The sequence below is a fragment of the Podarcis erhardii genome (genome assembly GCF_964252035.2).
Source record: "Podarcis erhardii genome assembly, chromosome: 3".
In the NCBI taxonomy this organism is placed as follows: domain Eukaryota; kingdom Metazoa; phylum Chordata; class Lepidosauria; order Squamata; family Lacertidae; genus Podarcis; species Podarcis erhardii.
The window spans coordinates 92,464,134-92,534,909 of NC_138507.1; the positions used below are offsets into that span (position 1 = coordinate 92,464,134).

At 44.1% G+C, this 70,776-nt stretch overlaps 3 protein-coding genes across 6 annotated transcripts; 1 reads left to right on the plus strand and 2 right to left on the minus strand.

Moving 5' to 3' along the window:
• The first annotated feature begins 2,097 nt into the window (after positions 1-2,097).
• Positions 2,098-25,371, plus strand: LIN9 (lin-9 DREAM MuvB core complex component). Of its 2 annotated transcripts, none has more exons than XM_081857617.1 (15): positions 2,098-2,231; positions 11,316-11,348; positions 11,648-11,742; positions 12,116-12,220; positions 13,518-13,651; positions 14,906-15,031; positions 16,724-16,881; positions 18,147-18,280; positions 18,502-18,621; positions 18,781-18,882; positions 19,162-19,242; positions 20,365-20,490; positions 22,899-23,081; positions 23,508-23,605; positions 23,962-25,371. In XM_081857617.1, the coding sequence occupies exons 1-15, from the start codon at positions 2,153-2,155 to the stop codon at positions 24,065-24,067; spliced, it is 1,680 nt and encodes a 559-aa protein (XP_081713743.1). In that variant the 5' UTR covers positions 2,098-2,152; the 3' UTR covers positions 24,068-25,371. The 2 variants fall into 2 exon arrangements, with proteins under 2 accessions (XP_081713743.1, XP_081713744.1); XM_081857618.1 differs by lacking the exon at positions 2,098-2,231 and adding an exon at positions 3,436-3,484.
• Positions 25,372-34,486: 9,115 nt separating this feature from the next.
• On the minus strand, positions 34,487-50,695 carry LOC309338691 (uncharacterized protein). 3 transcript variants are annotated; one of them, XM_081855999.1, is made up of 3 exons: positions 50,296-50,695; positions 34,649-35,203; positions 34,487-34,570 (listed from the first exon to the last, which is right to left on the minus strand). In XM_081855999.1, exons 1-3 carry the CDS (start codon positions 50,455-50,457, stop codon positions 34,511-34,513), a joined length of 777 nt encoding a protein of 258 aa, XP_081712125.1. In that variant the 5' UTR covers positions 50,458-50,695; the 3' UTR covers positions 34,487-34,510. The 3 variants fall into 3 exon arrangements, with proteins under 3 accessions (XP_081712125.1, XP_081712126.1, XP_081712124.1); XM_081856000.1 differs by having other exon boundaries at positions 34,493-34,960; positions 35,039-35,203; XM_081855998.1 differs by having other exon boundaries at positions 34,493-35,203; positions 50,296-50,521.
• On the minus strand, positions 47,424-50,236 carry LOC309338627 (visual system homeobox 1-like; the record flags this gene model as incomplete). Its single annotated transcript, XM_081855947.1, has 3 exons — positions 47,424-47,645; positions 48,545-48,717; positions 50,230-50,236. The coding sequence occupies 3 exons, from the start codon at positions 50,234-50,236 to the stop codon at positions 47,457-47,459; spliced, it is 369 nt and encodes a 122-aa protein (XP_081712073.1). The 3' UTR covers positions 47,424-47,456.
• Positions 50,696-70,776: the final 20,081 nt, after the last annotated feature.

Consider the following 70,776-nt stretch of genomic DNA (forward strand, 5'->3'; position numbering starts at 1 on the left):
CTGGTGCATCATAAACTATGCTACCAAGTACCGTAACCTGCTGTTAGAGGCTAAACTGAAGAGATCCAAGTTCAGAGAGAGATCCACCACTTTCACCATTCACTACCAGGTTGCTGCATGCAGCCTTGGTGGAGGGTTGATAAGTCATGGCTGAGGCCTGTGGCCTTGGGCTGTTTCAAGAGGCCCACCACAACTGGAGACCTAACCCTGAACATTGGACATGGGGGAAGGGTAACTGAAGACACAGACTAAGCAGATAGTGCAATTTCACAGATATTTTCAAATTACACCAACATGAGCATCCCATTTGCCACTATTGGCTAGGCAGGAAAATCTACATGTCACAGGTGAGCTCTGGGGGAGGAGGGGTAATTTAGGGGAAATGATACAGCGGGAAAGGCTTACACACTTGCCACAGCCATTCAATTCACCCCTCTTTCAGCTTTATTATTAGTATTAAATAATGGAAATAAAATGAGAGTGATAACACCTATTTCCACAACAACCCTGTAAGGTAGGTAAGACAGATGACTGATCCAAGGTCACCAAAGTGAGCTTAACTGCTGAGTGCAGCTTTTAGCCTGTGTCTCCGCAGCCTAACGGAATTTGCATGACATATTTACATAGAGGTGCAGAGGTATTTCAAATTTCAAGGAAATCAAATGAAAAAATCCCCACTGCTGTGACAGCAACATTAAAGGCAGAATTCGTTGTTCCGTCCTTAGTTACAGCTCCAATTTCTAGCTTCCACTTGAAGACCACCATAGGCAAGACCCCCAACATTCAATTGAATACCAGAAATCATTGATGTAACTCTTTCTCTCACTCCCTATATAGTATAAGGGAGGGGAGAGAAATACCTTTTTTATTAAAAAAAATGCTGCAATTGAGACATTCTTTATCAGATTTCTCCAAAATGCAGACAGCTTGTATGTTTCCCCAAGGAGATTCTGCATGCTAAATTTCATAGTAAGGACAAATTACATCCATTTTATAAGGAATAGAATTATCATATTTTATAAACGTAAAGTGCTCAAATCTGGTCACATCTCAACTATAGTTACTACACAGCCCCTCCCATATTCCACAAAGACTGCAAATCTATGGTCGCCCTAGTTGAGCGATAGGGACCTTGTGCTATTGGACTCCAACTCCCATCAGCCCCAGCCAGCAAGTCCAACGGCCAAGGATGATGGGAGTTTGAGTCTAGCAACGGAAGCTGCCCTGTGACTCCCCGGAGAAGTCCTGAAGAAATGTTACTAGCATTCAATGGCAGCACGCATTGCAGAAAGATCTACTCTAGGCAGCTGTCGTTATCATTGATATTTTTATTTCTTTCTGGGAGAGGAAAAAACCATGTTGGAGGGGCAATGGAGAAGACTGAACTGAATCGCTCCTACAGTCGGGAAGTTCTTCCTTCGGAATATTCTTGTCATTTGAACCCACCGGTTCAAAGTCTTGCGCTGTGGGGAAACAGGGTGTGCTCCAACACCTGTGGGGCAGCCTTTCAACATACCCGAAGATGGGTATCATGCCGTCTCTTAATGGTCTCTCTTCTCCAAGCTAAATATATACCCTGCCTCGTCAGACGTGGTCTCCAAGTCCCTCACCATCTTCGGAAAGCAAAAGCCCGCAGCCTCCTTAGAATGCGGTGCCCAGAAATGAAGACAGTCATCCAGGACTGTACAAAAAAACCCAAAATGCAAAAACAAAAAGTACCACCTCGACGAGTACCTAAAAAGTTGCTTGGGGAGGGGAGGGAGGGTTTCTCTTACGCACCGCACCACGACACCCAACTGTCCCCTGAGAGCAGAGCACGAGACGCACAGCCCGGTGACTCTGCGCGTCATCAGCCCCAACCATGCCCACGACTGCAAGACGCGTGTCAGAGGGGGAGCCCTTGCACGGGGGGGGGGGGCGGCAGGGAAGCCAGCGCTCTTCTCAGTCCCGGCGCTGGGAGTTCTCTCAAGCCGCTGCGAAAGAGAGCCGACAACCGCGCTGTAGCCAAGCGGAGCGCGCTCCCGGCCGCGCCTGCCTTCGCGGGCACCTCGGCGGCTGCGGCCCGGGCGGACTGCTTGAGCGGCTTGGCGCGCCGCTGCCGCCCCGGTTCCGCCAGCCAGGCGGGCTGGAGGACTCCGTCTCCTCCCCCACAATGCACCGCGACAGGCAGCCTTTGAAAAAGCGGCGCGGCTCCTTCAAGATGGCGGAGTTGGATCAGCTGCCTGACGAGAGTGAGTAGCGACCCGCGGCGCCCCTCGCTCCGTCCCGCCGCTCGGCCCCTTCCTCCGCCGCCGCTCCTCAAAGGGCGGTCCCGGGGACGGGACCCTCCGCCTGCTCCCTTTCCCCCGGCCCTGAGCCGCCCAGGCTGCTCCGGCTGCCGGCGGCGCTCGCTACTGCTGCTGCTGCTTTTGCTGCTGCTGCTGCTGCTGCTGCTGTTGTTGTGGGAGCTGTGCGGGGCCGGAGCCACAGTCTCCTCCTCCCTCAGTGCCCGGCCTAGTGCAACTCTCCAGTGGCCTCCCCTCCGCCCGCACCCCGGAGCTGCCCTCTTCGGGAGGCGCTGGCGGGGAGAGGCCAGCAGAGCAGGGCCGGAAGCCGCTGTTATATAACCTCCACTTCTCCTGTCCGGGGTGAGCTGCACCCTGCACCCCCAGTCTTGGTGCAGGCCGGGGCAGTGCCCGGGGCGGAAAGGGAGGCGTGGAAGCTTCCCTAGGCCGGGCAGCGAAGTGTTGCGTGCAGGGCAGGTGGCTGCCACTGACATTGCACCTCTCCGGGAGAGGCAGTGGAAATAAAGGGTACAGCAACCACCACAGCGCAGTTGGGGAGGTCTCTGACCTGCCATGGGCATCCTGCCCCGGGGGTTTGACATGACACTAACCTTCGATGCCTTGGGGGTGGTTTAGGTACTCACCCTTTCTCACTACGGAACGTCCTGCTGCTTAGGAAGATAGTTTCTTAACCAGGATAAATAAAACATTGTTTTTCACTCTCCTCTTGTCTATAGCAGCAGGATAGTGAAAGTGACAAAGGAGAGGTCCATATTGTTGTTTCTCTTGTGTATGTCAACTAGTAATTTAGCAACCTCTGAATTTGGAACCAGGGTAGTGGTAGCGCATTGTTTTGTGCAGTACTTTTTTCCGTGGGGTACGCATACCCCTAAACATTTTGTGAATCTAAGTTTGGCTGCACTGAGGGGCAGTATTTCAATATGAGTAGGAAAATGAGAGTACCCCTAAACATTTTTTGAGGGGAAAAAGCACTGGTTTTTTGGCCGATCGTTTGGCAGGGTTGAATATGCTGCCTAGAGTTGGCTTGCTATGTATGTTGCACCATGGAAAATTGTGGCATGGTATATTGAGAAGGGAACATTCAGGTTGTCCAGGGAAGCGAAAACAAGTATATATCTTCATGAGAAAGCATTTTCGTTGAATCTGGCAGATGGAAGGCACAATGTTTCTCAGCTCAAAAGTGTAAAGGAACTTCACAGGTAAACTGCTCCAAGAGTTCTACTATAGGGTAGTGTGCCAATGTAAGCAAATAAAAAAAGAGTGAGTAAGCACTGGATATAGAAGACTGGTGGCTCATATTATCAACATAAAAATAATGCATATCCTCTGATGCATTTATTGTATGAAGGATTGGAAACTGCCACAGAAATTCACCCTGAGACCGGTCAAGATTCACTTGACGTTTTATTGTGTTTATGTAAAAAAGTAATCAGAGTATTAACAGGAGGTGTTACATACTGTGGATGTCACTGTAAACTTCTTTCTAAGGAATAGGAACACTTGGGTGACCTCCATATAGTATTCTGTGTTGAATTGGTGGAAATTTGTATATGAAAACAAGAAAATGAATACAAACATGAAATCTTACTGCATATGGACTCATTTAGTAGTTATGCAGGTGGTGGCCAAAGATCTGTTCAAATGTATGGGAAATAATGTAAGACGATAATACTGTACATACTATAAACTCAAGTTCACAACTGTGTGGTGGTGCAAAAGTTGAAGCTTAAAGAAAAACAGTGAATTATATAAAATTGCATTTATGGACAAACTATCAATGACTTTGAAGTTTGTTGTGAATATAGGCTATAATAGTGAATTGTGTTTGTCTAATGTGCTATACAGTAGATTAAACAAAGAACTAAATCATTAGTATGTGGGAAAACTGTACAATATTAATAAAATTATTTTGAGTTATATTTGTACATTTGAAAGTAAGGAAGTTGGGTTATTTTGGTTACTGTTTACTATGATTGGTAAAACATACTCAATATATTAGATGATATCAAATATTAGTCATTCTCAGTAGGTCCCTTGGTTCCACATGACAAGGTGTAAGGGTCATTTTGAAAGGTATTTTCTAGTCTGATATGATTTGGGGCTATCATTTAAACTTACTCCTTTTCATAAGGTGAGGCTAATGAGTGGGAATGCACCATGTTTATATACAAGCATTTTGTACTGGGAGATGCATATATGAAAATGACTTGTATGAGAATTCTTTAATGAGAACATGCAAGGCATTTGTTTGTATGTTTAATATTGAATCAGGTACCTATCATTTGCACTAACACTAATCTATCTACATATTAACTTGCATGATCCCAAGTATAAACCTGTGCATCAAGCAGAAGGCATCAACATCATGTCAGAGATGACCACTCGCTAAGGAATTGCACAGTACATCTATATACCAAATATCTTGAGAAATACACCCAAGCCAGATGTTAGAGGAAGGCAATTACAGCTTGTTGTCTACTCTGACATAGAAGAAATTTCCTCCCCACTCCAAGCATGATAATCATTAGCACATGCAACCACCTTCCGAACATCATGTCATTAACAAGGTATGAACATGTATTTAGATCATTGGCCTTCAACTGGTAGGCCAGGACCCACTACCAGGTTGCAGCTTGATTTAAGTTAGGTCACAACAGCAGCACTACCACCATTCAAATATATGGGGAAAATTAAGAACTGGCTTTCGAAATGCATGTTTGGGTTAATGTTGGTCCTTGGTCTGAAAAAGTAGAAGACTACTGATTTAGATAACACAGTTATCTAAATAACTGTCGCTTGTCAACCTATTGCACAAATCTTTTGGCAGTATGAACAACATAAAGCTTTATCTTTTGCTTTTTAAAAAATGCAGGTTTCTGCTCAGTAAACTGGTTTTTTTTTTTTTATAAGGACACATGGGTCCAGTCTAGATATCCCCCAAAGAGCATTCTGAAGGACACAGCCGCCTGGAGGAAGTAGTGTGGGTGCAGCCATGCTGATAAGTAGTTTGCGTGATGACTGCATTCACATGAATAATAACTGCTAAGTGCTACTCATAATCATTCAAGCCAGAAGTTCCTTCCTCTACAAAAGGTGCATCTGTTCGGATGTTCTGCATCAACATCTGAACAAAGTAGTTAATTCCCATTAGCCCAAGCCAAAAAAATAAAGCAAAATAGGCAAATTAAGCTATATAAACTAAACTTAACTGGCTGACTTGGGAGGAGTAGGGTGCTGAGATCATCTTCTTATTCGATCACTTGTGGTGTAACAGCTTTCTATTAAATTTACACATCCCACTCTCCACCAGCTTCACAAAGTGATAGGTAGGCTTTTGTAGTTAGATAAACATTTCTCAACCACTTTCATACCTTGACTCTAAAAACATTTATTTGCAAATAAGTCCCGTTCAAGTGTAATGAACTTACCATCAAGAAAGTAGCCTAAGATCATAATCTGGTAGTGTGATTCAGTAGTGCTGGCAAATAATGACTGCTGTTCTAGAACAGTTCTTGCAGTATTGCATACTAATTGTTACTGCCTTCCTAACTGGTTTCATCTGGGTCTGTGCTAGACTGGTGTGTGGGCTATCTGCTTAGCATGCTTCTAGCTTACTGCTCACTCGCTCTCTTTCTCTTCTGTTTGTGGTCTTTGAAAATACAGGTGTGTGATGTTGTATTGCATTATAACATCTGAGTCTTGGGACCCGTGGCTAATCTGTGAGAGTAAAACTGATCTTTTTTCGTTACTGTACAACATTGCACAGGGACAGAGGGAAAATCAATGTTGTCAGTAAGATTTTGCTTTGTGTCATCATCGCTTCCATCCACAGGGATCTTGACTCCGCTGTTATAGTAATGACTCTCCAGGGGTGTCCAAAGCACTGTCTAGCCCTGTTGTGTTGGATGATTTTCAGTTGGTAAGGTTTGAGGATGTGGACAAGATATATGGATCGGTCAAGGAAGCCACTTGAGCTCTTGCCCCTCTTGACTAATAAAAACTAGCAGAGAGGGTACTGTGATGGGGGGGGTGGTCCCTGCCTGCTTGAAAGAAGCCATTGGTAAGACCACTCCTTAAGAAGCCCTCCCTGGATTCAGAAAAATCTAAGTAATTACTGGCCAGTTGCCAATCTCCCCTTCTTGGGCAAGATTCTTTAGGAGGTAGTCGCAGACCAGATCCAGATGCTCTTGGAGGAAACTGATTTTCTTGATCCGTTTCAAATTTTGGCACAGAAACTTCTTTGGTCGCCCTGTATGGTGACCTTTCTTGGGAGAGAAACAGGGGAAATGTGTCCCTGTTAATTCTCCTCGACCTCTCAATGGCTTTTGATACCATAAATGATAGTATCCATCTGGAGCAACTGTCAGAGTTTGGGGTGCATAGCACTGCTTTGCATTGGTTCCGGTCATACTTGGATGGCCATTTCCAGAGGGTGATACTTGGGGAGTGTTCTTCTGCCCTGTGGAACCTTCAATGTGGGGTTCCTCAGGATTCAACTTTATCCCCTATCCTGTTTAACATCTACTTGAAGCCGATGAGTGGGAGCATCTGGAGTTTTGGAGTGCATTGTCAGCAATAAGCGGATTGCACACAGCTCTACTCCTTTACATCTGCAGGTATGGCAGTAGATGCGATGGACTATTGTATTGCCTCAGTAATGGACTGGATGAGAGCCAACAAACTGAAACTCAATCCAGATAAGATTGAAGCACTGTTAGTGGGTAGTTTCCTAGACTGGATGGATAGGAGATTGCCTGCTCCTAATGGGGTTACACTCCCTCTGAAAGAGTAGGTAGGTAGCTTGGGGGTAATCCCAGATCCTTTGCTGTCACTTGAGGCTCAAGTGGCCTCAATGGCACAGGATGCCTTCCATTAGCTTTGACATGTGGCCCAGCTGTGGCCCTAATCTGGACAAAGATAGCCTAACCTCTGTCTTCTATTCTCTGGTAATTTCTAAATTAGATTACTGCAATGCGTTCTATGTGGTGCCGCCTCTGAAAATGGTTTGGAAACTTCAGCTGATGTAGAATTTGATGGCCAAGTTGCTCACCGGGGCAAGACGGTTTGAACATACTACAGCAATCTTGGCCCAACTGCACTGGCTACCAGTTGGCTTCCAGCCCCAATTCAAAGGGCTGGTTTTGACTTGTAAAGCCTTAAATAGCTTAAGACTGCAATACCTCAAGGATTGCCTCTCCTCATTTGAACCGACCCAGACCCTGTGATCATCATCTGAGCCCTTCTCCATGTGCCCTCTCCATGAAAGGACCAGAAGATAGCAGCACAAGAACAAGCCTTTTCTGCGGTGGTTTCGCATTTGTGGAATTCACTCCCCAGAGAGGCTTGTCTGGTGCCTTCATTACATAACTTTAGGTGCCGGGTGAAAACATTTCTCTATAACCAGGCCATTGCATGATTAAACATTTAATGGCCTTTTAAATGTGTCTATGGGAAGGGAGGCTATTAGGAGTTTTTATGTATTATGTGTTCTCATTTTGCATTTTAGTGTTGTGAACTGTTCTGTGATCCTTGGATGAAGGGCAGCATACAAATGTAATAACTGCTACTACTAATATTTGCTGTTTTTTGCTTCTGGTGCCTATCTTCTCTACTCAGATTTGACTCATGGGACACCTAAGACTGTATTTCTGTCCCACTGGAGCACACTGTCTTGAACTGCTACATTATAGTAGAGTCTGATAGGTTTGGGGTTTACTAATTTATCACAACTGTTTGCAGATTTTCTGTGGACCAGCATCCCACACGCCTGGTCCTATTCTTTAGCTTTGCACAAGCAACCATAGCACTGGACTGTTGGAGAGTTTGTATGAACGCTTTTATTTTGTAAATTACAGCAGCTTTGGCAACATAGCATTTCCCCCCCTAAAAGCTGTTGTGCATCTAGAAATGAAGCAGTTTCTTTTACTATCCTGTAAATGTATCGCTCGCTTCTTGTCCATGAAGGCAAGCAAATCAGTGATATTATCCATCAAAATAGGTTCTTACCTGATAGAAATATTGCCATGTTCTGTTTTTGTATGTATTCGGAGAACTGCAGTGGTGATGTAAAGATTTTAAAGCATTTTCTTCTGGCAACTCACATGTCTACTGTAGTTAAGGAGACAGTGAGGAATGTCTCCATTGTTATCACTGCTTTGCACAACATTTTCATACATGCGTCTCCTAATACAGAATGTTTATATACTGCCAAGGCCTTCTGTTAGGAAGGAATAACCTTGACTGATTCTGTCATAACTATAGTTCATAACTACAGTTCAGAATGACTGTAACACTTCGTGTTTTTGTCTTACATTTGGTGATATCCTCAGGCATGGCCAAACTTTGCCCTCCAGCTGTTTTGGGACTACAATTCCCATCATCCCTGACCACTGGTCCTGTTAGCTAGGGACGATGGGAGTTGTAGTCCCAAAACAGCTGGAGGCCCAAGTTTGGCCATGCCTGAGCTAAGTCATACTCATAGTAGACTTACCAAAAGCAATGGACTTAAATCCATTCAATGACCAACTTGTAAGTAAGACTAATATTGGTTATCACCCAGTAAGTTTAGAATATGTTTTATTCACCACAGTAAATAGGCTTGCCATATCTCAGGAAAATTCCTGACATGTCTTGGTTTTCAGGTGTAAAAATGGCATCGGGGGGAATTTTGCCGAATTGGCAAAATGTCAGAGAAATCTCGAATGTATTATGGCAACGCAATGGAAAAAGCAGTGGAAACAGCTCCCAAAGCTTAAAACCACTATTTGGGGGGGCGGTTTCCCAAAAAAAGCTCAACAATTTTGGTGGTGTTCTAAAATAGTAGCTGCAAATCTTGCTTTTCTGTGCGAAACATCTGAACAGCTAATGCTCCTTACTTTCAAATCTGCTACAAATATTATACTTGTAACAATTTTATTAAGCTTATTCCCTGCTGTGTGTTTGTTTTCCTGGCCTACCACCTTGTCACATATATAATGAAAACACTTTAAAAGAATGTGTATTATTTTACAGTTTTCTTACATGCTGAAGGTATAACAGGGATTGAGGTGATAATCAAAGAATGAATAACATTGCTTTGCCAGTTCTTACCTGTTTGTTGTCCTTCCTATGCTGTACATATGAACATATGAATTTTAGGGAAAATATTAGTAAAGATAAGACCTTACATCTTCACTATTATTTCCCCTTACAAGTTATTCATCAGCACAATGTAAAATTTGTTACTCAGCTAGAAGTGAGTATGAAGATCATGTCTTAGTTCATATCATAGAAAGCAGGTGAGAGGGATTAATGATGACAGAATTGGAATGTACATTGGAGGTTAAGGAGATACTAATGCACTTTCCTTTTGTATCCTCTTCTCTACCATGAAAAAATGTTCGTAATGCATAAATAAACTCATTATTTCAATCTAAAGTAAACAAGGTTTGAACCGTTTCAGGTCCCTAATGTAAATTGTTTATTAGGCCATTTTTACTGCTGGCAGCTGGTGCTGATGCTTACATGTTGAAATTGTAGTAGTGAAATAATGGAACAAAGGGTTACCAGTTTAGCACATCTACCAATTTAGCTGCATGAACAGTGTATTACTGCTATGCTGCATGTTTTCATTTTCTGGCTTACTTTGACTTTATAGTTGAAGAGATTGTATTCATGGTCCTTGGATGAAACCACAAAATATGGTTTGCTGAATGTCAGGAAGTTAGTAATTAGGGGATTAGCAAAGGGACCAGGGTAACGGAGCACAGTCCTTGTTCCTTTACCGTCGTACAATAATTTGACATTATATGTGTGAACTAACCCTAGCGTTAATGTGCTTCTGGGCTGTATCGAGTTAGTGTTCCTCCACCAAGAGAAAACTCTTTGATCCAGTGGGAGCTTAAATTAGTAGTCGAGGAATTGGAGTGATTTTCAGAGATTTTCCCTTCAACCTAGGCCCGTTGGCTTTTACAAAGATGTCTGCAAATGTGACATGAAGACTGGCAACATTAACCCCACTGTGTGGGAATCCCTTGCAGACAACCACAGTACCTGGAGACAATCGGTCAGGTTGTGTGTCCACAGCACTGACCAGAGAACGAATGACTGCTGCAAGGAGCACAGAGAGAAGAAATGCCATGGTGAAGAAGAAGAGTTTGGATTTGATATCCCGCCTTTCACTCCCTTTAAGGAGTCTCAAAGCGGCTAACATTCTCCTTTCCCTTCCTCCCCCACAACAAACACTCTGTGAGGTGAGTGGGGCTGAGAGACTTCAAAGAAGTGTGACTGGCCCAAGGTCACCCAGCAGCTGCATGTGGAGGAGCGGAGACGCGAACCCGGTTCCCCAGATTACAAGACTACCGCTCTTAACCACTACACCACACTGGCTCTCCAGTGTGGTGCATCTGCAGCAGCACATCCAGTGCCTTCATCTGCCCCAGCTGCAACAAAACATGTCTATCCTGCTTCAGTTTCTACAGCCACAGCAGGCACTGCAATCTTCCAGCAGTTTGACTTCACCCCCAAAGGCACACACACTCCATTGTCTCCCAAGACAGACAAATGCCAACCCCCTTCAACTCCATACCTGCTCAAATCTGCTATGGAACCTTCAGTACAGTATGGGAGATGGTGTGGAATCTGCAGGGGGAATTACCAAAGATCACCTCAGTTCTTATTCTGTTGATGGTAGGTTCTGCTGGATCAAAGAGCCTTCCTCAGTGGAGGGATACTAGTTGGACACAACTAGTATTTATACTTTATACTTTGAATTTGACTTAGCTGTCATAGCTACACTTCTCTGATGAATACTTTGTGTGCATGCTGAGGATGTTTTCACAGAGAATCCTGATCTTCCCAGAAGTACATATTCCCTGAATTAATACTTCCTTGGTTGGAAGCCATAATAGCTGATCAGGCTGAAGCTTGTTTACATTTGTAAGGCATTTCCCTATTAAGAAAGAAAAATAAATTAGCTATAAATGTTGAAAGAACTGTGAATCCACTGTCAGGAAATATTGTTCCCTTATTGGATTTTTTTACTTATTTCAGGTTCATCAGCAAAAGCTCTGGTTAGTTTGAAAGGTAGGACATACCATTTATTTTTAATTTGTTGTACTTGTGGAAAGTAAAAGTTCAGTCATGGTGTGAATGAATATCTAAAGAGCACTTCATTCTTAAGTGGGAAGTCGGCTGCATTTTCAAAATAGAAAGATAACATAATTTTTAAAAATTAAACAGAGGTTTTTTACAATGTGGTTATATATTTAATGTTAAGAATGGTAAACTTTTAAGTCTTCATTTGTACAGTAAAGGATTTTTAGAGAACATTATATTAATTTTACATAGGAATAATAATATTTATGATTTATAACTTAATACAGAGGGAAGTTTATCAAATACATGGAATGAAAAATTCAGTTCCTTACAGAAAACACCCATTTGGAAAGGCAAGAATGCAGGAGCTGCTGTAGAAATGGTAAGGAGCAACACTGACCTATATTAGTAGTCTTCTAGTTTTCTTTCCTTTGGCCGTTAAATTTTTTAAGAATAAACATTTTTCCTGGTTTCGTAAGCGCAGAGTAGCAGTATAAAATATGACATTACATGAGTACTGTAACAGTTGTACAAAAGGAAGCCAGCTGTTTAGGTAAATTTGCTTTCAGCTAAGTAAAATAAGCAAGGTGAGGGAAACTAGAAGCCACAAAAGTCTGTAACTGTGCTACATAGATCAAGAAAGATTATATTAAAGGAAGCATCTTCTGCTTGTTTATCATGGGTTTGCTGTATTGCAGGAAAGCACGTTGTGAAACTTCTCAGTTGATTGAGTCAGTTTTTTCTTTTTGCTCCAGCCCTTCAGAAGTTCAAAACGAAGTCGGTCCTTTTGTGAGGAAGAAGAAAGGCAAATGAATACACGATCACCCAAAAGAAACCAGAGAGTTGCAATGGTTCCCCAGGTATGTTAATCTGTAAAGTTTGTTGCATTCATTGATAGGTAAACTAAACCTTCTCAGTTTCCACTTTATTGCAAAAATCCAAACACATTCAAAAAGGAGAAATATAGTAGTCATGGGATACTTCAACTACTGCAATATCTGCTAGAACTCAGACTCTACCAAGAGTGTAAGGTGCAACAAATTCCTCCATTGCCTCACTGACAAGCAGAAGAAGCAACAAGAGGGTCATCTCTATTGGATCTGCTCCTCACCAACAGAGAGGGACTGATCGAAAAAGTGAAAGTACCCGGAAGCCTGGGAGGAACTGATTATGTCCTGTTGGGTTTCATTATACACAGGCAATGAAAACTGAGTGTAGTTGAACATCCACTCTGAACTTTAAGAAGCCTGATTTCAAAAAAACTTAAGGAACTACTGGGTGAGATTCTGTGGTCAGAAATACTCAAAGAGAAGGGAGTCCAAGTTGGATGGGAGTTTCTTAAAGGTGAAAGATTGAAGGGACAAAGGCAGATAATTCCAACAAGAAAGATAAGTGGGCTGCACTTAAAGAAACCAGTGTGGCTGCATAAGGAGCTTACAGATGAACTGAGATTTATGAAGGGCATGTAAAAAATGGAAGAAATGAGAAATCACGAAGAAAAGAGTATTCACAAGTAGCCAACAGTTGCAAGGAGAAGGTCAGGTGGGCCAAAGCTCAGAATGAACTCAAGTTTGCAACGTGGATTGGTTGTATTTCTATGCTGCTTTTCATTCAGATGAATCCCAAAGTGGCTTACAAACAAGAAATAACAATAGCATAGTAGCGCTTAACAGAACATCACAAGTATGACACAAAGCATATGAAATAATTAACAAATAATCAGTAAAACAATTACAATCTATAAATCACTATTAACAAAGCTGCAACTAAAAACTAAGACAAACGGCTCAGCTAGGACTTGAATCAATAGATTCAAGTTACAAGAAAGGGGATTCCAACTAAACATCAGGCAGAACTTTCTGACAGTAAGAGCGGTTTTAGAGTGGAACAGACTCCCAAGAGAGGTCGTGGACTTTCCTTCCTTGGAGGTTTTTAAGCGCACAGCACTGCCCTTAAGACTTGTCCAAGTTTCTTAGAGGCTTTTGAGCAGAGGTTGGGTAGCCATCTGTCATGTATGATCTACTTGAGATTCCTGCATTAGAAGGGGCTGGACTAGATGATCCTCAGGGTCACTTCCCACTCTATAATTCTGTGGTTCTGTTCTTTTAGTATTTCCATTAGTAACCTCTGGTTGTTGTTGTTTTTATTATTATCTAGAAGTTTACTGCAACAATGCCAACACCAGACAAAAAGGCATCACAGAAGATCGGTTTGCGGCTACGTAACTTACTCAAACTTCCTAAAGCACACAAATGGTGTATTTACGAGTGGTTCTACTCAAATATAGATAAGTATGTATGGCTTTTCATTTGTTAGTTTTAGATTACAATCCTATGCAGACATGGAAGCAAGTACCATTTACCTCAAAGGTGCTTTCTTCTGTGTAGGCATGTATGAGATAGCATTGTAAAGCAATATACTGGAATTAAGCTACAGTGGTGCCTCGCAAAACGAAAAGAATCCGTTCCGCGATTCTCTTCATCTAGCGGTTTTTTCGTCTTGCGAAGCAAGCCCATTGACGGTTTAGCGGATTAGCGCTATTAGTGGCTTAGCGGCTTTTAGCAGCTTATCAGCTTAGCGGATAAGCAGATAAGCGGCTTAGCGGCTTAGAAAAAGGGGGGGAGGGGAAAAAAGTCGGAAAAACTCGCAAGACATTTCGTCTTGCGAAGCAAGCCCATAGGGAAATTCGTTTTGCGAAGTGCCTCCAAAACGGAAAACCCTTTCGTCTAGCGGGTTTTTTGTCTTGCGAGGCATTCGTCTTGCGGGGCACCACTGTATTTGTATTTTCATATGGCTGCTTCATAGCTGTGCAGTGAAACTTGTGGTTGTTTTTTTAAAGCAAAATGGGGCAAAAATGGTTTTGTCAGATTTTAATACAGTTACAAGAATTAAATATTGCTCATCAGTTTCTCTCCAAAATGTTTTGCAATAGCAAGTTTTTTAAAGAGATAAGAAAATAATTGCTATATTCTTGCTAAGATATACCTTGGCCTGGTTCTTATCATCATTTTTGCCTACCTTATATTGGTGACAACTTAAAGCAATATTTCTAATGTTACAGAGCTTATTACTTTAATTTCTGAATAAAGCAATATTTCTAATGTTACAGAGCTTATTACTTTAATTTCTGAATAAAGCAATATTTCTAATGTTACAGAGCTTATTACTTTAATTTCTGAATATGCTGGAGTCATAAGAGTAATAATGACTTTCATGGTTCTGTAAACTATATTGTGCAAGGCAGAGTTTTAATAAATAGGAAAGTGTATTTTTTTGTAAAAATGCCTTGTTCATTTCTAAATTGACTGCATTAGCTTCAAAATATTTTTCAGTTATAACATTTTAATTTTCAGTTACAACATTTTCCCTGTAAAATGAAGAATTTAATATTAAGCCCAAGTTGACAAATGACTATAATTTAAACATTTAGGAAGCAAAATTCTCTAGTCTTAGGTATATGGAGGTAAAATTGTGTTGGCATGTCATAATACATTTTCTGAATGTACTTGAAAATATAATGACAGAATACCAATTGTTTTTAATAGGCCACTCTTTGAAGGTGATAATGATTTCTGCGTTTGCCTGAAAGAATCTTTTCCCAATCTGAAAACCAGAAAATTAACAAGAGTTGAATGGGGAAAGATCAGACGGTTAATGGGGAAGCCACGAAGGTAAAACATTAGCTTGAAAGACTGAAGGCTTTTTAGCTGTAGAGTTTTTGTGGGGAGTTGGTGGTGGTGGTTTTTGTTGAAGGGTTTCCTGGATGATTCATTTTAAAAAGCTGGTGCTTAATGGGTAATTTTAAGAATGTAGGATATGTTGCATAATCGTAATTGAGTATGTAGCCAAGTTTCAGCCTGATGATGAATGCAAAGCATTTGAGGAGTACAACTTAGCATATATAAGGACATAAGAAGAGCCTACTGGACCAGGCCGCTGGCCCCTCTAGTCCAGCATACTATTCTCAAAGTGCCCCACCCCTCCCCATACTGGACTGGGAGAGCATAACCATGTTAAGTATCTTGGCAGCTTTCAGTGCCATGGACCATGACATCCTTATGCATAGGGCTGAGAAATGGGAACACAGTGTTTCCATTCATACCTAGAAGCTTGATTCCAGAAGATACCACTGGAAAACTACTTATTGGTTTCTTGACATTTATGTTATGGGGTTGTGTAGGGTTCTGTATTGCTCTCCATTTTTAAACATCTACCTGAAACCACTGAGTAAGGTAATTCTGATTTTCGGAATAGGTTCTGTCTCTTATGTTCATCTGATTCTGGTAACAGGATGAGTAATGGACTGAATGAAGACCAGTAAAGCTTTATAAGAAAGCATAAATAACAGACAACCAGTACAGATGCTAAAGGATTAGACCATTTTCCCTAGCTTCTTTAGGATGTGTTTATTATTATTATTATTATTCTGAGCCTGGGGTTGATAAACTGTTTAAGGATAGCCCCACAAATCAAATAGCTCCTGCTGACTTGAGGAAGAAAGCCGCAACAAAGGAGCAGGGTCTGTTTATATGGCATTCAGAAAGAATTTCAGCCATGGGCAAGGCAAGGCAAAAAAACAAAACAAAACACATCACCCATGTGATAACTTTTCTTATGACTATAGCACGCTTCTTTCTTCTTGCAGTTGTTCTAAGACAACTATCCTAGTACTTTACAGCTCTAAAGGTTAGAAACCTTTTTAGGAATTCAAATCTAGATACCTTGGGCTGCAGTTTTATGTACACATAATCTGGGAGTAATCCCCATTGAATGCAGTAGACTTACATAAACATGCATAAGATTGCACTGTTGATAGCCAAATTGTATGCATTCAACCTCATAACCACTGTCTTCTGTCTGTACAGATGTCAGTTAGCTATTACTGCTTTCTCTTCAGTGCACAGTTGGCTTTGACAGGTTTCAGTTTTGCAAAGAAAGGATAAACATCTTGCATCTAACTGCATTTATTACCGACAGCCATCGTTTCTGTGTGTCAGTGTTTAGACATAGGGATAAACTATTATTTTCAGCACATACAGATTTCAGTTGTCAAATTCTCCTGCAGGGGGACCTTTCCAGTCTGTGTACCACTTGCTTTCTGTTGTGCTGATTTCCCCCCTCAATGTAAAAAGTGTATAAAGGCAGTCGGTTTTATCCAACGAAGTCCACTTGCACATTGGAATTTACCCCCCCCCATCAGTGAAATCTGCGCCAGAGGGCTGAGGGAGGAAATTCCCATTGCAGAAGCAGATGTCCTTGTGTGACTGTTGGTTGCAACCCAATCTATCATACTTTTCAAGGATAAAGCTATAAGATGTTTGAATAAATGAACATAAAGTAAAGAAATTACAATTGTTTTGCAGATGCTCTTCTGCATTCTTTGAAGAGGAAAGGTCCGCATTAAAACAGAAACGGCAAAAAATTAGACTTTTGCAACAGCGGAAGGTGGCAGATATATCCCAGTTTAAAGATCTTCCAGAAGAAATTCCGTTGCCACTAGTTATAGGAACAAAAGTTACAGGTACCTTTTCCCCATCTCTAAATTACACTACTGTTTTAATTAGTGTTGAATTCTGAAGATGTAGTTTAACTTGAAGTTATTTAAAGGAGTGAAGCTTTTACATCTCCACCGCTAGTACTGCACCATCTGTAAACAAGATTACCTTCCCTAGGTTTGGCATTTCAAATGACCCAAGTAGTTATAAGATACATGGCACACTCTTGCAAAACTTCTCTAGTCTTTGCCTGGACCATGTACTTAAATCAAGGGCTAGCTTCCATAATTCCTTTTAACCCACTCTGTCACTTCCATGACTGTTGTCTGCCACTATTTTCTTTAACTCATCGTGATGATATTACATCATTGGGAGTTTTCTGCTTACTGGTTCCATTAGTTTTCTACCAGCCATCTAGAATGGGCTGGCCCAGCCTTGTCCAGAATTATAGAACAATTAGAATGCAGCTTTGTTTTAAATGCCCACCATTTGGGGTTTTAGTTTCACTTGTTTCCTGCCATGTTTATAATAGGGGTTTTGTATTCTCTGATTCCTCACAAGCACATAATTCTGCTTCCTCATAATCTAATCTTCCATTTTGAAAAATGCAGGCTTCTAGCCTCCATAGCTATGTGAAGATAGGCTTTTACATTAGGCAAGCAATGCCTAGTGAAATCTTAGAAGCCAGAAAGGATTCTCTGGGATAGGGACAGGGGTCATGGTCCTACACCTGCCTTTTCCTCTCCCATTTAGAAAATCAGACTAAATTGTGCAAAATAAGATTTTTTTTTAATTTAAAACTTAATTTGCAATACTATACTAGCCACAGAATTCTGCTTTCCTGGTACAGAATTTGTTGAGGCAGAACTCTTGATTCCATCATTAAATAGTAGATTCTATCATTAAATAGTCGCCTTACTGTACTCATAGCTTTGGGGGACAGATGTCTTGTTCTTCGGAGGAAATGGTGTTATGAGATGCTGTATGCCTGAGCCACCCTCCTAATTCCTGGATCCAGCATAGATTCAGTTGTTGGAATAGTCGGCCTGGTAATGGTCTGTTAAGTATGGGTCATTAAGGAAACAAAGGAAATGGCTCTGTGCCACAGGGTGGGCCTTTCTCCCTCAACTATCTGTTAATTAGAAGGACAAAAGACCAGAGTTGAGTGATGTGAGCTAGAAACTGGATGCAACTGCTTCAGGCTGGAAAGGCAGAGGAAGCCACACCTGATTTCTGTGGCATGCATCAATATTTTGCTCTGATTAAGACTGGGGGTTGTTTTTTATTTTAGCACGGTTACGTGGTGCTCATGATGGACTCTTCACTGGACAGATAGATGCTGTTGACACTCTTAATGCTACTTACAGAGTAACCTTTGAGAGGTCAGGGCTTGGAACGCATACAATCCCAGATTATGAAGTTCTTGTAAGTAATATCTACTTTTTTTAAAAAAGTCTGCAAGCATGTGAATTCTTTTCTCCCAGATGAATGTCATAATTTTATTTTACAAGACAATTCAAGAATAAAAGGCATATAGTATTTTTGTCAACTTTATTAATATATCTAAAATACATTTTCTTTTTCAAAATATTACTCTTAATCGTAGTGAATTCTGCTTAACTTTTCTTCCTCTTTCTAACTTAAAGAGTAATGAACCTCATGAAACCATGCCAATTGCTGCCTTTGGACAAAAACAGCGACCTTCTAGATTCTTTATGACTCCTCCTCGGTTACATTACACACCTTCCCTCCAGTCACCAATTACAGTAAGTATATTACAGTGAATTTTTTTTATTCATTCAGTAATTTGCTGCATTTTAAACCATCTGAAGCAAATTAAATATCATTTCAATAAATTCTATAGTTAACTAATACATAAGAATGAATGAAATAAAATGCTTAAGGCAACTTTCTTTGTTGCATAGGACAGTGATCCTTTACTAGGACAGTCTTCTTGGAAGAACAAATTTTCAGGCTCAGATAGTGAGACATTAGGTGGTTTTCCAGTAGAATTCCTTATCCAAGTGGTGAGTGTAAAATCCTTTTCTTTCAGTTTTATCTGTACTGATTTTGAGCATCTCCAAAAGTTAAAATCAGTTTAATTACTTTATACATGGCTGTCAAACATCTACAATGACGTTCCATAAATCTTTGAAAGCCAGATTATATCATCTGTACATTTAATTTGTATCTTGGTCGTCTGATTTATATCCACAACAATAGTTTGCTAAGTTTTTACTTTATAATGTATTTTACAATCCACTGATCTTATATTTATTCTGATATGCTTTCTCTGTTTTCTGCAGACCAGACTATCAAAGATTCTTATGATCAAAAAGGAACACATCAAGCAATTAAGGGAGATGAACACAGAAGCAGAAAAATTGGTAAATATATATATATACTTGTTTCAGCTGTTTTGTAAAGGTTACACAGGGCTTAAGGAGTTTTAAAGGTGTATGCTTCTTGTTTAAAGAAGTTCAAACAAAGGAACATCTGTAACAGAATTTGGATTGAAGGCCCCATGCCCCATCCCCCTGAGCTTCCAAGACCCAGTTTGAAAGTTTTAACTCTCAGATCTAGGTAAGAGTGGGAGAATACTTGAAAATAATTTGTTCTTAGTAGCAGCTTTTCTCAGTATTGACATAAAGAAAAAACTATATATTTCTAAGATGTTCTTTTGTGGCTATCTTTTATTATTGTTTATTCAATTTCTATACCATCCTTCATCTGAGGATCACAGGGTGGTTTACGATAAAAACGTACATAATATAATAACAAACAAAAGCAATACTCTTTCCCCACCCCAGTTTAAAAAGCCATAGATTGTTTAATTGGCCAAGGGCCTGAGCAAAGAGGGAATGTTTTCATCTGGTTCCTAAAAAGACGTCATGAAGGTGCCAAGCGAGCTTCCCTGGGGAAGAGCATTCAACAAACACAGAGCGACCTTATATTTGCTGTCACAGTTCAAATAAAAAATTGTAGCAAGTCCTGGTAGGAATCTTTCTCCATTTAAAACACCTTACAACACAACCCTATGCATGCATACTCAAAAGTACGGTAAATCCCACTGAGAACTGACAGGTAATTGTTTCAGCAGCACTAAATCTGAACTCAACCCAGGCTGTCTTGGGCATCCATCAGTTAAATAGGCATACAGTTGCTGCCCTGGACTTCCATAGGGGGAAGGGTGTAATAATTTTTTTTTAAATAAGCAGAATGTAATACAGTTCAGAAAATATCTACATCAGAAATTCAGAATTATTTGCAGGAATTAATTTTGAAAGGACCCTCCGTTTGTTCGTTGATTAAATCTTCGTAGGAAATTTAAATACATTCTCACACTTTCCTTAAGGTGGCTAGGTAATGCAGCAAGCATTTTTAAGAAGCCCTCATGTCAAAACTATTTGAAAACCAAATTGTTTTGAAATCTCGCTTTAATTGTGCAAGAAATAAACAAATTATTGATTTGTGCACTTAATTCTTTTCTTTCTCTTTTCTTTGCACAGAAATCCTACTCAATGCCTATTGGCATTGAATTTCAGAGAAGATATGCAACTATTGTCTTAGATCTTGAACAGCTGAACAAGGATCTAAACAAAGTTTTACATAAAGTTCAACAGTATTGTTATGAGGTAAAATGTTGCTATTCTATCTTTCCCAAATAGAGGGTTATAGCCATTGGAAGAACTCATAGCAGCCTCAGAAACTGATATAGTTCAGTTGTAAAGCATCAGTTCTGCATGAATTGTGTCCCTGGTTCAATTCCTGGCATTTCTGGGTAAGACTGTGAATATCTCCTGTTTTGAATCTTGGAAAACTGCCGCAGCATGACTACAAAAGGATAAGCGTGTCTCTGAGCACATGCAGAATTCATTTCACCATGTCCTCTGCCAACATCTGCAACTAGGAGTAAAGACAGGGAGGCTTAAACCCCAGAACTTATCTCTCATTACTGAAAATTAGTGTTACATTGCACAGGGCTAAATAATTAAGGCACCGTATTAGTAACACAATATCACTACTGAAAAAGGAATGGAAGCTAAACCAAACATAAGCCCTACTCTCGAGGCCAAGTGAAGAGAGTGCATGCGGGCATGAGCAGAGTGCCCTTCTCACTACACAAATACCTACCTAGTATAATGCAGTCAATATCTAGGTAACTAGTGTTATTGCATTTATATCTCCTCTTTTCTCCAAGTTTCCTCAAGGTGGCATATACACTTCCCTCCTCCATTTTATTCTCACATCAACCCTGTGAGGTATGTTAAACTAAGAGATAGTGACTGGCCCAAGATAACCCACTGGGTGTCATGGCTGAGTAGCGATTTGAACCCTGGTCTCCCAGGTCTAAGTCCCACACTGACCACTACACCACGCTGCCATGACTTGCAGGCATGGGGAACTGTTCTCTTTCATATTAGTAATTAAGGCATTGTTTCATACAGTTCCACTATCCAGTGGGTAGACCAGGGGTTGTCAACTGGTTCCCTACCACCCACTAGTGGGTGCTTCAGGATTCTAGGTGGGTGGTAGGGGGTTCTACGGCACAGGCTGAATCCTCCTTCCATCAAGCACTGCTGGGCGGTAAGGAAATTTTACCATCAAGAAAGATGCATTAGTGGGCAGTAGGTATAAAAAGGTTGACTACCCCTGGGGTAGACGGTGTTAGAAACTGAGATATGAAAGCTAGGAGCTAAATGGGACCTTAAACCTTGGTTATGGGTGCAACAACGGAATGTCTAGGCACGCTCTTTTATAACAAGAATACAAAGCTGAATATGAATGAACTGCAGCTAAAATATTATGTTCAATTTTCACATGGTCTAGTTGTCCCCCTGCCCACCCCCCTAATATTCTTAAGAGAGTCTCTTCAACAGTGGCAGTTTTAATCTGAAATATTAGGCACAGTACTGCGCCCAGAGCTCAGAAACTGCTCACGCTAATGAAATTCCCTGTCACAAAATGCGCTTAGAACAATGGGAGTTTCAAATACTACAAGCTTTATGCTATCCACCATCTGTAATATTTCTTGAGAAAAGAATGGAGGGGGGATTAATATAGTAATAATTAAATCACTTCTGCCTGGATATCTGTTGGTATATGATTCTAAAGATTTCATCACTTTCTCTAGCAAAAGGAGGCCACTGCACAGAAAGAGAGCAGTATTGGCGCACTCAGCGGAAGCCTTACATTTGCAGAGGTCTTTAGTAGAAACCGAGAGAGAGAGAGAGAAAACCAAAACTCACAAACAGTCCAATGAGGGTTGAGCATGTTCAGTAACCACAGAATACGGAGTGTCAATTGGGGGAATAGAACACAGAATCATAGAAGAGGAGGGCATGGTCATATGAAACTAAGGACTTGAACATTTCTTGCTGCAACATTTACTTTTTGCAGTTCCCATTTCTGCGTGTGTGTGTGTGTGTGTGTGTGTGTGTGTGAGAGAGAGAGAGAGAGAGAGAGAGAGAGAGAGAGAGAGAGACTCTTCCAGTTCACCTTGACTGCTATTCCTTCAACTGTTTAGAAGCCTCTTCACATATTTGCTACATAACTGTATGAAATGCTTAACTGATATACACATGCAAGAGAATGAGGTAGTAAGTCTCTGATATGGTAGAATGGACAGTAGCAACTGAAATTGCAGGTGAGGGATGCTATTTAATTGCTTCCCCACAATAAAAAGCTAGTATATCAGGGAGAGAGCTCTTATTCCAGCCCACTCTATGCTAGTTTTCTGCTTGAAGGGATTTTTAAAGTGTAGGGGTCATTAAAAAATACATCCCATATCTGCAGTCTGAAGTGTTGGACACTATTCAATTAGTTCTATACACTACCATTTTCTGCTACTGTCCCTAATGGAGTGGTGGTGCTTTTAAAATGTTCAAATGCAAAAATTGTTCAGTCAGATATTATTACGTTAGATAGCATAACATTTCCATTTTAAACAGAATATAAGTCAGTGATAATGTTAGAATATAGAACCTGGATGAACCCCTGTCAGACGAAATCTAATTCGATCTATGTTCATTTTCTCTCCCAGCTTGCCCCAGATCAGGGTCTACAGCCTGCAGACCATCCCACAGATCTGAGACGGAGATGTGAAGAGGAAGCTCAGGAAATTGTCAGACAGTCAAATACATCAACAACAGGACAGCCGTGTGTTCAGAATGAAAACCTGACGGATTTGATTGCTAGGCTTACAGCAATATTACTGCAGATTAAGGTAAATGGTACTGAGAGAATGAAAATACCGGTACATACTGTAATATGCTCACTCCCCCTGTTGAGGTGAGAGATGCTGCCAAGGCTCAATCTTGTTCCCAATGCTGAAACAGAAAAGTGTGGAAGTCTGCTACCCCTAATAACTAACTTCCCCCATACATACCACCCCAGCAATTTTCAGAGAGGGACTTGGCTTGTCATTACATTTCCTTCTCAGAACCTAGTCGGTATTGCTCCCTTTTTGTTTATGCACCCTCTGAAGACCTCATCAATGTCCACTAACCTCCTTTAGTCTCCCACCCCACACCCACTTTCAAGCAGGATGCACAAAGTGGCAGAGCAGTTTCCACAGTTTTTAGATTTTGTAAACAGCTGTAACATGTATTATCTCCTGAACCTCTCATTTTTTAAATTTCTTTTCTTCTAGTGTCTAGCAGAAGGAGGCGATCTAAACTCCTTTGAGTTTAAGTCTTTAACAGATTCATTAAACGACATCAAAAATTCCATAGATTCCACCAACATCAGGTAAAGTGTTTTATTTATTGGTGTGCTTATGTATTTATACATCTGCCTTTTAAAATGGGGGGGGGGCAGAGCCCAGGGTAGCTTATAATACAAGCTTTCTGTATCACAACATTATAACAATAATTAGAAAAATTAATTTAAAACAGCAGCAAGACTTTAAAAACATTTATATTCCCAAAACCAGGACAGATTTAAAAAAAAAGTCCTGAACACACCCAATGTTTGGGGCATTGAGATCTCACTGAGATAGGGGCAGTAGAATACGTGGGGTGGGGTGTATACTAAAAGACTGTAATACATTCAGTATGTTGAACATTTCAGAGATGCTGACAAACAAAAACTTTTTCTTTCTTTAGTTGTTTTCAAAATAACGTTGAGATCCACGTTGCACACATCCAGAGTGGCCTCAGCCAGATGGGAAATCTACATGCCTTTGCTGCCAATAACACCAACAGAGACTGAAAGAAACATTCACCTTAGTCCAAGTGTACAGAATGTAGTTATGAAAAAGCCTTCTTATATAAGCTTCACCAAATATCCTAACTGCTAGAAGAAATAGGAAAAGAGGATATTTTGAGATCCATTGTACTGCTTCTGAAGAAACCAGCATAAAATTACCAGCATTGCTATAGACTTCATCACTTGCTATGCACATACAGTATCTTGTTTAACAGCTAACCTTTAGTTATAAAAGTACATAGATATGTTGTTTTTTGAACTGAAAGTTATACAGACATGTTTTCTTATAATGTGAAGCAAGAATACTTTTCTTTTAAATTTATTTGCAACTATTCTGTCAACTATTGAGAGCTGTTTTGAAGAAGGAAGTGACACAGAGGTTGCATAGCAATCTCTTCTTGAAAGCCTAGTACTTGTGTCTCACTGCCTTTTGATTTTAGTTTCTAAAGAGTGCTGTGATTGGTAAAAAGCAGTGTGTATTCCTGTTCTCGCGAAGTGGCAGCAGGATATGCAAAGGAATGGGATTGGGTAGGTAGCTATTGTACACTTATGGATACTGGGAATCCCTGTAAATCAGTTAATATCGTTTGAATGTCTTTATTTATCATAACTTATAAAAGTAATCTAATGAAGGAGTAGAAAAGGACTGCTGAATTCCCAGAAATTGGTATGACTTGCTTTCCCCCCTCCATAATGGGCAAAGTGTTCTAGTTAAGGTATTTCACACAAATAACTGGTAATATTTTTCCATTGATTTGTTGCACAAACTTAAACTAGATACCTGCTTATCAAGCAATTAACAGAGTTCATGATGTAGTTGGATAGCCAGTCCCCTGAACTGCCTAAATAAAAATAAAAAGCAAAGATCTGAGGAGTACACAGAAGTATCAATCTTGTAAAAAGGGTGTATTGAGTTGTTTATTTAGAATAGACTTGTAAAGCTTCAGTGTAATAAATTGTTTCCAGATTTGAATTTTTAGATAGCTGTAGCAATGTTTTGATTCTTTCATGCCTCATAAAATGAGGTCTTTTGTATGTTAATGTAAAAAGAAAATGTAAACAATTATTTTCAATTTAAAATTTTGTATAGTTTTAAAAATGCTTCTGTATTCTGTGTGTGTATTTGTGCTGCTTCAAAACTTAACTGCAGAGTCTATATTTAGCAAAACCTGTTCTTTTAAGAAATGCATAAATCTTTTATTCTCATGGAGTTATGTAAGTTGTAATGGTTTACTAAAATTGCGAAACATGAGCATTAGGCCTGAAATAGTTTTAAGACGTTTAGTTAATATATTTTCAGAAATTCATTTTTGCCTGGTGATTTGGAAGGTGTGTGCACAGGTGGTGGAGAATGTTTAGATGGACTTTGAACTTCATCCAATTGGGGGGGGGGGTGAAAGACTCCACGGTGTATTTTTCACTGCAACTTATTTATTTCATAGAATGTATATGCTGCTAGATTGCAAAACAGCAGCAACCACATAGTAGACCTAGTACAATGTCCCCAATTTCAGTCAGTTACCACATAACATTTTCATTATGGAAACAAAACCATTGGTGGCATAAAATAACCATAAAATTGAATTTTGTTATGGGGGGGGGGTTGCCTGAGCCAATGTTAGTGGATAGAACAGTAGTAAAACGCCTCTTCATTTTTTCATAGACAATGGGGTCAGGAAAAGATCAATGTGCATGTGGTTTCAGCTCCTCTCACAAAGAGGAACAATTTGTATTTTTGTACACTCCTATGGAAATCCTAGGACCTGACTCCTTATTTGGTTGTGAAATAACCACTTTGATTTTATAGGATTTGTGCTTTTAATCTTCATCTGCTGCTATAATTGCTGCTGTCGAGAGGTCTATGTTATGTATATTTCTCAAAGGTACCTCAGTATACAATCTTGAGTCATATTCACAATAGAATTTCTTCAGTCTGTCTTTCTCCCAAGTCAATGCCAGGCAAACCAAACTAACATAACCACCACCAGTGGTGCTATTAACTGGAATTGGTTTGATCTGCTTAAATCAGCATTCACTAACCCGGTGCCCTTGTTTTAGACTACAACTCCCATTATCCTCAGCCAGCCTCTGCATCCCCTTTTAACTGTGACAGCCTGGAACAACCCCTTTGTTTTTCAGTTTTACAACACTAAAGGACTAAATGACTTGGGGGCCAGGGGAGAGAAGTAGTAAGAATTTAAAGTGTACAAGCTGGACAGAATTATTTTATTATTTATCTTAAATATTTATAAACCACACTTTCATATAAAATATCACCAACCTAAAATCACAGTATTACAAGAAAAATATCCAACACATCAAGTCTGAAAGACCTGTCTGAATATACGGTAGTTTTTACAATATTTTTGAAAAACAAGCAAGGACAGCTCATGCCAAAGCTCCCTTGAGGGAGGATGACCTGCCATGCTGAAGTCCCAACCCCTGCTAAACCTCTGAAGCATGTAGGTCCACCAAATTTGCCCCATCAGAGGGTCTTAGTGACTGAAGCAGAACATAAGGAATCAGATACTCAAAGTACCTTGGTCACCAATTGGTGAGGGACCTATGAAGTAACACTTGAACCAGGCCCAGCAGCAAATTATTAAGCGAGCAATGGAGCAGGCAGGCAAGTTAAGCCATCCTGTCACCCAGCAAAAACAGCTCAGTGTCTTCTGAAAGCTTGGAACCCTATGAAGTGGTGGCAGGCTCCATCTTGTGAAGTGACTACATGCTGCAGCTTGCAATCTTTGGAGCAGGTAGAAATTGGGCGGGGGGGTAGCAATTCTGGGCATTGGGCCTCCACACCTTGCCCCTCTTCTTTGCCCAGCAGATTTTTTTCCAAAGTCTTGTGGCAATTTCAAAATGCACACCTTTACTGTGGGCAGTATCACAGCCCATGAAGTCAATCCAGCTCTCCGTTAACACCCCTCTGGATCTTGAACAAGAGACAGCTTGCACCCTGCATCATAGGGAGGCCATCAGCCCAGGGGTCCACAGTGATGGGATCTGCTGGAGGGATCTTCCAAAACTTTCCCCTCCACTTGATTTGCTCTGCAGTTCTGGAACCACACCTTTTGAGAGAATGGGAAAGAGGACCCTTGTGAGCCATGAAACCAGGACAGGGGAACTGATCCCCCCTCTCCACCCCCCTCTCCACTTGCCCATTGAGCTCAGGGGACTGACATCCCACTCTCAGGACACCCACCTAGGCTTAAGGTACTGCAAGAGGCAGACCTGGAAGCGGGGACCCCACCCCTCTGCCCCCCCCCTCAAGAAGCTCCCAAGAGAGATGCTACCTCCCACCTTGCCCCTTTATTATTGATTAAATTTGTATACCATGGTTCACAATACTTGAGGGTGCAAGAAGGACTTTCCAGCCAGGGGTGCCAACTTGAATAAAATATTGCTGGGGGGGGCAGGTAACCCCCGCCCTGCATAATCAATCATATGGCACAGCATACACATCATTTGTATGGCAACGCCCATCAACTTTGGGGAAGGTCCTTAGCCCAGGGGTGTTGCCAAGGGGGGCAGCTGCCCCCAAAATCAAGTAAATAAAACAACTGACCAATTGCATTGCAGCTAACTCAGTTCTGTCCCCCCCTAAATATGTTAGGGGAGCATGGGCGTGGTCAGGATTTCTGTTAGGCTTCAGGTTGAGGGGGCAGAACCTCAGATAGGTAAGTATTCTTATGGATTTTGTTATGTACTGAGTTGAATAGGATCCAAAATGCAGCAGTCTGATTGGTCCTAGAACAATGCAGCAGTATGATTGGTCCGCAGGAGCCACCCAATCCAGCTCCAGGTGGAAGTGAATCCACAACCTGATTGGCCTACAGGAGAATCCCGGAATTAGCCAATCATGTGCAGCCCATTGTGTAAACAATGTATATAAAGCAGATATTGTGGGGGAACTTCCATTCCTCCTCACCACTATGAGCTGAATAAAGAGCATGAAATCCACTCTCGACTCCCAGTATATTTCAGATTTCCTTGCTGGGGGGCCACGCCCATGTAGCCGAAGGGACCTCAGCCCCGAGGAGCTGGCTCCTATGTTCCCAGCACAACCAAGTCTTCCTCCTCCACTGCCGGCCACCCTCCCCGAGTCCCGAGTCTTCCTCACGCACCTGGATCCGGGGGTCGGGCTTCGGGACCCCTTGACCGGGGAGATCGACGTCCGTCGGCACATCCCGCTAGAGCGCAACTCCCCTCCCTTGGCCGCGAAAGGGAGGGCCTCTTCGAACCTGGGAAGATGCGCGAATCCGTTTCCCGCCGGTGGAAATGAATGAATGGCGCGGAGGTACCGCAGGGCCCTTTTATGGACCGGCCAAAGTAGGCGTGGCCCCCGTCTCCGTCACTGGCTCCCCCGGGTATTGGGGGCGGGGCTTAAACCAGGAGGCAGCCGCTCGGCCTGATCTGTCAATTCTTTGCTGCTCTTCTGGCTTTTGATTAGATTTTGGGGTTTTGGTTTTAACTGAACTTCTTTCTGTTTTATCGTGCGCCGCTTTGAGGCAGATCTATAGACTGCCAAGCGATTTTGGGGCTCTCCTCTCCCTTCTTCTCCATGCCTCCACTTCAGACAACCTCGGCCCCAGCCCAACCCCTTTCACACTCCTCCAGCATTGGGAAAGCAAGGTTTTAGGAATGAACCTGAGAAGGAACAGCTTAAGAACGGGCCCCGAAGAGAGAGTCTGCTATTTATTTACTAATGTCAGAAAATATACATTGTTTGATTCACGGGCGTAGCCAAAGGGGGAGCAGGGGGGCAGCTGCCCTCCCTAGATCAAGTAAAACAATAACTGACCAATCACGTTGGTTCTTCCCACTCTAACAAAAGCCCCCCAACAAAACTCCTGGCTACACCCATGGTTTGATTGTTAAAAAGAAACAAAAAAAACTCAAAGTAGTTTACAAAAAAAAGATAAAACCATAGAATTATCACTAAGGAAAAACCACAACAATCATTTAATACGTTGGAAAAATTAAAAATAACAATAGACTAATGCGCATCAACGAAGACAGGAGTGCCTGGCGTGCTCTGGTCCATGGGGTCACGAACAGTCGGACACGACTAAACGACTAAACAACAATGCGCATCAACAGGAGTGCCAACTTGGTCCTGCGAGGGTGAGTGCCCGGGCCCTGGGTGCCGTGCAGCGTGCATGGCCCTGGCACCGAAATTTGTGGGTGCTCGGGCATCCAGGAACCCAAGGAGTCTGCAGTCCATGAGATTTACTCCCAGCTAACTGGATTTCAGTCGGAACATTCCTGCTGGCTGCTTCCAGAGAACACGGAACAGCATGTTTGCTCCCTCTCTCTCTCTCTCTCTCTCTCTCTCTGTGTGTGTGTGTGTGTGTGTGTGTGTGTGTGTTCAGTAAAATCGTATTTTAGATTCTCATTTACGCGAGCAAGATGAGATTGCATGATTGGAGACGGTATATCGGGCACAGAGTCAACTGTTGTATTCCGATCCTGCCTTGCAGATTCAAGTTTCACTTCTTGGGGGGCACCTTCGACTATGACCCTAAACCAGGTAAGTCAGGAGTTAATTCCAGGAAGTTCAACAGGCTTTGCTTCTCTGTTTAGGTTGCTTGAGCAGCTCACCTGTGAAGACTAGGATGCTAGGCGGGCTTCCGTGGGAGGAAGGAAGCCCCTGCGGACACACCTTCAATGAACCCCTTTGGGCTGCCAAAAAGACACACCTGGGTGCAGACTGCAGGGAGGAGGCAAGGCCCTTTTTCATGAATTGTATGCACAACATCCACTTAAAGCGCCCCCCGCCCCAGTCCTGGCACTCGGAGCTCTCGCAGGGGTCACCTGCCACTTTATCGGCGTCCCCTGAAAAACGGAGGCGTCCCCTTCCTGTCTGATGCGGGAGGGAGCCTCTCCCGGGACACACCGGGATCCAATTAGGTCCAACCGGTTCAGATGGACCTAATTGGGGCCAATCTGGTTCAGCCCTTTATATTCTTGGGGCGTCTAGGTTGCTGAGTCCACCGCGAGGATCCGCAGTAAGTGTTGATTTTCCCCCCTCCCCGTGCTCCACAATGGAAATGTTATAGCTCTGTTTGCTGAACAGTTTCGCTTTTCATTCTTGAAATGGTGAGTTCCTGTAATCTCTATCCCTGTCAAACTATGGGGGGTGCTAATGAATGTGGCTTGGATCTGCAATTGGAGTCCATCTGAGTTAGCTGTTTATCTAACCTCTTCCGCAGGTGGAGAGGTTTGTTGGATGTGGAGTGAGTTTTCCTGCTCTAGTTTCCAGCCCGTCACCCTGTGAATTCCGACTTTCCCCCATGGGCTCTGTGGGGGCGCCAGGGGGGAGGGGGAGAAATGGGAGCTGCCTCTGAGACTGGGGTATTCTGGTTCATGAAGGCGATTGTGTGTGAGAAGGGAGTGGGGGTTTCTTGGGGAAAGTGGGACAGGATGGCTAGGTGGCGTGGACGAAAGTGCCAGAACTGCTTGAGGCAATACAGAAACATGTGGTTTGATCTCCCCATCAACAGCCACTTAGACTAGCTCAAACAAACAAACAAAAATCCGGTAGGTAGCCGTGTAGGTAGCTTATAACAAGAACAAACTTAGTTGGTCTCTAAGGTGCGACTGGACAATTTTATTTTTTTATATATTTCACCAAAAAATGTGCTAGTTAAAGAAAGGGAAGATCCACAGCGAAACAGACACATTGGGAACCTCACATCTGGTACAATTTAGTTCAGGTGACTTGGACATGACTATTTAAGCAGTATGCAAAATGCCCAATTAAATGATACCATGTATTGATTATAGATCCCAAAGAATATGGGAAGTAAGGGTTTGTCCATCTGTTTTCATAGAAGCTAGAGATAGCTGTGAGGCTCCCAATATGCCTGTTTGTCCGTGAATCTTCCCATTTTTCATTAAACTAGCTCAAACTTAGTGCACAAACTTTCAAAAACTTGAATTTAAATGTTGAGGTGACCTGGATACACCCTTGGTCACTCTTTCCTGTTCTCTTTGTCGTCCTTTGCAGCACTGCCATTCTGTGACCCGTAGGAAGCAGCAGAGGGTCGTGCAGCACTTTCCACCTGCACACCTTCACTTGAGGGATCAAACATGGTCTGGTGGCAGAATCGTAGCCCTCAGCTGAACAAGAGGCAGCCTGCACGCTTCCTTCATGCATCTGGATGCGACCCTGTTGCAGTTTCAGGTGCTGTACTAGGGTCTCCCGCTTCTCGTAGGTGGGACACAGGTTTTTCTTGAAGGTGGCTTCTGGTGCTGCCTGTAGGTCTGGATGTTTTATTTTGTCTTCCTGGTGTGATGTCGGCCCAGCCCGACGGAAACTGCGGCTCCCAACAGCCACCAGCTGCAGAAGAGAAGATTGGTTGGCAATCGGTGCTTTGGCTCTTTTTGGAATTTGGCCCAGAGAACACTTTCAAAATGCAAGGTTTATTGCGGGTTTAAACAAGGTGCAGTGGTGGCATTGCAGTCCACGAAGTTTATATAATTCAGGCGGCATCATCGTGATCTGAAAATACTCCTCTGGAGCTTGAACAAGAGGCAGGTTGCACCCTGGGTGCTAGGGAGGCAGTTGGCCCAGGGGATCTGCAGGAGGGATCTGCAGGAGGGATCTTCCTGGAGGGATCTGCAGGAGGGATCTTCCAAGCATTTGCCTTCCGCTCTTCCACTCTTTGGTTCTGGAAGAGGGAGGGTGAATTGCACAGCACACTCTGGAATCTCCACCAGCTGCACCGGACCAGAGTCTCCCTTGAAAGACTTGAACGAGGCTCTCCGGGACCGACTGTGGACCTGTGATTATAGGAGGCACTCTGTGCTTCTGAGAAGCCCTAATAGGTCTGCACTGGACAGCAGACAGGAGTCATGTATTAACTGATAAATTTTGGGGTCAGGCTGGTTCTCACTTTCTAGACTCACTCAGCCTCCAGGACAAAAGGTCCTGAGTTGTTCTGGGCTGCAAAGGGGAAGTGGGGTTAGTAAAGCTCAGTTTACCTGCCTTTGGAGGTGAAAGGGTTCCAGGTCCCCTCGGGAGAAGTGACTCTTCCCACCTCCACTCCCTCCCACCCTTCTCACCCTTCCTCCTCTGCGCACCTGGAAGCAATTCTGCTAGTGAGGCCAACCAGTGTGCTCCGGTGGTGATCGGGTTTGGGGACTTGCAGAATCCCTTGTTGTGGGATTCCCCGAACTGCGGGTTGTCAGGGTTCACTTTCCTCCCTTGACCTGGAGAGGGCCAGCACTCTGTCTTGAGGACTAGATGCTGAATAGCACTGGAGGAACTCTGAGGTGGAGGGAAGAGAAACAACAGAGGTGAAGACACTTCTGGAACCGAGAAGATGGGTGAATTCATTTCTCACTCCTCTTGCCTGGTGGCAGGGAAGGAACTGAGCAGAGAAGCTGGGGGTGGGGGCTTTCATGGTCTGCCAAGATTATTAAATTTCTGTACTGTACTGCTCTTTGACTAGGGCTCACAGGGCAGTTTACAAAACAGAAAACACAAAAATGCATAGCATAGTAACAAACAATATACGCCAGCTTCTTACTATTTTATACATTTTTGTATTCTAAACCACTTTGTGATCCTTGAATAAAGGGTGGCATAGAAATTTCATAAAGTGCAGATTCTGCTGGTAATTTTTATGTCAATAAAATGGGCTTGCTTTAATAATGTTTACTGCCTGATCATTTTTATTTCTTAGTTTCTTTGTCATGGTCATTGAGAGCTATGGAATAAGTTTCAGCAGAGGGCAAGGCAGCAGCCAGTGCCTTCCCTTCTCAGGGTTATTTATCTGGACCCGACTATGACTGGACTGGACTGCTCTTCTCTCACCTGTCCAATAGGACCTAGGGATCCACTGGGTGGTGCGTCAGGCATGGCTTCTTAGCAAGATAAGGATGCACATTCATTGGTACAAACAGCAACAGGGGATACAATGGCTACAGGTCATCTCCGCCACCTCTCTCCCTGCTGCCGCCGCCGCCACTGCAGCAGTGAGGAACTGGAAGTCTGTGGGCACTTTGAGGTGATATTAGACCCAACCTTTGCCCAATGCCTTAATTGTGGGAAGGAGCTGAGTGGAGGCCAAGTTCCTGCACAGGGCAGCAGCCGCCGCCACCTTTTGCTGGACAGCCAGCACTTCTCCCGTGTGTTAAGGCAGGCAGGAAGCGTAAAGGAAGAGCAAGAGGTTTCTCTCCCCCCACCCCCAAGCTTCTCCTGAACCCACCCCTAAACCACAGTTTGTCATAGAACACGCAAGGAGTATATACAGGGGCTTAATGGAGAGGGGGAAAGGGAGAGTTGAAAAAGGTGCAAAAGCTAGACCAGGGGTGGTGGTGAATGACTCCATAGGTGGAAATAATTCTATAAAATGTTGGCAATATCAGAAGAACAGGCTACATACATAACCCAGCCACATTCTCTGCTGCAAGCAAGGAAAAGTAAGATTTTAAAGCAACATTTCAGAATCTTTGGTATTGGCTCATTGAGTTGCCTTAGGAAAGGCATGGCCAAACTTGGCCCTCCAGCTGTTTTGGGACTACAGTTCCCATCATCCCTGACCACTGGTCCCGTTAGCTAGGGATGAGGGGAGTTGTAGTCCCAAAACAGCTGGAGGGGCAAGTTTGGCCATGCTATTATTTATATATTCCTGCCATAAATTCCCATCTCTTTCCCCACCAGGGATTCTATTTTATACACTTGTATGACGCTTTGATCCCCTGAAAGGAAGGTCAGGGAAACAATGTAGTTGGCAAAATAAAAACAAGGTGTCTTAGACCCCATACCCAGGCCCTGGGATGATTATTGAGCCTCCTCTTAAAAATTCCGACTGCCCTCCTGGTTTGCAAGATGAGGTGCTTCCTCCTCATGACTGTTTCCCTAGAGTGGACACAGACAGGGGATGTTACTCCAGCCAAGGTAGAGTTTCCTGTTCCACCAGGTCTGGAGCATCTCCCCCCCCCCCCCGCATGTGACCTTGCAGACCCTACAAAGGGGCCAGTCACACAACCATCTTTCTTTCTCGCCACTTTCTTCCATTTATGCCAGCGCTTCTGATGCAGTCTGCTGCCTCTCTGCCAGAAGCACACGGTCCCACCCATACAAAGAAGGAAGCTGCACTACAGTGTAGTGTAGTATAGTCTATAATTACAAGCTAAAGCATGCCCGGATTGGATTGTTTGACTAAAGAGATTCAAATGAATCTGCAACTAGCCCCCTGTTGTGTAAAGAGGACTGAGCTCTGCCATATAATTCACTAGCATGAGAGAGGAAGGATAATATTTAATCAATACATCCTCTCCTATCCGCAACATTCCCACACCTGCATGGTTTAAAGTGGAGATGAGAGCAAATAACTGCCCCAAGGACACCCACAAGACTTCTGACTGCACTGACCACTTCTGACATTGTTCCCCCTCTCACGCAACAAAAACATTACAGAGTCTTCTGTTAGGCTAAAAATAACAAAATTTATTTTGATCCAGCATTTGGGGGTGCTGATTCCATGCTTGGACCTGGTGAAGTGGCTGCAGGCCAAAGCTTGGAGGCTGGACCTGGTGAAGTGGCTGCAGGCCAAAGCTTGGAGGTTGGACCTGGTGTGGTGGCTGCAGGCCAAAGCTTGGAGGCTGGACCTGGTGAAGTGGCTGCAGGCCAAAGCTTGGAGGCTGGACCTGGTGAAGTGGCTGCAGGCCAAAGCTTGGAGGCTGGACCTGGTGCGGTGGCTGCAGGCCAAAGCTTGGAGGCTGGACCTGGTGAAGTGGCTGCAGGCCAAAGCTTGGAGGCTGGACCTGGTGCGGTGGCTGCAGGCCAAAGCTTGGAGGCTGGACCTGGTGCGGTGGCTGCAGGCCAAAGCTTGGAGGCTGGACCTGGTGAAGTGGCTGCAGGCCAAAGCTTGGAGGCTGGACCTGGTGAAGTGGCTGCAGGCCAAAGCTTGGAGGCTGGACCTGGTGAAGTGGCTGCAGGCCAAATCTTGGAGGCTGGACCTGGTGCGGTGGCAGGCTGCAGCTTTGAGGAATGGAAGGCACTGGCAGGCCGACATTTGGAACCTGAGCAGCAGGTGTAAAGCCGGCCCTGGAGGACACATCTTCTGGAGGACAATTTTCACAATTTGCCCTCCGCGCCTTGGCCCGCCGGTTCTGGAACCAGAGCTGTGAGGGATAAGAGGAGGAACATGAGCACAGGTGTTCTCAAGAAACCCCCGCCCCCATCTCTTCATGTTATTGGACTCGGGATTCCCACCAGAACCAGCCAGATCATGGGGGATCCAGTCTCAAGTCCCACACACTGAATTCAATCACAATAATATCCCTGGGCCTTTTATCCTTTCCCCTATGTTCCCTCCTAAACTGGCCCAATTCCCCATGCAACGGGGAAAAAAACCTGAATTGAAATTCATCAGCCCCCCACCCAAGCGAGTTAAAGACCTCGAAGGTGGTCTCCTCGGGCCTCACAGAAAAGGGCCCTGCAGCCTTCCCTGCTCCATCTCCAGGGAAGATGGAGGAAGATGCAGGCCTCCACACCAGGTCCAGCTGCCAAGCTTTGGCCTGCAGCCACCTCACCAGGTCCAAGCATGGAAGATGGAGGAAGAGGCCTCCCTCCCGCCATATTTGTTTCTCCTGGGCGGTTTCCCTCCCCTCGAACAAAAGGCGAGGGGCCCCTCATTCATTCCCCAGAAGGAGGACACTGGTCCCCAGCCCGGAAGAGGACGCGACCCCCGAGACCCAGCCGGGAGGGAGCGGGAAGGACACACGGGGCTCCCAGAAGGCCCCGTCGGCGACACCAGGCCTGGGTGGGGGCCGATCGCGGAAGGAGAGCGAGCGCCACGAGGGAAGTGAGAAGGCGAGGCCGGCGGAGAGGAGCAGCCGCCCTGGAAGCTCTCCAGCCCTGCTCGCCTTGGCCAAGGAAGGTCCCCGGGGGAGTTTCCCTTGCCCGTCGAGCACAGGGGCCGCGCGTCCCAAGAAAGGCGCCCAGGCTCCGGGGGCTGCAAGAGGCAGAGCTGGAAGGGAGCTCCCGATCGGTTCCCCTCCTGTGCCCCCGATCCCTACCCGACGTCCTCCCCTCTGCCTTTCTTCCCAGCAGACTCGGACCATCTCTCCCCCCGCAACTCACCCGGATGCGATCCTCGGGGATCTCAGTGAGGCAGGCCAGCAACATCCTCCTGTAGTACCCCGGCTTCGGTCGCTCCTTGAAGGTGGTTTCCAGAACGTCCAGCTGGAAGTCCGAGAAGTCAAACCTGGGCCTCCGGTCCGATGAGCCAAGACGGCGGCGCGTCCTCGTCCGGATCTCTGCAGAGGAGAAAAGCGGGGCGGTAAGCAGGCTGCGCTTTCCCTAAGCCGCCCCCCCGCCCCCCCCCGCCGCTCTTCGCCTCGAAGGTGAGATACTTACTGGAGCCGGAGGAAGAGGAGGGAAGAGGAGCAGGCGGCGGCTGCGAAGCGATGGGCAGGTCGTTCTGAAAGGCGCGGAAAGCCATCTCCTGCCGCTCTCCTCGGGAGGTGCGGGTGAAATGTGGGCGCAGGACTTGCGGGCGGTCCTTTTCTAGGCCGCCGAAAGGGCGTCGGCGGGATCTCCCAGCTCAGCCATTGGACCTCCTCCCTGGGGAGAGGGGCGGAGCCAAGGTGCCCCCTGGAGCGGAAGGAGAGCCCCCGCCCCCCATAGGACCTCGGGGAGATCTCCCCCCCCCCAAGCTTTCCTCCTTATTTGTGAGTGTATCTTGTGTATATTTTGGAATCGCTCTTGGTCGAGCTGGCCTGATCTGCATCAAAGATAGCAATAGGGAAATGTAATAAATAGCAAGGATCACGCGCCCACATCCCTGTATATCGCACGGACAGAAAAACCTAGGCTGTTGTTGTTTAGTCGTGTCCGACTCTTCGTGACCCCATGGACCAGAGCACGCCAGGCACTCCTGTCTTCCACCGCCTCCTGCAGTTTGGTCAGACTCATGTTTGTGGCTTCGAGAACACTGTCCAACCATCTCGTCCTCTGTCGTCCCCTTCTCCTTGTGCCCTCCATCTTTCCCAACATCAGGGTCTTTTCCAGGGAGTCTTCTCTTCTCATGAGGTGGCCAAAGTATTGGAGCCTCAGCTTCACGATCTGTCCTTCCAGTGAGCACTCAGGGCTGATTTCCTTCAGAATGGAGAGGTTTGATCTTCTTGCAGTCCATGGGACTCTCAAGAGTCTCCTCCAACACTATAATTCAAAAGCATCAATTCTTCGGCAATCAGCCTTCTTTATGGTCCAGCTCTCACTTCCATACATCACTACTGGGAAAACCATAGCTTTAACTATACGGACCGATGTCTCTGCTTTTTAGGATGCTGTCTAGGTTTGTCATTGCTTTTCTCCCAAGGAGCAGGCGTCTTTTAATTTCGTGGCTGCTGTCGCCATCTGCAGTGATCATGGAGCCCAGAAAGTAAAATCTCTCACTGCCTCCATTTCTCCCCCTTCTATTTGCCAGGAGGTAGCTGCAAACAAGGTGCTGCCTAGCGATTGTGCTGACAAAAGCGCCGTCTTAATTGCAACTGAATGCTAAGCGAGGTTCATGAAACCGAGCAGAAACTGTTGAATGGGGAGTTGTTTATTTCCCCCCCCCAAAAAAAAAACGGGGAATCCGCACCTTGGCCTTTTACTTGATGCGTCCCCGGAGTCCCGACCTGGAAGATGGGTGGGGAGGGGGGTAGGCAGCAGAGAACAACCCCAGGAGCCCGGATCACTCTTTCTATGGGGTGGCGGGGCAGCCCGTGGCAGGCATGCAGAGAGGGGGGCTCTCCAGGTGTGGGTGGACTAGAATTCCCATCGGGACCAGCCAGCATGACCAGTGGTCAGAGGCAATGGAGTCCCACACATCTTCAGGGCTCCAGCTTCGCCACCTCTTCCCTAGGGATTGGAAGGGGAGGAAGGTTGAGCTAAGGTTTAAATAGATAGGGGGCTACATTCTGTGTAAGAGACGCCGTGCCTTTGACTCTCAGTTTGCTGGGGAGTCGCCGGTGTGGAGAGCACGTAGTTTCTAGCTCTCTATGGGCCCCTGACTCTCTATGGGCTCTCTATGGGCCCCAGTGAGAAGAGGATGTTGTTGGCCTCGATGGGTCTTTGTTGCGGGGGCAGAAAGGTGTTTTTTATACCTGTCCAGGTTTTATACCTGTCCAGGTTGGGTCAACTACTGTTGTACTTTATTTACACACAGTTTAATTGCTTTGGTGAAGGTTTGAGCAGCAGCAGGAGCTCAAAAGTTTTGAAAGTTTTCCTGCTCCAGTAAAGACCAAGGCAGCAACTGAGGGTAAAATAAGGCAGGGCAGGGCGAGAATGACTTTTGAAGCAAACATTCTGCCAGTACTCCCACATTTGCATTATATTCCCACTCCGCCGCCCCCCCCCCAATGAACTGAAAATGGTTCTTCTTTCTGCCGTTTTATCCTCACAACAACATTGTGCGGTACATATAAGTGGACCTTCAGGGTAATCCTTCTAAGGCATTGCTACAGAAGTCCGTCTGTACTGTATTCCCAAATTTCAACAAGGTACAGTACGATTTACCATTTTCCACTTGGAAACAAAAAACCCACATTGGACATAAAATGCCCTCGAAATGCATATTGAGGTGTGTTTATTGAGAAGGCGAGTGCAAGTTCAAGGATGGCACAAACCACATAATGTTGTTTGGGGAAAGTCTTCTAACCCACCCAGGGAACTAGTTACAGGTAGGTAGCCGTGTTGGTCTGCTGTAGCCGAAACAAAATAAAAATAAAATTCCTTCCAGTAGCACCTTAGAGACCAACTAAGTTTGTTATTGGGTATGAGCTTTCGTGTCTGAAGAAGTGTGCATACACACGAAAGATCATACCAATAACAATCTTGGTTGGTCTCTAAGGTGCTGCTGGAAGGAATTTTTCTATTTTTAATTTTGTTTCCACCCAGGGAAGTTCATTAACCAATAACACATTTCTTGCAGGTTTTTAAAAATGTGAATGGTAGTTTCGTTAGTTATCAGTTGCAATAAAGCTTTGTCTTGTTCAGTCCTGGTTTTCAGGTGTAAAAATGGCGTCGGGGGTGGGGAATATTGCCGAATCGGTTGTAGGGCAACGCGATGGAAAAAGCAGCGGAAATAACTCAAAAAGCTTAAAATCACTATTCTAAAAGGGTTTCTTTAAAAAAAAGAAGCAGCAGCTCAGCAACCTTTTGAAATATGGCAACCCTAACTTATCTTACAGAACATTATAACTTAAATATATAGTTTCTGTTGTTGGTAATTTAAAACAAAACAATCGCTTATTAAAGGGATATAAATTGGGTTGTTTCCTTAGTATGCTGGAGCAAACATTTACTGCACAAACTTAAGCGTCTCATCTTTTACCGCAAACAGATTTACATGGGGTCTATAATCTATATTCTAATCGGCCTCCGATATACAGAACTATAGTGTGTGTTCTTCCCCCAGCTCCCCTCGATATTGGATGAAGGTTGCATAGTGTTTTTTTGTTTTAATTTTTTGGTTAATAAATATTAACTTTAAAAAATCAAGAGTGGAATGGAGTAGGAGAGAGAACTGCCCTTTTGAATTTCTGCCTATCATCCAGGAGAGAACTTCCATTTGTGGGGTGTTTGGGTGTGGATATTGTTCGGAGGTTTGCAGCCATTTGCAATGCAAACTGCCGTTTTAAAATCAGAGTTACGGTAATTGGAATTATATCCCAAGTAGACCTCGCTGAAACTGCAAGGCGAGCGTGTTCAAGATGGTTTTGAAGAATCACGTTTCTCTTAGAAGTTCTCTACCTAGCCCAGAAAAATAATTTGCTGTTATCTATTGCATTTGGCATCCCTTATCCCATCACGGATCTAGATAAGACCATCGCCATCAGTTCTATAGCCATGCAGATTTGGAAGATGATATGGGTTGCAATGAGGAGTTATTCAAGTACTAATGAGCCATCGGCTACTGAGGCTTGGCAACGGGTTGCCGGCCATTCTGATTTGATTAGTGCAGTCTTCCTCAGTGAAGAGATAACAGGAGTGAACCCCCTTCTCACGTGCTCCAAATATTCATTGACCGCTTTGATGTAGAGCTGGCTGAAATCTCTCCGGATAGACTCGCCCAAGCCAAGTTCATATTCATGGCGGAGAGGGAGCCGCCTAGGGCGAGAGCCCTCAAAGGGGAACACACAGACCTTTGAGGAGCACAGTTTTATATAGATTGGCTTTTCTTATATCTTATAAATTTCTGACAATATTTTACTTTTATTTTATATAAATAGCTCGAAGGCTTCGAAAGTCTATGCTGCTACAAGGAGTACTTCTTACACTTTCAATTGGCAAGTGGCGAGCGCAGTTACTCAAAGCTCAAACTTGTAAAAACTTACAGACGCTCAGCAATGTTACAAAAGAGGCTGATTGGCTGGGCAACTCTATTAATGGAAAGTGCCTGAGCACATGAACCTGAAGGAATTTTTTAAAATTAAAAATTAAAAAAATGGTTTGCAAAAATAGTGCGTTGTCTCTTTTTCAAGTTGTGTTTTCTACATATCAGTTTCATTTGTTGTGAGACATTACTGTTGCATACAGTGTTATGTTAAGTAGAGAATAGAAAAGAGGGGTCCGGTGGCTATGCTTCTATTCTTCTGCCTACTGTATGTGTGGGGTTTTGTGTCAGCATAACTTGTATGGGTTCTCTTACTATTCGCTTGTTGTATTTCCTTGGTGGTGAGAGAGGTTGGGGGTGGCCTAGGGTGTGGTTGGTTGTCTTGAAGGAATCCTTGACCACATTTGCAAAGGAAAAGAAAACACGCAAAAAGATTTTGCTATGCTTGGTAGTGAAAGATTTAAGGGTCTTAATCACAACTCACAACTCACTCGATTATTTGAAATTATTCGTGCGCTAATAATACATGTTCTTTTATATTTGAGAAATCAAATATAATCATGATCAAATATTGTCGTATTATTCATTATTGCAATTTAAAATACATTTAGCAGTTTCAAGTTTTGTGCTTTACATTTTTTCTGCAAGACCACTGTTTCTGAGAATTGAATTTCTAATTTTTTTGGGGGGGGGGTAGGGCAGGGTGCAAGTACCGTAGTTAACTTTGCCTAGGGCGTAAAATAGTCTGGCAGCGGCATTGAGTAACCTTCCACCCTTCCTAAGAAGGGAGGGTGCAAACCTCAGCATTGTTACTCCGAAGTAAGTCCGCTTGAGTTCCATGAGACTTACTCTCAGGTAAGCGCGCCTTGGGTGGCGCTGCAACCTTGACTCCTGTGCTTGTCTCCTGATTCCTGGGGGTCGTTTTCCCTGAGGTTAAAAGGGGACGCTTTAAATGGGGATGAAGGAAGCCTTTTGGGGAGCCCTTTCCGAAGGCAGGAGGCTTTCCTTTCAGGTGAGGGAATTTGGGTCCCCAAGTGAGGAAAACGTCAGAAGGACAGCAGTGTGAACCTGAAATGTTTGGCATTCGGGACAAAATGGATTTCAAGCACAGCGAGATCCAGAATTGGGGTGCAACTTCAAGAGTGATCCGGTTTAAAGAAACAGAGACGGCGGTTACTATTCTAAATTATTATTAGTTAACAAATTTATAAGCTGCTTCCTAGCAGCAAGCCATCGCAGCCGCGTACAAGATAAAAAAAGAAAGGAACATAAAAAGCATAAGTTGTAAAAACAATAAAACCTTTTATTTGGCTATGCCCTTAATATTCCATAAATGCTGGCATTTTAGAGCGAATGGGTTTCTCCTTTTTAAAAAAAGAGTTATCAAAAGATTTTATTGGGTAACAAAAGTACACACTGCGTCTCTGTTTTGAAAATGGGTTTCAAGCAAAGTGAGATCGAGAATTGGTAGTGGTTATTATTTTAAATTATTGTTACTTAATAAATTTGTAAGCTGTTTTGTAGTGTGAAGCCATCCAAGGGGCGTTCAAGTTAAAAACATAAGCTCTAAATATGATAACATTGTTTCAACAAAACCTTTTCTCTGGCTATGCCCTTAATATTCCATAAATGACTGGGCCACATCGCAGGGAAAGATTCCTGAAACACAAAGGCAGGACCCAGGCGCCTGTCTCATTTCCTTCGGTAATTCGTTGATAACAGAAGAAAATTCTGCACACTTCTTATTGACATTGAACCTGCGGCAGCCACCTTTTCCAGCACAGTGCAGTGGCGCTCCTGCTAGGTATGCGTCTTAGTGGTTTGAAAACATGGAACTGGGAAGAACCCTTAACTTCACTGGCTGATCTGGGACCATTCCTGCTCTTTCAGCCAACCCGAACTTACAGGAAGGGCGCCTAAGGGAGGGGCGAAGGACACCCCCACACCCCGATCTCTCTCTATCGCTCCCGACCCTCATTAAAACTCCTGGGAAAATGCTACAAAGCGTTTCCAATATAGAAATGTTTTTGGTAAATAAACGGGCAGCAGCCATCTTTCCTGTTACAATGCTGTCAGCCTGAGCATGTCCTCCTGAGTTTATTTCATTTTCCTCCCGGGAGCTCAAGGTGCTGTATATAGAGGCCCTCCTATTTTATCCATTGCAAGGTAGGTTAGGCTGAGACGCAGTGTCTGGTCCTGGTTCACCCAGCAGGCTTCACGGCTTGGGGGCGGGGAGGAATTTGAACCCAGTTCCTAGTCCAAACACGCTAATCGCTACCCCACACTGTCTCAGGGGGACTGACTCCTAGGTTAAAAAAAGTATCATATTGCAGCCTTAGTGGTTTGATAAAGGGGAACTGGATAGAATTATGAACCTCAGCCTGGTCTTGACCCATTCCTGCTCTTTCAGCCAACCCCACCTTGCAGATCTCCACAATAAAATATTTGAGGGGGCTGCCCCCCCCCAAGTTTGATGGGCATTGCCATTCAAATAGGGTGCGTGTACTGTGTCATGTGATCGATTATGCGGCGCGGGGCTTACCTGGGTCCCCCAATATTTTATTCAATTTGACATCCCTGGTGCTCCCCCACTAGTCTGAATAGAGCACTGCAGTCAGGGGTGCCAACCTGAATAAAATATTGGGGGACCCAGGTAAGCCCCGCCCCGCATAATCCATGACATGGTCACACACACTATTTGAATAGCAATGCCCATCAATTTTATTGGGACCGGCCCCCACAAATATTTCTTTCTGGGCAGCGAAAACCTCTTGACCCCTAGGAGTTGGCTCCCATGACAGAAATAATTGACCCAAACTGGACAGGTATATAGAAGACGCCTGTAGAAGAAGTTGCAGTCATGGACCTTCCTGCCTTCACAACAACCCTGCCAAGTAGTCCAGTGCCATTTTGCAGATTGTAATGGGGAAGAGAGGCATTGCCTGGGTCAGATAGAGAAACCTTGGGGTGCACTTTCGACTACGACCCTAAGCCTGATTAGTCAGCTTGGCTTCTCTGTTTAGGTAGCTTGAGAAGCTCACCTGTGGAGATGAGGATGCTAGGCGCGCTTCCGTGGGACACACCTTCAATGAACCCCTTTGGGCTGCCAAAAAGACACACCTGGGTGCAGAGAGTGCAGGGAGGAGGCAAGGCCCTTTTTCATGAATTGTATGCACAACATCCACTTAAAGCGCCCCCCGCCCCAATCCTAGTACTTGGACCTCTCGCAGGGGTCACCTGCCATTTTATCGGCGTCCCCTGGAAAACGGAGGCGTCCCCTTCCCGTCTGATGCGGGAGGGAGCCTCTCCCGGACACACCGGGATCCAATTTGGGTTAACCCGGTTCAGCTGGACCTAATTGGGGCCAATCCGGTTCAGCCCTTTATAGTCTCCAGGGAGGAAAGCTGCAGACTCAACCGGTCCTCGGTTTGTGGAGAGGCTGCTGCTGAGGCGTCTAGGTTGCTGAGTACGGTACATCGCGAGGATCCGCAGTAAGTGTTGGTTTTCTCTCCCCGTGCTCTGCAATGGAAATGCTATAGTTGCCGTTAACATTCTGTTTGCTGAATTGTTCTGCTTTTTGTTTCTTCTAATTCCTCTAATCTCCAGCCCAGTCAAACTGTGATGTGATAATGTCTGTCTTTCTTGGGGAAAACGCATTGAATGAATGGGGATGGATGATTTAGCTTTACTAGTTGCAAAGGGTCTACTATTGGAAAGCAACCTGCGTGTTTTCCCCAAGAACACTGTGGCTTTTGACCAAAAGTTGGAGTCGACAGGAGTTAGCTGTTTGTTGGGTTGGTATGGAAAGAGAGTGATTGACTTCTCCTGCTCTAGTGTTATGTGATAAGCTTGGATCCCAGAACAATAGGCAGGTAGTTACAGATAGGTAGCCGTGTTGGTCTGCCATAGTCAAAACAAAATAAAAAAATTCCTTCCAGTAGCACCTTAAAGACCAACTAAGTTAGTTCTAGGTATGAGCTTTCGTGTGCATGCACACTTCTTCAGATACACTGAAACAGAAGTCACCAGACCCTTCTATATAGTGAGAAGGTGATACCCCTCCCCACCTTCTCACTATATAGAAGGGACTGGTGACTTCTGTTTCAGTGTATCTGAAGAAGTGTGCATGCACACGAAAGCTCATACCTAGAACTAACTTAGTTGGTCTTTAAGGTGCTACTGGAAGGAATTTTATTTTGTTTTGAATAGGCAGGTAGGATTCTAGAATGCAGTAACTTGATTGGCTCCTAGGAGCCGTCCAATCTGGCTCCAGGAGGGAAGTTTGAATCAGCCTATCAGGCGTGACTGATGGTGTCAATGAAATATATATTGCCTGGTGTTTGGGAGGGGCACGACGGACTCCTACTGGATGATTGACTGTTTTTTACTACGAGCTGAAATAAACACAAGGAAACTGATGGCTCTACACTGAGTTTATTTCATCTAGTGTACAGCCCGTCACTCTTTAAATTCCCACTTTCCCCCATGGCTCAGTGGCGGTGCCAAGGGGATGAGAGGAGTGGGGAGGGGAGAAATAGGGGAGCTGTTTCTGAGACTGTAAGGAATCCGTTGGGGTATTCTGGTTCATTAAGACGATTGTAAGTGTGTGAGAAGGGCGTGGGGGTGTTTTAAGGGAAGTGGGGATGTGTGCATCGTGGTCTGTGAACTAGGGCAGTGAGTGAGTGTGAGAGCAGGAGGGGGAGGATGAGGGTCTGGCGTTCCAGGTTTCACTCCTGTGAGGAAAGAGGCGTGGGTTGGGGGCAAAATGTAGACTCTATATTGGCATAATGAGCCCTGGACTGAGGATCTGTTGGTGGAGGAAGAGGTCCCAGGAATGAAAGAGGGCTGAGGGAGTGGACGAAAGTGCCAGAACACCTTGAGGCAATACAGAAAGCAGCAACTTAGTACATGTTTTTGTAAGTTTGAGCTAGTCTAGTACAACATAGAAGATTCACAGAGAAATAGGTATATTGAGAATCTCACAGCTTTTTCTAGCTTCTATGAAACCATGGACTAATCTTTACTTCCCATCTTCTTTGGCATCTATAAACAATACATAGTATTATTTGGACATTTTGCATACTGCTTAGTCATCTCTAGGGCATCTGCATTTCAATGTTGAGGTGACTGGAAGCCATATCTCATCCCCCCCCCTAAATAATTTGTTTTCCTCTTGTGCTTCTCTCTTAGGTGAACATGGAACCTCATATTCTCCTGGAATGTGCATTTAAAGGAGCACCAATTGATTTCTGCAACTAATTCTTCTCTTCAGATGCTTCATTCCTGCTCTGCAAACTCTACTCCTTCAATTGAAGCCCAGAAAGCTGGAGACTGAGGTCTTGTGCATCTCCCAAGGCAGCTGGAGAATGAATTACACCTCCATTCACCAGAACTGCACCCTCTGGAATCTCCACCAGCTCACAAGCCTCCCTTGAAAGAGGTTCTCCAGGACCACCTGTGATTATAGGAGGCACTCTGCTTCTGAAAAGTCCTAATAGGTCTGGCTGGGACAGCCATCTCATCTCTCCCTTGGACAACCAGAAACTATTTGAATACTTCCTCCAGGACATCCAGCTGAAGTGGGACGTAGACACTGGACTTCCGATTCCTGTCACTCTGGTCCAATGGGCTATAGTGGTTCTCGGTTGCCCAGAGTTGCCAGGGGAAAGCTGGGTTAGCAAGGTTGCCTTACTCTCTCTCTGCCTAGAGGACCAGCAGAACTGGAGGGGACTGTGTGAGGTGGATGGAGGAGGTGCTGGACTTTCCTCTAAGCAGAGGTGGACATCCTCTTCCAGCATGGGAAAGATAGACACAGCCATTCCTGACTTCAGTGGTGTCAAAGGAATGGCAGACAGGAGTAATGTATTAACTAGAAATTTTGGGGTCTGGCTGGTGAGGCTGGCTGACAGTGTGCTTTGGTGGTGCTGTTACCTGAGGACGTCCTTGAAGGTCATCTCTAAAACATCTAACTGGAAGGGGCTGAAGGCTGTCCTCTTCCTTAGGTCAGATGACCCTGATCCCCAGCAGTGCAGAATAACCTTGTTGTGGGATCCCTTGGGCTGCAGAAGAGAAGTGTTGGCTTTCCTCCCTCCCTTGACCAGCCCCCTGTCTTGAGGACTAGATACTTGTCAGAGCTAGAGGAACCCTGTGAAGTGGAGGGAAGAGAAACAATGTAGAGGTGGAGAGTCTCTTCTGGAACTGGGAAGATGTGTGAATCCATTTCTTGCTCCTGTTGCCTAGTGAAGTTCAATAGACCCCTGGAGCCTAGTAGGAAAAAAATAATGTATCTGTTGGTAGTACCAGTTGAACTGGATAACTAGGTGGGCAACTGAATATTTACCAGGTGTGCTGGTAGCTGGCTAAAATAGGAAGCAGAGCAGTGGGTGTAAATAAGGATCTGGAGGTGGACAGAGAACAATTCTCATTATTCGCCCTTTGTGCCTTTGCCCAGCAGGTCCAGAACCAGAGCTGTTGGGGATGTAAGGAGGAGTGTGAGCACAGGAGTGCTCTTATGAAACCAGGTTGGCGGTCTTGAGCCCCCAAACCCCTCCTGTTCTTGGGCTCTGGCTCCCACCAGAAGCAGCCAGTGTGACCAATGTTCACAGGCGGTGGGAGATCCAGCCCAATCAGTCCCAAGTTACACTCCTGAGTCTGACGCAGTTAAAATCCCTTTGTTCCCTCCCAAAGTGCCCCGTTCCCCATGCAAAACAAAAACCAAACCTGCCCTGAAATTCACCTGTGGAAAAGCACCCCCCCCCCCAACCAAAAGCAAACGCAAGCAAGGAAAAAACCTCAGAGGTGGGCCCTTCAAGGAATTTCCCCCTTCTTGTTCTGGTGCAGCAAGCACAGAAATGCTGCCCTGCAGACTTTCCTCTGCCACCCCCGTGCATATCTGCTTCTCCCAGGGTGGTTTTTCCCAATTGCATGGACCAGTTCTGACATTGCTAACCCCCCCACAACAAAAATGTTAGTCCTCCGGAAGGCTAAAAATAATGAAATTTATTTTGATCTGGTATTTGAGGGGCTGACAGGCTCCTTGCTAGGAACTGTTAGTTGGCGGCAGGCTGAAGCTTGGAGGCTGAATATGTCTTGGCAGGTGAAGTGATAGGCCACAGCTTGGAGGAAGGGGAGGCAATGGTAGGCCGACATCTTTGAACCTGAGTGGCAGGTGTGAAGGCGGCTCTGGAAGACACATATTCTGGAGGGCAGTTCTCATGATTCTGGTTGCAGAACCAGAGCTGTTAGGAATGAGAGGAGGAACATGAGCACAGGTGTTCTCAAGAAAGCAGAGATAGCGGACTTGAGTCTCCCACCGCCCCATGTTAATGGACTCCGGATTCCCATAAGGACTGGCCAGAGTGTGGGAATGTTGTGGATAGTGGGAGAAGATATATTGATTAAATATTATCCTTCCTCACTAAACGCTAGTAGCAGAGCACATTCCCTTGTATATTGCTGGAAGAAAGTTGATGGATTCGTTGGAATCATATGATTGTTCCTGGTAAATTTCCCCATTAGTATTCTCTTAAAAACTATGACACAACAGTCTTTTTAAAAAAAGTAATGGCAAAGTTTACTTACTTTCAGTTGATATTGTTCAAATGTCAGGCGTTATCTTGTAGTTGCAGTTACATTTGCAGAGAAAAGAAGCTTCAAACTTTATACCTTGTGGTTTCAATCCTCTGTAAAGGATGAGCCATGTGCTGCTGGCTAAGAGCATGGTCACCAAAAGGCAACACATGATGGATCAGGAAACAAACAGGAAATGTTGGACTTGAGTGCTCTGTGTATATATATCCCACAAGAAGCGCAACGTTGGCATGCTCTGCTTTCGCTGCACTCCTTGCCCTTGAGGGAAGTAGGAAGGTGAGGCTGGGGGAGAGGAGCAGCCGTCCTGGCCGTCTCCAGCCCTGCTTGCCTTGCTCAAGGAAGGTCCCCAGGGCAGTTTCCCTTGCCCATCAAGCACAGGGGCCGGGTGTCCCAAGAAAGGCGCCCAGGCTCCAGGGGCTGCAAGAGGCAGAGCTGGAAGGGAGCTCCCAGTCGCTTCTCCTCCTGTGCCCCCAATCCCTACCCGATGTCCTCCCGTCTCGCCTTTCTTGCTGGCAGAATCAGGACCATCTCTCCCCCTGCAACTCACCTGGATACGATCCTCAGGGATCTCAGTGAGGCAGGCCAGCAACATCCTTTGGTAGTGGCCAGGCTTCGGTCGCTCCTTGAAGGTGGTTTCCAGAACGTCCAGCTGGAAGTCCGAGAAGTCAAACCTGGGCCTCCGGTCCGATGAGCGAAGACCGCGGCACGTCGTCCTGATCTCTGCAGAGGAGAAAAGCGGGGCATTAAGCAGGCTGCGCTTTCCCTAAGCTGCCCCCTGCCCAGTCTGGAGCTGCTCTTGGCCTCAAAGGTGAGAGGAGGAAGGGGGAAGAGGAGCAGGTGTCTCCTGGGAAGAGAGGTGGAGGTCATTCTCTCTCTCTTTTTTAAAATGATATTTATTAGCAATTTGAAGATTACAAAAGTGTAAAGAAAAAATAATTAAAACGATACAATACAATACAAAAAACAAAAACACAAACACCTCACAACACAAACCCTAAAACATTAAATCAACTAAACAAAACAAAAACAATTAAAAACACATCAAATAATTGCAATATCTTATCTTTCATTCACTTGTGTTGGCGACCTCCTCACACCTCCCTTTTTCTATTCTACTTCAATTAACTGTTTCAGCAATTCCTTTCCATCTTCCTATATTTTCTGTCCTGTAATTTATCTTAACATATTCTAGCCTTGTTTTTTCCTTTAATACATTAACAATCTATCTGTACCTAATTCCTTATAACGTTTCTGCCAAAGCCATATAACTTCATTCCACCATTTTTCTAAAGCTCATTAATTTTACAATATTTCTGTAAATAATCTTTAATTTTTTCCCCAATCTTCTTCCACCGACTCTTCTCCCTGGTCTCGGATTCTGCCAGTCGTTTCTGCCAGTTCCATATAGTCCATCAACTTCATCTGCCATTCTTCCCGGGTGGGTAAATCTTGTGTCTTCCAATACTTTGCGATGAGTATTCTTGCTGCTGTTGTTGCATACATAATGAAAGTTCTGTCCTTCTTTGGCACCAATTGGCCGACCATGCCTAGGAGAAAGGCCTCTGGTTTCTTCAGGAAGGTATATTTAAATACCTTTTTCATTTCATTATGAATCATCTCCCAGAATGTCTTAATCCTTGGGCATGTCCACCAAAGGTGAAAGAATGTACCTTCAGTCTCATTACATTTCCAACATTTGTTTTTGGGCAAATGGTAAATTTTTGCAAGCTTGACTGGTGTCATGTACCACCTGTAAATCATTTTCATTAAATTCTCTCTTAGGTCATTACATGCCGTAAATTTCATACCTGTGGTCCATAACTGTTCCCAGTCAGCCATCATAATGTTATGTCCAACATCTTGTGCCCATTTAATCATAGCAGATTTCACCGTTTCATCCTGAGTGTTCCATTTCAACAGCAAGTTATGCATTCTTGACAAATTCTTAATTTTGGGATCTAACAATTCTGTTTCCAATTTTGATTTTTCCACCTGGAAACCAACTTTTTTATCCAAGTTATATGCCTCCATTATTTGGTAATAATGGAGCCAATCTCGCACTTTGTTTTTTAGTTTTTCAAAGCTCTGCAGTTTCACTCTGTCTCCATCTTGTTCCAAAATTTCCCAATATTTCGGCCATTTGGCCTCCATATTGAGCTTTTTCTGTGCCTTCGCTTGCATTGGTGACAACCATCTTGGGGTCGATTCTCCTCCTGTGCCCCCAATCCCTACCCGACATCCTCCCGTCTCGCCTTTCTTCCTGGCAGAATCGGCACCATCTCTCCCCCTGCAACTTACCTGGATGCGATCCTCAGGGATCTCAGTGAGGCAGGCCAGCAACATCCTTTGATAGTGGCCAGGCTTTGGTCGCACTTTGAAGGTTGTTTCCAGTACGTCCAGCTGGAAGTCTGAGAACGCAAACCTCGTCCTCCGGTCCGATGAGCGAAGACCGCGGCGCATCGTCCTGATCTCTGCAGAGGAGAAAAGCGGGGCGTTAAGCAGGCTGCGCTTTCTCTAAGCTGCCCCCTGCCCAGTCTGGAGCTGCTCTTGGCCTCAAAGGTGAGAGGAGGAAGGGGGAAGAGGAGCAGGTGTCTCCTGGGAAGAGAGGTGGAGGTCATTCTCAAAGGTGTGGAAATCCATCCCCTGCTTCTCTGGTCAGGAGGAGTGTTGGGCATGAAATGTGGGTGCAGAAGGTACAGGGGCCCTTTTAAAGGCATGGAAAGGATCTCCCAGCTCAGTCATTGGTGTGTGTCCCCCCCTCCGAAAAAAGCAGCAGAGCCAGTCAAGAAGCCTTCATGATACACACACACACACACACTGGCCACCTGAAGGTGAGGCTTCTCTGCTCAATGATTTTTGTTGTTTTTTTCCTCCTCTCACCTTTCAGCGTACTTTGTGTATATTTTGGTTTTAATTGTGATGCTTCTATGTATCTGTCTCTATGCCGCCTTGAGATCTATTGGATGTTAGCAGGCATTGAAATGAAATCAGATAGAGGTAAATGAATAAAACATTGCTAACTTCAGTTTTCAAAAATGGGTGTCTTTTAGTAAAAAGGGAAAGCACAAAACTTGAAGCTACTAATTTTATTTTAAATTGCAATAATAAAAAATGCAACAATCTTGTGATTCCCATTTGTATTTGAGAAAGATAATGTTTTAGCACACAAATCATTTTACATAATCTTGTGGATTGTGATGTTAACATTTAAGTCTCTTAAATTTCAATTCCAGGCACATCACTTTGCAGATTTTGTCACCAATTTCTTCAAGTCAAGTGCTGATGTTTAGGCTTGTTCTTTTGATATACAGTAGTTGCCAAGCTAACCAGTCTCTATGGAAACATTTGTTGTTAATAATTTTTATTAAAGATTTTCTTGGTTTACAAATGTACGTGCATTGTCTCTTTTTCTCCAGTTGTATTTTCTACAGAATAATTACCTGCTCTCTTAAACAATCCAGTAGTAAAATCGGCAGCAACTAGGCCCTTGACAACCTTTGGAAACCACTTCCTAACAACAAAGGAACATGGCAAAGGGATGGTATCAGCAGTGTAGAAAACACTGCTCCAAAATCCCACAAACCCCCTCAATGTAATAATAAAAAAGGGAGGATGACATAGGCTATGAGATTAACCCCACCCACTGGACCAGAATGTGGGCTAAACCTCCCTTTAAATCTGTATCGGCAAAAAGGAAAGAACTCACTTTGAAACTCTCAGATGGTACCTAACACCATGGAAATTAGCGCTAATACACCCAGGAACCTCACAAAAATGCTGCAGAGGATGCACCTCCACAGGCACATACCTCCACATGTGGTGGGAATGCCCCAAAATCCATCACTTCTGGACACCAATCATACAAGAACTATACAAAATAACTAAGCAGTTAGACGTCACCCTGGAACTGGCCCCACTAAACATCTTCCAAGATAATGCCCACTCATATCATAAAGAGCCCATAACCCACCAACTATCAGAAGCATCATAGACAAACACAGGAGAGGCCTGTCAGGAGTAGGCTTTGACCAATGGTATCAAATAGTATGGGAAACAGCCTTATTAGTAAAACTAACCAATAAACTGAAACTGACACGGGGACAAATAGAAGAAGATGCCTTCACCCCTGTATGGTTCCCCTTTATCACATACAGTCATACCTCTTGTTATGTTTGCTTCAGGTTGCGTCCTGCAGCAACCTGGAACGGATCCCATTTGCAACCAGAGGTACCACTGTACACAGCCAAACAAGACAAGAATCCGTCAACAGCTTACAAATCAATCTGTAACCTGATCCAAAAACACAAAACCAAAGCTCACTATAGCCAACCAAAGACAACCAGCCACAGCCTAGGCCACCCTCAACCTCTCACCAAGGAAATACAACAAGTGAATAGTAAGAGAACCCACACAAGTCGTGCCAACTCAAATCCCACACATACACTAAGAAGAATAGAAGCATTGGCACCCCACCCCACTCACCACTCCCCCTCTTTCCCCCACTTTTCTTCCTAACCTAACACTATATGCAACACGAATGTCTCACAACACATTAAACTGATCTGTAGAACACACAACTTGAAAAAAGAGACAATGCACGTATTTTTGTAAACGAAGAAATCGTTAATAAAAATATATTTTTTTAAAAAGAATAATTACATTTGTTGTGAGCCTATGTAAGATTCTTGTATTCATCTATAGAGTGTCTGGATCTGACCTGCACATGTTACCTTCACAGCAGGCCTGTAGTGTAGGATTGGCTCAAAGAGCATCCTGAGTGAGGCTAGAAAGCTCATTAGCCTGGATTCGTGCAGCAGGCAATGCAAAAAGAAAAAGAAAAAAAGACAGCCACTATAAATAAAGTCAATATCTGAAAGTAGATATTGTATGTTTTCTAAGCTGGTTTTAGTCTTGTTCTTGGGGAACTGTGGAGAATGAGTGATTTATTATTTTCAGGCACATGTGCATTATTGGTCAAGCCACTCCTCCAGAAAATTCCTGTTTATTTTAAGAAAGAGGGAGCTTGTTATGGACCAGCAGATGCTGTAAAATGAGTACTTGGCTGCGTCATCCGAAAGTACTGCCTTCAACTGACCCAGCTGTAGAAGACTGTGGAGAGATGGGCCACCAAATTGTTTATCCTCCATGTTTGAATTCCTTTCAGCATATTTTGTGAAGGGGCTGAGGGGACAGTTAAACCATTGGCTGGTGTTCACTTGCAACCCTCTTCCTCCAATCTCCAGCCACAATAATCTGAAGCTGCAGGTGGTTCAAGTCCTTTTCCACAGGATTTTTGCAGTCTTCTGGGGAGGCAGAATGGCTCTCGCTTTCTGGGAGGACACAATTTGGTTTGTACTAACACTCACCTGTACCATGACATCCCATGCCAGCCGTGGTTCTATTCTGTTTATTTGTGTGTGTGTGTGTTTATCTCCTTGAATTCTATTTTTGTTGTTTGGGTTATTTGGAGATTTGTTTATTTTTAACTTTTAAAAAGCACCTGCACTATCCAGCCTTCTCTTCCGATGTCGAGATGTGTGTGTTCAGAGGCAAATATTGAATTCTGAAAGCATCAACTGAGAAACCCTCCTTGCATCCGTACATGGAGGGCTTCTTTAAGTATCTCTATTTTAGCTGTCTAATCCTCCTCTCAACAAGGGTGCCAACTTGAATAAAATATTTGTGGGGGGGAGGTAAGCCCCACCCTACATAATCAATCACATGATGGGGTGTGCGCACACCCCTTTTGAATGGCAGTGCCCATCAACTTGGGTGGTGGGTGTAGCCTCCTCAAATATTTTATTGGGGGCGTCGAAGACCCCCTAGGCTGGCTCCTGCGCACCAGGCCCTGCCTAGCGATTGTGCTGACAAGAGCGCCGTCTGGGTTGCAACCGAGTACAAAGCGAGGTTCATGAAACCGAGCAGAAACTGTTGAATGGGGAGTTGTTTATTTTTTCCCCCTCCAAAAAAAACGGGGAATCCGCACCTTGCCTTTCACTTGATGCGTCTCCGGAATCCCGACCTGGAAGATGGGTGGGTGGGGGGTAGGCAGCAGAGAACAACCCCAGGAGCCCGGATATCTATTTCTAGGGGGGGGGGCAGCCCGTGGCATTGATGCAGAGAGGGGGGCTCTCCAGGTGTGGGTGGACTAGAATTCCCATCGGGACCAGCCAGCATGACCAGTGGTCAGAGGCAATGGAGTCCCACACATCTTCAGGGCTCCAGCTTCGCCACCTCTTCCCTAGGGATTGGAAGGGGGGGTGCGATTTAAAAAAAACAACCAGTCCATTTAACGATTTGATTGTCAACTCTGAATTCTGCAACTGAAATGTTTCCACGATTTCAAGATGGACTCTGGAAATCTTGCTGATTGCTCGGTTTGGTTTGATTTATTATGCGGCTTAATTATTTATTAATATTTTATAAAAAGGTATGCAAAGGGAGACAGATATTTTAAATGGGGGGAAATGAGGGATTTGTGGCAGAAGCTTTTGTGGTCAGGTGCAAAGAAATTATGGCTTCTTTGGAAGATGCTCCTTAAGGAATTCTTTCCTTCCCGTCCGGCATTTTATTTCAACATTCCTTTAGTTTTTCCATTTGCAATCCTATACAGTACTCAGAAGCAAGCTTCACTGTGTCCCTTAGGGAAGTTGGCGCCTGGGTCCTGCCTTTTGGTTTCAGGAATCTTTCCCTGCGATGTGGCCCAGTCATTTATGGAATATTAAGAGCGTAGCCAGAAAAAAAGGTTTGGTTGTCCTGGGAGTTTGTTGAAACAATGTTATAGTTTTTAGAACTTATCCTTTGTCTCTGTCTTTTCTTCTTTTTTAAATTTGTAACACCCCCCCTCGATGGCTTCACGGTACAGAGCATCTTGTAAATTTATTAAGCAACAATAATTAAAACTAATAACTACCGTCTGGCCGCTCCTCTTTAAACCCGATAGAGCTTGCACCCCAATTCTCGACCTCGCTTTGCTTGAAACCCTTTCTCACAACAGAGACGCTGCCTGTACTTTTGTTACCCGATAAAATATTTCAATAAAAACCATTTAAAAGAAAGAGAGCGACACCCATTTTCTCTCCAATGCCAAAAATTTCCGGAGATGTCAGGTTCACACCGTTGCTCTTCAGCATATTTTTTTTTTTCCTTCCTAGAAGGCGCGGTCAAAGGATCGTGCTATTGTGATCCGGTGGACGCAAGAGAGGACTTGTACGCCAGAGGGGCTTGCTTGCTTCCCTCCATTTACTGAATTCAAGTTTAACAAAGTGTAGTTTGTTTCCTCAGACCATCACATTGTAGCAAGAGTTTTTCTCTAACGTTGCGCACTACACATAAATGGACCTTCAGGGCATTGTTACAAAATTTCACCTTTACTATGTTCCTATTTTCTTTTTGGAAACGAAAACCCCCACATTTGGCATAAAATGCCCTCGAAATTGCATATTGAGGTGTGTGTTTATTAACCCGGAAAGGGTTAATAAAACAAGCCGACTTTTCTTCATAGAGAGATGGTCAGTGAAAGTTTAAGAAAGTGTCGGTAGGTTAGAACAAACCATATGCAAAGTTGTTTGAAGACAGTTCCCTAACAAATAGCACTTTCCTTGCAGTTTTTTTTTTTTAATGTGTACGGTAGTTTAGGTTAGTTTTCAGTTGTAATACAGCTTTGCCATTTCAGTTTACAGAACATTAATTAAATATATAGTTTCTGTTGTTGGTAATTGAAAATAAAAATAATCGCTCGTTGAAGGAATAGAAATTGTGTCGGCTCCTTAATATTGTGGGAATGTTTTGGAAGATAGGAGAGGATCTAGATTAGGCCGATTCAGGCCCTTCACCGCCAATTCCATAGCCTTGCAGATTTGTAAGTTGGTTTGTGTTGCAATGAGGAGTTAATCAAGTATAATTAGCAAGTTTTCAGTCAGCTACTGAGGCTTGGCAACGGGCTGCCAATCATTCTGATTCGATTGTCTTCCTCAATGAAGAGATAACATGAGTCAAGCTCCTACGTGCTCCAAATACAGCAGGCTGAAATAACTCCGGATGGACTCGCCCAAGCACAGTTCAAATTCATGGAAGAGAGGCAGCCGCCTAGGGCGACAAACCTCAAAGGGCCACACACAGACCTTTGAGGCGCACAGTTTTATATAGACTGGCTTTTCTTCTATTTTATAAATTTCTGACAATGTTTTACTTTTATATAAAGAGCTGGAAGGTTTCCAAAGTCTATGCTGCCATAAAGATTGCTTCTCACACTTTCAGTTGGAAAGTGGTGAATGCGGTTTCTCAATGCTCAAAGCTATAAAAACTTACACACGCTCAACAATGTTGCAAAAAAGGCTGATTGGCTTGGCAACTATATTAATGGAACATGGCTGAACATCAGCACATGAACTTGAAGGAATTGTTGACCACATTTGCAAAGGAAAAGAAAACACTCAAAGAGATTTTTGATGTGCTTGGAATTGAAACTTTTAAAAGACTTAAATTTTAACATCACAATTCACAAGATTGTTCGAAATTATTTGTGCACTAATACATGCTCTTTTATCTTTGAGAAACATAATCACAGATTGTTGTATTATTTATTATTGCCATTTAAAATACATTTAACAGTTTCAAGCTTTGCTTTGTGCTTTGCATTTTTTCTACAAGACGACTGTTTTTGAAAATTGAATGGGGCGTCATGGTGGTGCAACTAGTTAGTTAGCCTTGCCTAGGGTGTAAAATAGCCTGGCATTGGCACTGAGTAAACTCATACCCTTCCTACTAGCTCTGTTTGTAACAAAATACTCCGTGACCCCTTTGATCTGGTGCAGGCTGAACTCTCTCTGTACAGACTCTTCCAGACGAAGTGCATTGCACAGAGACTAGCTCATTGAGCTCTGAAATCACCTACATTTCTATAGCCAATTAGCCCCCTTTTGAGACTGTAGCTGGAGGCATTTCACACTTATGACAATGCCATGTGTCTCAGGTTCCAGGTTAGGCTGCCTTCCTGGCAGAGTTAAGACAGAAAGATGATACTCAACCAGGGCTGGGTTAGAAAGATTTTAGTACCTCTCTATAGGCAATTCAAAATAAACTCAATACTAAACCGTAAAATAAAATAATACATGATTTTTTTCCAACACATGTCAGGTTCTGATTTCCACATATTATTTCTTTAGTAGGATACCTCCTGGTTTAGGATACATTATAAAAAGAGAACAGAAAAATAGTGGAAAGAGTGTGTAATGACACCTAACGAATTTCTAATTTCCCCCATGATGACTTCTCTTTCTTTCTTTCTTTCTTTCTTTATATCAGATTAGTTCAAAAATAAATTATCATTTTCTCAGCTGCTCCTGCTTTGCTTGGCACTCTCAGCATGTGCTTAGCCTGCCTACTGGATAATCCAGTACAGGACTCAGAAAAAGCCAGCGCTTCTGCACACTTAGAGCTTCCATGCACATTTCTTCAGCCTCCAGGTAAGGGAAGCAATGGGAACAGTCAAAGCTCAAGGGTATATTCCAGCTAGGCCAAAGTGCCCAAGGTGAGGGCAGAGCTTTGATCTCAGATTATTTCCTTCGTAGCTTCCAAACGTGTAGGAAAAGCTTTTGCTGCAATGTGATGCTTTGCGGCAAACTACTGAACTTGAATTCCATCAATGGAGAGAAGCGAGTCTGTAGCTGGAGGTGAGATCTGGTGTGCAAGGTGTCTCACCAGCTCACAAAATGCAGGCTCCAAGCCAGTGGCATAGTCTGCGTTGACAATACCTGGGTCAAGGCAAGGATGGTGCTCCCTAACCTATTTGCAGGGATCATGCGGAAGACAAGAGGATACTTCTTTGAGCCCCTGCACGGTTGTTCCTCATGGAGGTCACCTGCCAGTCATTGTGTTCACCCTCTCAGCTCAGTGAGCTCCCAGTGTGAACTGTGGCTGGCGCTCCTTGGTGGGCTTGGTGATTTCCCAGCAGCACCAGAGCTGCAGCTGCAGCAGGCCTAGGAGGAGGGTGATGGAGAGCAGCTTGAGGTGCCAAGCGCAGCCCTTCCCCAGCTGCCTCTCCTTGGCTACACAGTGCAAGGGTGGGCACCAGCAGGTCCTGGGCAAGCAGACAGCTCTCCTTTCCATGCTCTCATCACAGGGTACATGGCATGCCCAAGGACACATGCTGGAAGGGAGACCCTGGAGAAGGACCAGGGAAAAGTCTGGGCGCTAGCTGGTGGGAGTTCCACCTAGTGGTGGGTATCTCTTTGCTGAATGTGTCTCTGAAAAAATTTACACATCACTTGGGAAGGCAGGCAAACTACCGTATTTTTCGCCCTATTGGACGTACCGGCCCATAGGACACACCTAGTTTTTTGGGAGGGAAATAAAGGGGGAAAAAATTATTCCCCTCCCCCAGCCACGGATGTCTGCCCAAAGCGTGGGGTGCTCTGCTTCAGGTTGACCATTTTCGGGTTGCGCTCCATGGCGACCTGGAAGTAATGGAACACGTTACTTCCAGGTTTCATCGATCGCACATGCGCAGATGTTCAAAATGACGTCACACACGTGCACGGAAGTGGCGAATCATGACCTGTGCATGAGCAGACGTGGGTTGCGTTCTCTTCAGGATGCAAATAGGGCTCCGGAACAGATCCCGTTCGCATCCAGAGGTTCCACTGTATCAGTGTACTGGAAGAAGCAAAGATCACCAGTGTTGAACCAATGATTCTTCAACATCGGCTTCGTTGGACTGGTCATGTTGTGCAGATGCCTGATGATCATCTTCCAAAGCAACTACTCTATTCCAAACTTAAAAATGGAAAGCGTAATGCTGGTGGTTAACAAAAGAGGTTTAAAGGCTGTCTGAAAGCAAATCTAAAAAAATGTAGTATAAACACTGAAAACTGGGAAACACTGGCCTGTGAGCACTTTACCAAAGAACAGCCTTTACCAAAGGCTTTGAAGACACTCGAACTCAGAACGCAAGGGAAAAATGTGCTAAGAGGAAGGCATTCTTGGAAACCAATGTCCCCACTGTGGAAGGACGTGTGGAGAAGAAGAAGAAGCTGGCTGTGAGGAGAAGGAGGCACTGCTGTGGCTCTGAAGGTCCAGCCCAGGTGCAGCCTGCCTTTCTGCAGTAGCCCTGCACCTAGGTGAGGCAGCCTGTCATAGGGATGCTCGGTTGTGCCCCTCAGAATTCTGCGCCCGTGGCCACTGTCTCCATTGCCCCCCATGCTATGCCATTGCTCCAAACCTAAGGCACAGGCTGTTGAGAGGCTGTTAAGAGACTCCAGCTTTGGAGTAAACAAGCCTTGGACAGGGCTGCAGAACACATCAACTGCAGGCAATGTAATTTACTTGCACTTTAACTGTGCTTTGGATTTCAGCCTGAGAATTCCTGCTTCGGGAGAACACCAAAGAGCATTATTGTTCTGTTCATTGCGGTCCTACTTTTAATAAATACACCTTTAATTGAGTTGAATCGATCTTTACATTATCTTTTGCGGAAAGAAGCCGAAATTGCATAATTTGGTACAAAATATCAGGTGCAGAGTCAACTTTTGTGTTCCACTCCTACCTTGGAGATTCATGTTTTCCCAAAACAAAATTGCTGCTTGGGGAAACTTAAGTTTTATTCTGAACCGACCCACTGAAATTAATGGACGTAAGCTAGTGATGCACATTAATATCAATGGAATTACTACTACTGGATAATATGATGGTTCCTCTGGGAAGATTATTTATCAAACTGCTTTTGGAAAGAGCACTTGATAGGAATATAGGGAGACAGTATTACATCACAATCCAGGACATGTCTACTCAAAAGTAAGCCCCACTGAGTTCATTGAAACTTCCTCCCATGTAAGCCTGCCCTGATTTGCACTGTAGTAACTTTGTAAGCCTGTCTGCCAATGAGTTTGTTCTGCCTTGTGGTTGGTCCTTCTCACTTGGTTGGAGAAAGAATGGGTCACTTTGGATGATGATGGAGGAAGCTTTCTGGGGAAGCATCTTGAGCCCTTTCTCAATGCAAGAAGCTTTCAATTTATTAGGAAAAACAACCTCCGGGGGGGGGGTGGCTCAAGGGCAGGGGTGCAAATGGGACAGTCCACACATTTTTAGCATTCCATAAAAAATTATTTCACACAAAGTGAGTTCTATAATTGGTGTGCACCCACCTAGTGATCTAGTTTAAAAAGAGGTGCCTGACCAAAGAGGTGCCTGACCACAGTCCCTGACACTCCTGGTGCTGACCTCAATTCCTCTTTCTCACTTCTTTGTCATTCTTACCTTGAGAGATAAGACATCTTTGTTTCTCAGAAAGTGAGACATGCAAAGAGCAAGCATGGCTCTTTCCATCTCCATTTTTGTTAGATCAAACATGTATCTATTTCCTTTAATCAACTTGGCTTTCTTCTTTTCCTGAACTCCGAGTCTCCACATGATTGCATCTAAGGATAAAGTGCGATCCTCCCAGGAGGCATTTACTGTGAAGTTCAATGCATTTAAACTTAAAATGCCACCACAGGAATTTGAGGGAGCAAAATGGTTGGATGGGAGGTGGCCCTGCTCTTGATGGGATTATACTCTCTCTCAAGGAGCAAGTATGTAGCTTAAGGGTATTTCTGGATCCTTTGTTGTTGCCTGAAGTTCAGGTGGCCCCAGTGGCACCAAGTGTCTTCTATCAGCTTTGACTGGTGGCCCAGCTGCATCCATATTTGGACAGAGATAGCTTACCTTCTGTCTTCTGTGCTATGATAACCTCTAGGTTAGTTTATTTCCATGTGTTCCACATAGGGCTGCCTCTGAAGATGGTTTGGAAACTTCAGCTAGTGCAGAAGTCAGCAGCCAGGTTGCTCACAGAGGCAAGACAATTTGAGCATATTACTGCACTGGCTGCCAGTTAGTTTACAGGTCCCATTCAAAATGCTGGGTTTTTTGTTTTATTTTTTAATTAAATATTTTCTTGTTTTATGTGTAATGTCTCTCATATTTTTTCCATGTAACATTTTTACAAATCAGTTTCATTTGTTGAGACATTAGGGGGATTCAAAGTGCCGGTTTTTACCCATAAAGATTTAAATGGCTCAGGATCACAATATCTCAAGGAAGCCCCTCTCTTCAACCTGGACCCTGGAATCATCCTCTGAGGCCCTTCTTCATGTGCCTCCTACGCAGGAGATCTGGAAGGTTGCAGCAACACGAGAACCGGCCTTTTCTGCAGTGGCCCCCCATTTGTGGAATACTCTCCCCAGGGAGGTCCACTTGATGCCTTCCTTATACACCTTTAGGTGCCAGGCAAAAACATTTCTCTTCAACCTGGCCTTTGGTTGATTAACATATTCTACCCCTTTTACCTGTGTTTGTGGAAGGGGGGTTATAGAGGGTATTTTTGTTCTTGTTTTGATTATGTATTTTACATTTTTATATTGTATTTTTATGTTGTGAACCTCCCTGAGATCTACAGGTGAAGGGCAGAATACATATTTACTCATGTCCACTTTATATCACTCCGACTGCAATCCTGTACTCACTTTCCTGGCTGTAAGCCAATTGACTTCAATGGGACTGACTTCTGAATAGGCACATATACATTTTATTGCACATTGGAAGCATTTTTAAAAGATGCTACAAAGCATTTAAATATTTAGATTTTGGAATTTCAATTTGCTCTTGAAATTTGAATGTTGCCATTCAACTGTACATAGTATTCCAAATGCAGTGGCACCATAGATTTGTATAACGGCATCATGATACTGGCAGTTTTATTTTCCATTCCATTCCCAATGATCCCTAGCACAGAATCTGTCTTTTCAGTAGCCCCAGCATATTGGGTTGACATCTTCACTGAGCTATTAACTATCACTCCAAGATCTTGTTTCTGGTCTGTCGCTTGGAGTCTGCATTCAGTGGCAACAGCTGGAGAAGCATCTGCAGAGCCTCCCATTATCCATATCGGGACCAGGGTGGCAGAGAAGTGTACCTGAATTGTTTTTATTATCACCATTTCACAACTATGTTAAAGTCAAAGGACTTTTGTTGTTTCTTTTAATTGCTGCTCATCAAACTGTGGTTCAACAGCTGAAAACTTTGGATAATTTGCATTTACAAAGGCAAACATCCTCCCCGCAAAAAGTCATTTTTTTACAGCATGCTTGCTCTTTGCCTGTCTCCCTTGCTGAGAAAACATTTTTACAGCATTTTTCTTTTTTAAAAAATGTGCCATACATCCAGGTTATCCTGGACATTTCGCCAGTTTGGTAAAAATCTACCAGGATGCCATTTTGACAGTCCAATTCCAGACGCATATGGGAAATCCCGAACGTATGGCAGCCCTATGTAGGAACATTTGGACTACAGCAATCTTGCAAAGAGAAACCACAGTCATTCAGCGCCATCTGGCGGAGTTTTATTTTCTACACTTCTACTTCTGATGTACAATGTACAATCAGCATCTGCCAAAGCCATATGGGCAATATAACATTTCTTTATGAAATAAGTTAGGTATGTGTAGTATTTACTTGTATGAATCTTTTGTGACATGTGCCTGATCCCATGCTGGGGATGTTCTTATGTTCCTTAATTCCTCTTTCTTTTGCATTTTGTTTTCTCTTTAAAAAACAAACAAACCCATGCAACTCCCATAATCGTTGACCATTGTCCAGGCTTGCAGGGGTTGATAGGGGCTGCAGTTCAGTAACACCAGGAAGCCCCAATGTTCCCCAGGCCTGGTCTAAAGCATTCTTCTGTTTTAAATAAACAGTGTGCCAGTGTTGCCCTTCAAGATTCCTGCTACACCTGTTTGGGGTACTAAGCAAGAGAACTCTTGCTAGAGGCTGGAGATGTCCCAAAATATTTTGCCCCCTGCCCCTGCCTAACACTCTTGCTCTTTTTAATGCTGAACTCTGTAGTCAGCACCTATCAGCTAAGCAGACAAGCAATGCTGCCTACAGATAACACAGGTGGTTTCTGCACAATTTGGGGACTCTACAGTCCCCAAATTTGGGATGCGGGTGGCGCTGTGGGTTAAACCACAGAGCCTAGGACTTGCTGATCAGAAGGTCGGCGGTTCGAATCCCTGCGACGGGGTGAGCTCCCGTTGCTCGGTCCCTGGCTCCTGCCAACCTAGCAGTTCAAAAACACGTCAAAGTGCAAGTAGATAAATAGGTACTGCTCCAGCAGGAAGGTAAACGGCGTTTCCGTGTGCTGCTCTGGTTCGCCAGAAGCGGCTTAGTCATGCTGGCCACATGACCCGGAAGCTGTACGCCGGCTCCCTCGGCCAATAAAGCGAGATGAGCGCTGCAACCCCAGAGTCAACCACGACTGGACCTAATAGTCCCTTTACCCTTTACCTTTACAGGTAGGCAGGAAAACAATTCATTTGTAAATTAAGGAAAGAAAAAACCAGAGGAGCATCATGTGAGCTGGCCATGCTGCAGGAAGGACTGAACATTAAAGGTCACCCTTAAGAGATGGGGTGGGAGGAGGGAAAGCTGGGATTTGCTCATGTTCTGTAGTCGTAAACCCTGGACTGGTTGGAATTATTCTCCAAAGCCTTGTTCCCTAACCTCCCCTGTGCCCCTTGCCTTATTTTTTGGACCTGTCCTTTATCCCTTCGTGTCAGCGGCAACAAGCAAGAACACTGGGCAGACAATGGATAAGAATTGTCACATTTGGGGTGTGTGTGTTGCCTGTTAGGATATTGATGTTCTGTTCCACCTGAACAGATATGTGGAGCTGTCGTATGTCACATGTCTGTTTACATTCCAGCACAGATTGCTGGGAACTTCCGTTGTGTTTATAGCTTTTGCCTTATGCTTTTTGTTTGGACACAAAGGGGAGAAGACATGTTTTTTGCTTTGTCCTGATGCTGAATAAAATGCCTGTAAATACGCTTGTCCAGTATTTTGCAGCAGAAAACAGGAATATTATTGACTATGTCTTAGGTGGCGCTGGCCTTTTGAAAAAGGGAATAGGGTTCCTGTAGCCTTAAGAGTGGTGTAGAAGAGGGAATTTCAGCAGGTGTAGGGAATCAAGGCTATCCCAATACATTTTGCTGCCTCATGCAAATGATAGAACCTGGGGGACCAGGGTTCAAATCCCCAAACAGCCATGAAGCTCTCCGCCCAACCTATTTCACAGGGTTGTTGAGGGGATGAAATAGAGAAGAGTGGGAACATAATATGCCATCTTGAGCTTCTTGGAGGAATGGTGAGATATAAATGAAATCATATATATATATAGTGGAAAGTTGTTTGTTTGCTGTGCATTTGGACCCCTCTTAAGATATTGTAACCACATTTTGTTTGATGATGGTTCCTGACATCAAGGTGCAGGATTGAGAAATAAGGGCTATTTTAGTTGGAACATATGCAGAAAAGCTCTGTGATTCGGTCTTACTGACAATTGCACCAGCTGCAAAAGCCAAGCTACTTCAGTAGTATCTTCTGGACATCATGCCAACCATATTTGTCTTTTGTTTGCCATATACCCTAGTCTAAATGGCCACTCTTGGAATAAAGAAAGCTTGCTTCTTTAGCTTCTAAAAGCCAAGGGCCCAGATATGATCAGGAGTATGATCAAATATGCCTTATGTACAACAAATGTGTTGTTTCTATAACATCTCGTGGCCCACCAAATGTTGTTGCACACCAACACCCCTCAGCCCCAGTTAACATGGCCAGTGGTGAGGGATGATGGAAGTTGTAGTCCAACACTCCCTTGGAGGACCACAGGTTCCCGATTCCTGTTCAGTGGGCTCAACATTTTCTACCAGCATCCATACAAGTTCAGTTCAAATGCTTCCATTATTCTTACACAATATTTATTTCCAGGTTCTGAGATCTTGCAGAATGGGGTGAGTGGGTTACACAGTCAATAACCAAGCCAAGCCAGGCATTTGAGGGCATTCTGCCTATCAGAATGACTTTGTAAAAAAGTCTAAAGAGAAAAATTGTTCAAAGAATTCACTTGCTGGAGATTAAGTTTGCCACAAGAGGGCAGCCCCTTTCCAGAATCCAATCCATTATTTTGCGAAGAACTGTACTTTTAAGAATAATAGAAAGCATAACTTTTGCTATCAAAAAAGTGCCATGTGCTCTGCCTGTTTTTATTGGAAGCCTTGTCTATTCATATGAATGTGTATAAAGTTATATCCAATTGTATAAATTGTATGTATTTTTTTATTCAAACAAACAAGTTCAAAGTAATAGTAAAAACAGTCATAAAAGCAGAAAGAATAAAATTACAAGATAATAAAATATTATTAGTATTTATTAGGTAAATTTTATTTCACCAGTATAACTGCAGTATGAGACCTGTAGCTTAAGGAACTCGTTTGCACTTTCTTTTCCCTCCTCCCTCCCATTCCTCTTTCCTCATACGTCATGTATTTTTAGGCTGTGTAAATACTATACCTTTGAAGCACATTTCCCCCCTTCAAAGCATTCTGGCCACTGTAGTTTGTTAAGGGTTGCTGGGAACTCTTTGAACAGTAAATTACAGTGCCTAGAATGTTTTCAGGGAAATAATGTGTTTTGAATGTGCTTTGAAGTTGTTGTGTGTTGCAAATCATAGAATCATAGCACTGGAAGGGACCACGAGGATCATCTAGTCCAACCACCTGCAATGCAGGAATCTTTTGCCCTATGTGGAGCTTGAACCCAATACCCTGAGATTAAGAGTCACATGCTCTACTGATCCAGCTATCAACAAGTGCATACACATGACATTTTATTCTAGAATCAATGTAGAGCAGGTACAGTGGAACCTTGGTTCTCGAAATAAATCCGGTTCAGAAGTCCATTCGACTCCTGAAACATTTGAAAACCAAGGCACTGTTTCTGATTGGCGCAGGTGCCCGGAAACAATAGCCGACAACCGCATTGGATGTTCAGCTGTCCCAAAACGTTCAAAAACCGGAACACTTACTTCCGGGTTTTTGGCATTCGGGAGCCGATTTGATCGTCAACTAAACCGTTCAAGAACTAAGGTTCCCCTGCACTTGTTTTTTTCTATGTGCTCCACAGACAATCTTGATTACTTTCCAAACCCACAAGAGTCTATTTTTTAAAGGGAGGAGGAAGTCTTCTTTCAGGCTGTGTACACACTACGTCTTTAAAGCACATTCAAAGTACATTCTTTTGCTCAAAGAATTCTGGGCACTGTAGTTTAGCTCACACAGAATTATAATTTCCGCTGCAACAGACTATAGATGCTTTAAAAGTATAGAGTGCATACAGCCTCAGACTGTTTTAGGACCAATTTTTGTAAACCACTCTTGAGGTCATTTTGGGATAAATGGTGTGGTACAAATGTGATAAATAAATAAACACATAAAGTGGCTGCAAGCATCCCCAGAAGTGATGGGTGATACGTTTTCTTGTGTCAAGAGCAGGAAGTAGGAAAAAGCATTATTATGTGTCATAATAAAAATATCAAAAAAGGAAGGGGAGGGAGAAAGAGAGGGAAGGAGATGTGTGGCAATCTGCCTGTGTAAATACCTGCAGGATTGTTGGGCAAGTCATGGCAGCTTAGAGTTTACTTTGAGGGCAAGTCAGGAAAAAGCCAGTATTCTATGGAGGCAAATAAAAGACTGTATTATTTGATTCTAATTTCTGGGCTTCCAGGCTAACTTTGCACAGGGCTGAGCACCACCTGGGAGATTCCTGCAGCTTCAGAAATTCATGCAATGCCTAGAGGTTTCTCTTTCCACCCACCCCCTTCCTTTTGTTCCAGGCAGGAAGTATAACTAGCAGTTTGTCCAGTCGGCACATGATGCCATCTCCCTTCCCAGTTATGTCTTAGACTGCGCTGAAATTAGAACTTAGGTACTAGTCATTTCACTGAGTTTTCGGAGAACACGCTAACAAGCATTCAAATCAGGGTGGGGAAATTGTGCCGTCTCCACCCACATTCTTGGACTACGACTACCATCATCTCTGCTCATTGGCCATGCTGGATGAGGCTGGCAGTTGATGGCTGGGCCATTAGGGTGAACTGGATGCTGCCCCACCAACCTCAGGGTGGCACTGTGGGTTAAACCACAGAGCCTAGGACTTGCCGATCAGAAGGTTGGCGGTTCAAATTCCCACAATGGGGTGAGCTCCCATTGTTCGGTCCCTGCTGCTGCCAACCTAGCAGTTCGAAAGCACGTCAAAGTGCAAGTAGATAAATAGGTACCGCTCCGGCGGGAAGGTAAATGGTGTTTCCGTACGCTGCTCTGGTTTGCCAGAAGCGCCTTAGTCATGCTGGCCACATGACCCGGAAGCTGTATGCTCCCTCGGCCAATAAAGCGAGATGAGCGCCGCAAACTCAGAGTCGGCCACGACTGGGCCTAATGGTCAGGGGTCCCTTTACCTTTACCTATATGTACATATGTATATGTATATGTATATATCAATATCATATATAAGTTCCAACAATCATTTTACATAATTTCTTATACAATATTTTAGACTTCTGTCAACAACCTCTCAAGATTTTCCATTCTTTATCACTTGTTCTGCATTTCTTAATTTCTCTATTACTTTTAATTGTCCTTAATAATTCTTTTCAAAGTCTTCCATGCAATATTTCACAAAGTCCTCCTTACAGAACTTCTTGCAGTCCTACTAGCGTAATCTGTTTATCACAATTGCTTTTCAAATAGCTCAAATATTTACTCCAGTCCTCTAAGAATCTCTGATCCCGCAGGTTTCGAATCCTTCCTTCTAATTTATCTAATTCAGCATAGTCCATTAATTTCATTTGCCAGTCTTCTTTCGTCAGTAATTCTTCTTGCTTCCATTTTTGTGCCAATAATATTCTTGCGGGTAATTCTTGACTATCATTAGTTTGTGGGGTTGATTCAAGGGCCTATCAGTGGTGTGGGGGACCTTTGGCCCTCCAGATGTTGATGAACTACTGTACAACTAATAAGAACATAAGAGCAGCCCGGCTGGATGAGGCCAACAGCCCATCTGGTCCAGCATCCTGTTTCCATGGGGACCAACCAGATACCTGCGGGAAACCCTCAAGCAGGGCCTGAGTGTACCAGCACTCTGCCCACCTGTGATTCACAGCAAATGGCATCCAGGGGCTTATTGCATCCAACAGTAGAGATAAAACATAGTCAGTGTGGCTAGTGGGCCTCCTCTCTGACCACTGGTCATGCTTGCTGGAGCTGATGGGAGTTGTAGTTCAGTAACATTTGGAGGGCCAAAGGTTCCCTGGCATAACAGACTTTTATGCTTGAACAACTGAAGTGGATTAAAGTGTGTCTGTTGCCCTAAGGCTGCATGCCCACTATGCCTTTAAGACACATTCCAAGCACATTCTTTCCCTCAAAGAATTCTGGGCACTGTAGTTTAACTCTCATAGAGCTACAGTTCCCAGCAAGCTTTAATGAAGTACACTGCCCAGAATTCTTTGAGGGGAAGAATGTGCTTGGAATGTGCTTTAAAGGTATAGCGTGTGCACAACCTCATTCTCCCCCTCTTGTGGAACTAATTGGGGATAAAATGAGAATTAGTTGCTTTGCCATTGGTTCTGGCTCCACTACAGTTGGTATCCCTGCTTTCTGCACCAGCTGTCCCCAGTGGGCACCAGCCACAAACTGGACACATGTCCCCCACCTCTACATTAGGAGGACACCAAGAATAAAGGGAAATAGCTATTAAAGTCATTCCCAAAGTTACATCTAAGGAAGGCTATCTGTTGCAAGAAATGTGGGTAGATAAATCAGGGCCTCTGCTCCTTCATGTTAACTTTTTCTCCCTTCTTTAGAAAGCAGTAGATTGTGGTTTTAGATAGAAATCCAATCACCCAGAAAGCGTTTGAGGCTGCATGCGGATTTGAACCAGAGTCTTAGTCCTACATCACACACCACACTGTCTCTCTTTTAGGATCGCATTTAGCTCTTCCAACAAAAATACGTGAGGTAGGAATTCCTACCTCATGTGACTTCAGAGGCCTGGGTTTGATGATCCATGAGTTCCTTCTTACGTTTTGTCACAATCATATTGTTAGGTACAGCAACAGCCACCTTTAACATAGCTTGACAGCAGGTGATGAATCATCAGTGCTATTTGACAGCAGTTTCTGTCAAGCTGCCTTGGAATGGAGTGTGAGCTACACCCATCTGCAAGGTGATGGAACTGGAACAAGTGTCAATGTTCTGAGCCTAGATCTGTTCCCATGGGATGCATGCCACTGCTCTCAATTTGGAAAGAACTTGGAACAAAACAAAAAAAATCCTGTCAAAATTGAAACTGGCTGTGTGGTTTAAAGACCACTGGTCTTTCCGCACAGTAAGTACTGTAGTTTTTGCTCTGTTTTTGCATGAGATACAGATTCCCTACACCAATAGATCACCATTTGCTGGAAACCACAGGAAGGAGTGCAGATGCTCAGGTCCTCTTTGCACCTTCTCATTGGCATCTGGTTGGCCTGATCCAGTAGGCTTTGCTTACATTTGTATAGCACTTCTGTTGCTGGAATGCAGGACGGGTGTCAACACCTGATATTCTGGGGCAACTGCTAGAGCCCAGAGCCCACTGCTGTTGCCTGGCCCGGGTTTCCCTTCATCCCCCCCCAACCCAGACCTCTAAGCAGTCAGTACCAGGTAGCTGGCTCTAGACACATTTTAAAGTTTACCAGCATGCCCTCCACCTAGCATGCATCAGTTTTAAAACAGGAATGAGGAACTGGATCCTTATCTCCTCTAGCCTCTGTGAGCTATGTCTGAAGATCAGATGCACCTAGCCATCCATTTAATTTCTTCCAGGCCAAATTAGGCCCGCAAGACCGTCATGTGTAGAGTGGGTGAGCATGGCTTGGCTCGGCCGAAGGCCTCACAGGCCAAACAAAGAGGCCTGGCAGACCTAACTAAGGCCACAGACTGGAAGTTTCCCTGCTCTAAAGCATTGTGGGGAATTAAGAGATTACTAGATGCATCTGTTTGGTGCTATCAAGAGAGCTGCCACCATAGCCAGTTAAGACCAAGGGCGGTCCACCAACAGAAGAAGGGATCTTCCAAGAGCTTAGAACCATAGAATTGTAGAGTTGGAAGGGATCCTGAGGATCATCTAGTCCAGCCCCCTGCAATGCAGGAATATGCAGCTGTCTCATATGCGGATCGAAGCTGCAACCTTGGCTTTATCAGCACCACACTCCACCCAACTGAGCTATCCACTTGGATATTTGAATGTATTCACAGAAATTGCCAGTCTGCTTCTCACTGCTCCACAGCATGTTTTAGCATGGCTTTAGAATCAGAGAACTTGAAGGCACCTTCATGGTCATCCAGGCCAACCCCCTCACTCAATGCAGGATCTGCAGTGCAGGTTGTTAACAACACCCCTGTCACATGGATGATAGACGGCCAGTGCCCAAGCATGGAGCGGTAAAAAGGATAAATATTTTAAGTCCCAGACTAGGAGATGTGTAGCCTGTAAGCTTTTATCAGTACTGGGTGACGGAGCAGGGAGACAAAGGTTATTTATTTCACTGTATCTGGAAGTCAGGGATGAGGAATGAGTGCTCCTTCCCAGATGCTGATGCAGTACAACTTCCATCATGCATTACTATTGGCCCTGTTCACTGGGATTGATGGGAGCTGACGGATGGAAGGAATGCAACATCTGGAGGGCCGCAGGATCTCCCCATCCCTGGGAGCATCCAGCTTTCGCAAGATTTTTCTGAAGCAAATCCAGTGTTAAGATGTTGCCCCCTCCTCAAAGGAAGCTGCCTTACACTGGAGTCAATTTCACCCGCCCCTCTGCCTCAGCTATGCCGCCAGCGGCTCCCCAGGGCTTCGGGCGGGAAACTCTCCCA

Coding starts and splice junctions, on each gene's coding strand:
- LIN9 (XM_081857617.1), top strand. CDS start 2,153: ATGCACCGCGACAGGCAGCCTTTGAAAAAGCGGCGCGGCTCCTTCAAG. Junction 11,743..12,115: donor CAGGAGCTGCTGTAGAAATG/GTAAGGAGCAAC, acceptor TTTTTGCTCCAG/CCCTTCAGAAGTTCAAAACG. Junction 23,082..23,507: donor CAATATTACTGCAGATTAAG/GTAAATGGTACT, acceptor CTTTTCTTCTAG/TGTCTAGCAGAAGGAGGCGA.
- LOC309338691 (XM_081855998.1), bottom strand. CDS start 50,457: ATGCGCCGCGGTCTTCGCTCATCGGACCGGAGGACGAGGTTTGCGTTC. Junction 35,204..50,295: donor TCCCTGAGGATCGCATCCAG/GTAAGTTGCAGG, acceptor TATCCCTCACAG/CTCTGGTTCCAGAACCGGCG.